At 42.2% G+C, this 70,718-nt stretch overlaps 3 protein-coding genes across 7 annotated transcripts; 1 reads left to right on the top strand and 2 right to left on the bottom strand.

Moving 5' to 3' along the window:
• Positions 1 to 3,140: 3,140 nt before the first annotated feature.
• Positions 3,141 to 7,760, top strand: si:dkey-247m21.3 (5-hydroxytryptamine receptor 4). The gene is made up of 5 exons (XM_014138425.3): positions 3,141 to 3,169; positions 3,378 to 3,524; positions 4,692 to 4,892; positions 6,247 to 6,400; positions 7,179 to 7,760. Exons 1-5 carry the CDS (start codon positions 3,141 to 3,143, stop codon positions 7,758 to 7,760), a joined length of 1,113 nt encoding a protein of 370 aa, XP_013993900.2.
• A 31,145-nt stretch (positions 7,761 to 38,905) lies between these two features.
• On the bottom strand, positions 38,906 to 50,824 carry zgc:86764 (protein regulator of cytokinesis 1). Of its 2 annotated transcripts, none has more exons than XM_014138227.3 (14): positions 50,145 to 50,824; positions 46,065 to 46,197; positions 45,836 to 45,958; positions 45,479 to 45,712; positions 45,128 to 45,298; positions 44,880 to 45,029; positions 44,247 to 44,397; positions 44,023 to 44,159; positions 43,710 to 43,805; positions 42,438 to 42,590; positions 42,021 to 42,116; positions 41,707 to 41,814; positions 41,205 to 41,312; positions 38,906 to 39,631 (listed from the first exon to the last, which is right to left on the bottom strand). In XM_014138227.3, exons 1-14 carry the CDS (start codon positions 50,249 to 50,251, stop codon positions 39,569 to 39,571), a joined length of 1,830 nt encoding a protein of 609 aa, XP_013993702.1. In that variant the 5' UTR covers positions 50,252 to 50,824; the 3' UTR covers positions 38,906 to 39,568. The 2 variants fall into 2 exon arrangements, with proteins under 2 accessions (XP_013993702.1, XP_013993703.1); XM_014138228.3 differs by having other exon boundaries at positions 41,707 to 41,811.
• Positions 50,825 to 50,962: 138 nt separating this feature from the next.
• Positions 50,963 to 70,480, bottom strand: s26a2 (Sulfate transporter). Of its 4 annotated transcripts, none has more exons than XM_014138169.3 (3): positions 70,371 to 70,480; positions 54,135 to 54,776; positions 50,963 to 53,648 (listed from the first exon to the last, which is right to left on the bottom strand). In XM_014138169.3, exons 2-3 carry the CDS (start codon positions 54,717 to 54,719, stop codon positions 52,086 to 52,088), a joined length of 2,148 nt encoding a protein of 715 aa, XP_013993644.1. In that variant the 5' UTR covers positions 54,720 to 54,776; positions 70,371 to 70,480; the 3' UTR covers positions 50,963 to 52,085.
• Between the last annotated feature and the right edge of the window lie 238 nt (positions 70,481 to 70,718).

The raw sequence follows: 70,718 nt of genomic DNA, 5'->3' as shown, positions 1-70,718 counted from the left end.
TGTTATGTAATGTACTGTACTGTGATTCAATTCATCTGTCTTAGTCCTTCTCAATAACTCCGAATTGTGATGGTGGCAGGTGTTTAACATATCAGGGATCTCTGATTTAGTTATTTTGATTCTCTAGGAGCTCATATATATTGGTTCTTGAACAAACTTTGTAAGTATGCTATTTCTAAAATTCCCTTCAATTTCTCTTCAGGCATGTCTGTCTGAGTTGAACTCGGCTCCTTGGCTGAATTTGTTGGGACAAAAGTATGCCCTGAACACACTGGAAAGTGAAATGCCCAGATTTGAAATCCTTTATTTTTATTCTGGGACCACGGATGAAAATGAACAAAAGGCAACAAGTGTTATTTTCATGGATTTTAGTTGTAAACAATTTTATTTTATTTATCCAATACCAGTTGAACTACACTGAGTGTACTAAACATTAAGAACACCTGCTTTTTCCATGATCATAGCTTTCACCTGGTGAATCCAGGTGAAAGCTATGATCTCTTTTTGATGTAAATTGTTAAATTCACTTCAATCAGTGTAGATGAAGGGGAGGAGACAGGTTAAAGAAGGATTTTAAAGCCTTGAGACAATTCATACATGGATTGTGTATGTGTGCCATTCAGAGAGTGAATGGGCAAGGCAAAATGCCTTTAAACAGGGTATGGTCGTACATTAGGTGCCAGGCGGTTTGTGTCAAGAACTGCAACGCTGCTGGATTTTTCATGCTCAACAGTTGTCCGTGTGTATCAAGAATGGTCCACCACCCACAGGACATCCAGCCAACTTGACACAACTATGGGAAGCATTGGAGCATGGGCCAGCATCCCCGTGGAACGCTTTTGACACCTTGTAGATCCATGCCCTGAAGAATTGAGGCTTACTGGAGGGGGGCAACTCATTATTTGGAAGGTGTTCCTAATGTTTGGTATACTCAGTGTATATTACAATTTTCAAAGACAAGCAACGTGCTTTTCAATAAAATGTCTTTTAGTGTTTTCTGGAATGTATTGGTTGTGGATATGATAGGAGGAACCTCACCCATTGAGCAGCGAGAGCACTACAGTGGTGTCATGGAGGAGTCCAAGCCGCCAGTGGCCAGATTTTACCCTCCTCCTCCTCGCATGTAAATCCACAGCATGCCAGACCTCTTAAAGCAAGATTTGTGAAATTATGTGTGAAGTTGTTTTGGAGTATCTACTTGCTAATTATTTATATGGAGGCACTGGTAAATGAATTGGGATTCATTCAAGGCTTTTACAGTAAGTTTTATTTGTATTCATGGCATGATCATCTGCAAATATCTTGGTTCTTGTAATTGCAAGTATGGCAGTTATTTCACAGGATTCAAGTGCTTTGGATACATTCTGCTTGATATTCCTGTTCTAAACTATTGTAGTGCATTGCTGAGGACTTGACTCTCCGACAAGCTATTCATTTCAAGAGCTTCAGACTGTTTTTATACTCGAACAAGACTGTGTTTCTTTGCCTCAAAGCCTTGGAATGAGAAGTTAATATACTTCTCTGAAGTATTTGAACACAAAAGAAAAGCCTTACATGAATAAAATTCCCAGAGAGTGTGTTTCGAGGACTCAATGTGAGCATTGTGAAATAGACTGTGATGCCATCGCCAAGTCAAGTGTTTATGTTCCTGGAATGCGTCTTCTCTTTGTAAGATGTGTACTTTATGTTCCAGTTTAGGATGAAGGATAACTGGATCTCAAACTGTGATTTGTGAAGACAGTGTCAAATGATTGTATATTTATTTACCTACATTTTTTTTATACAACTCTTGGAATGCTATAGAATGACAGTCATTCCAATGTGATTACATGCTTATAAATGTAATTTGTGAGCATATAATTGCTCTGGAATGGTCCATCATTCCATCAGAAGCTGTCGAACTGTCATCCCCCTATGAGGCTGCAAAATTCATGGAGTACTGAAGCCTGGCAGATTATGGAGAAATCCAATATGGGAGGCATGCCTTTGTTTTGAAGAGCTGTGCTTAAGAGTGTGATCTCCATTGGAATGAGGAGTCTTTTAGAATTGCATACACCTCAGTCCTCTCATGTATTTACCCACTTGGATCTCAGCATACTCCCACCTCACTCTCACTCTCCGCATGTATTTATCCAGCAGGGGCTCCAGGCAGAGCACTCCTGTGTGATTTGGACCCACTGCTCCCTCTCCGGAGGCTGAGGTGTGATTTGGCCACAGAGGACTCCATGTTAATAATAATGTGCCAAAACTCTTCTCCCTTCCTCATGTTGTGTAAGGAAATCTTCCTGTTCAACTCAACTCCCTAACAGATGACACATTTATGATCGGAAAATCTAGGGAAATACTGGGTCAAAGAAAATAGTGCCATTGTCTGAACTTTCTCTGCTCTCTTTTATGACGTTGACATACAGATATGGCAAATATTGTCTCATTCCACTGGCTGTGTGGGTTGTGTTTGTTCTGTAAGGTGTGTGTGTGGGTGCACAGTGCGCACGTGTGCTTGTGTGTCTGTGTGTGCTGTCATGCCCCTAAGCTTTGTGTGGAGGGGAGATTTGTGGGTCATAAGCACGCTGTGCAGATACATGCAACCACTGCCCTCTGTTTGCTCTTTCACTATTGTTTTGTTAAAGTCTGAGGGATCCAGACCCTGGATTCAAGCCCTTCTCAGACTGTACTGGTTATCTATTGTAGCTGTCCTATCTCAAGTCTGCTTCAAGGAAGTTTACTTGTGGTAAGAAAAATGTTGGCCAAACGTTGACCATAGACGGGGATTCTCAACTATGTTGACATAGGGACCATGATACTGTAACACGAGGTAAACTTCACACACTTTAGATATGGTGGGTTATGACAGGAACTTATAACTGTTTGCTATAAGACAACACCACTTTCCTAGACTTCTGAGTTAATAATATTCACGACTGATAAAGCAGTCCTCTAAACAGCCATTGTTACATACGTACGAGACAGGTTTAGAGTGGGTAACATTACCATCATACAAGATTAGAGCTGTAGACTTGAATAATTCACAGTGTTAGTATTGGAGCTGTGATGAATGGGACTGGATGTGTTTGTCCTCAGGGCCACAGCATTTTGTGTGGAGGACTCTCCTCTAGCGAACTCCATGCAGATGAACAGTGATGGCCACAGAATCACACCCACCTGAACAGTAAGAACACACAGTGGAACATGTTATGATCAACATTAAACATCTAAAGGCCACTCAGAAAATTATATATTTTTTATGAAAGGTCTTCATTTATACATGTGTTATGATTGAGTTGTGCTTGCATCTAATGCATTACTGTATTCATTAGTCACATTTGAAATGATGTGATGATGATGAACTCAATAACCATCATTGTTTGATTGTGTAGTTCAGTCGATGAAGTGGCAAACACGGAGCAAGTGCTGAACTCGCTGGAGAGGATCATTCTCACCCTCTTCCTCACCATCATCATCATCATGACTGTTTTGGGGAACCTGCTGGTGATGGTGGCGCTCTGCAAGGACAGACAACTACGGTAAGCACACTTCCTGTTTACATGTATGTCCCATTCTGTCAAATAAAAGTGGTCAGAGGAAAAAATGTGACCTCTTTAGAGTGTGGTTTTTACCACAGAAGCTAGGTTTCCATCCAATTGACAATAGAGTTTCATGCAAATATTCTAAAATCAGGATAAAAACATATGCGCATTTTCTCACCAGAGATGTGTTTCCATCAAATTGACTTATTGCAGATACATTTTATTTTTATTTTATTTAACCTTTATTTAACTAGGCAAGTCAGTTAAGAATATTAAGAACAAATTCTTATTTACAATGACGGCCTACCCCGGTCGAACCTTAACCCGGACGACGCTGGGCCAATTGTGCGCCGCCCTATGGGACTCCCAATCATGGCCGGTTGTGATACAGCCCAGGATCGAACCAGGGTCTGTAGTGATGCTTCTAGCACTGAGATGGTTGCTGCATCAGATGACCTGGCCTCCACAATCACCCGACCTCAACCCAATGGAGATGGTTTGGGATGAGTTGGACAGCAGAGTGAAGGAAAAGCAGCCAACAAGTGCTCAGCATATGTGGGAACTTCTTCAAGACTGTTGGAAAAGCATTCCAGGTGACTACCTCATGAAGCTGGTTGAGAGAATGCCAAGCGTGTGCTAAGCTGTCGAAGGGTGGCTACTTTGAAGAATCTAAAATAAAAAATATGTTGTGTTTTGTTTAACACTTCTTTGGTTACTACATGATTCCATATGTGTTATTTCATAGTTTTGATGTCTTCACTATTATTCTACAATATAGAAAATAGTCAAAATAAACCCTTGAATGATTAGGTGTGACCAAACTTTTGACTGGTACTGTATATGAAATGATGTACCAAAAAGTTATTGATCAGAATTCAATTGAAGTAGGACGTGTGATGGACAGACTGATGAACAGGCCACTTCCTAGCTATTTGGCGACAAACTAAGTAGCTGTTCTTACATCTGGCACTGGCATCCTTTCTGTCATGTTTCATGTTTAGCGATATGGAATTAAAGGGTAATTGAGAGAAAAAAGGTTTGTTCTGTCTTGTGCAGATCAGTTGACAATTCTAACAGATAACAAAAATAGAATTATCTTTGCATTCAACTCATGGGCCTTTCTGGAAATAAATCAAAATGCTTTTGTTCCTCGTCTCCCTCTAGGAAAAAGAAGACCAATTACTTCATAGTGTCTTTGGCGTTTGCAGACCTCCTGGTTGCTGTGGTTGTCATGCCGTTTGCAGCCATTGAGTTGACCACAAGTCAGTGGAGGTACGGGGAGATATTCTGTCTAGTTCGGACCTCACTGGACGTGCTGCTGACCACTGCATCTATCCTACACCTGTGCTGCATAGCACTGGACAGGTGAGCAATGAACATAGTGAAAAACATCCCTTTACTCATGTAAACATTTGTAAATATGTCAGCCAGCTATTGCAAACTTTTTCCACGCGCCTATCCCATTCACCTTGATGCATCCGTTCAGCCTAATAGCCCTACGCCTCTGTTAGCACCCAGCTCTATTAGAATTAGTATGTGCCTTGGATGGCCCTCTAGCACCTCTTTGTCCTTTGTCCATAGCATATGGCAGCCTGTCATGGCTGACAGATGAGCAGCTATGTTGTCTTGTCCTGCACCATACAGTGAAAAGCCACTGTAGTGAGTCACCTGCTAGCTCAGCTCCTCGCTCCAAACACAAATATGATTTCTGCTTCTCCACAGGACCAATCATTCTTTTAGCTTCCCTGGGTGGAAATATGAGACACGAGTCATGACAAGAGGCCTGATTGGTCGTTAGAATTATACTTATTTTTTTAAAGTAGCGTATGAAGTGATGAGTCACTGCTAGTCTTTCTTATCCACCTACACTGAGTATACACAACATTAGGAACACCTGCTCTTTCCATGACAGACTGACCAGGTGAATCCAGGTGAAAGCTTTCCCTTATTGATGTCACTTATTAAATCCACTTCAATCAGCGTAGATGAAGGGGAGGAGACAGGTAAAATAAATGATTTATAAGCCTTGAGATAATTGAGACATGGATTGTGTATGTGTGCCATTCAGAGGGTGAATGGGCAAGACAAAAGATTTGAAGTACCTTTGAACAGGATATGGTAGTAGGTGCAAGCCGCACCGGATTGAGTGTGTCAAGAACCGCAACGCTTTTCATGCTCAACAGTTTCCTGTGTGTATCAAAAATGGTCCACCACCCAAAGGACATCCAGCAAACTTGACACAACTGTGGAAGCGTTGGAGTCAACATGGGCCAGCATCCCTGTGGAACACTTTCGACACCTTGTAGAGTCCATGCCCCGACGAATTGATACTGTTCTGAGGACAAAAGTGGGTGCAACTCAATATTTGGAAGGTGTTCCTAATATTTTGGACACTATTGTCCACAAATATCTACCTAATATGTACATACCAAAATATGTATTAAGGGATAAAGCCACCATACATGGTGAATTCAATAGAGGATGTCAATTTTGTTTATTATTGGGTTATGCAAATCATGAGATTATTTTAAAGAATACGGAATTAGGAATGAGTCACCATTGGCAATATTTTGGTATGTACATATTAGGTAGATATTTGTGGCCTGTAGATAGAATTCAGAAAAACACCATCAATAGATTATGTTTTTTTACCTCAGTTGAATCTATGATGTGGATGTTGTTATAATGTTGTTATAATGTTGTTATATTCTATTGATAGGTACTATGCAATCTGCTGCCAACCGCTGGTGTACAGGAATAAAATGACGCCCTTGAGAGTGGCCATGATGCTGGGAGGATGCTGGGTCATCCCCTCCTTCATCTCCTTCCTTCCCATCATGCAAAGTTGGCACGCCATTGGCATAGAGGACATTGTAAGTCTATAAGCAGCTGTGTTCAGCCTGTCTGTCTGATGGTTCTACTACAGACAGAGGCTTGCTCTTTAGTCTTATTCATTACATCTAAATCCTTTTTATGCTGAATGTTTTCAACTAAATCATTTTGTTGATCCTTGAAAATGTGAACAGGACACATGTTAAGTGAAGGACACATGGTTAAACCAACAAGCATAACATATTTCAAATTCATTGGATGGGAATGTAGTAGTCAGTTCAAGCATCATGCTCTTTGGGGAGAGCAAACTTACACAAGCCCTTTTCTAGTTCTAAAAACAGCACTATAACTCATTGTTTCACCTTTGACACCTGAAAAAACTTCCCTCTGTCAAATGGAGGCACTGATGTTCGTTTTCAAATGTCAAATTACCCATATAAGTGCCTTCTTAGTGCACTCAATAATCGTAAGACTAAAGCTACTAATACCATTTACATAGACAGACATAAACACCAGGCATACAGCCTCTTGCTCTGAGACCTAAACACCGGAGTCAGTGCTGAGCACAATCCACAGCTACCAGTTTATGAACACAAATAATATGTCAACGTCTACCTGTTCGAAGTTTGTTGTAAGAGAGTCAGGAAATGGGCATTAGGCAGTCAGTCGTTGCACTCTATTTATATACTGTTGGTTGAATGAGAAACATGTGTGTAACTATTGCATATGTGGATGTGGATACTACAGAACGTGCATGCCTCTTCCTGTATGTGGATCGGCTTGTTAATGGATTGTTCTCTCTCTGCATGCTGCCTTCAGATAGAGCAGAGGAAGTTTAGCGGCAACAGCAACGAGACCAACTGTGTATTCGTGGTGAACCGTCCGTATGCACTCATCTGCTCCACCGTGGCCTTCTACGTTCCCCTGAGCCTCATGGTCCTGGCCTACCAGCGCATCTACGTCACCGCCATGGGCCACGTGCGGCAGATTGGCACGCTGCAGCGGGCAGGCTCCGCCCCCTACTCGGCGCCCCCCCAGCACTACCTCAGCTCCGAGCAGCAGGGCTCCAGTCGCATGCGCATAGAGACCAAGGCTGCCAAGACCCTGGCTGTCATCATGGGCTGCTTCTGTCTCTGCTGGGCCCCCTTCTTCATCACCAATGTGGTGGACCCCTTCATCCACTACAGTGTGCCCTGGCAGATGTGGACCGCCTGGCTGTGGCTTGGCTATATTAACTCTGGCCTTAACCCCTTTCTCTACGCCTTCCTGAACCGGGCCTTCAGACGGGCCTTCCTCATGATACTGTGTTGTGGTGATGAGAGATACGTACGCCAGGGGAGCTATGGCCCCACCAGACACTACTCTGGATCTGTCAACGGGACCTCCATCGCGCTCAGGTAAGGAACTGATACTGGACCACCCACCCATGTCCTCCCTTTTATCAACTAGCCCTGAATTAAGATAATTCTCTCTCAGGTACTGGTGCATCATCTTCTCTCAGGTAGGTGGGTTATGCGGAATCTCTGTTGTCTAATCTTACTTAAAATATATTTTAAGATTAGACATTGCCAAAAACGTTTGGGGTTTGGAGGGAAAATCTGGTTATTCTCCAACTCCCATCAGGGTAATCAAATAATTCATATTTAGGTCAGATTTCGAGATGTTGAATATTAAATGCGTTGAATGTCTGTGTGTTATTTTAACATTTTTCTTAATTATCCGTGGTTCAGCGCTGTTATGAGGTGTTTTTATAGACAAACAGCCTCATCTTTTCCTCTCATATTTCAGTACACATAACACATTTAGTTCTGCTCTGAATGAGGGAAGGAAGAAAACATTAGGAAAGCCTTGAAGCAGTACATACAGTACCAGTCAAACGTTTGGTCACACCTACTCATTCAAGGGTTTTTCTTTATTTTTACTATTTCTACATTGTAGAATAATAGTGAAGACATCAAAACTATGAAATAACACATATGAAATCATGTAGTAACCAAAAAAGTGTTAAACAAATTGAAATATATTTTATATTTGAGATTCTTCAAAGTAGCCACCCTTTGTCTTGATGACAGATTTGCATACTCTTGGCATTCTCTCAACCAGCTTCACCTAGAATGCTTTTCTAACAGGAGTTCCCACATATGCTGAGCACTTGTTGGCTGCTTTTCCTTCACTCTGCAGTCCAACTCATCCCAAACCATCTCAATTGGGTTGAGGTTGGGTGATTTTTACATTTAATTTAACCTGTATTTAACTAGGCAAGTCAGTTAAGAACAAGTTCTTATTTACAGTGACGGCCTACCAGGGAACAGTGGGTTAACTGCCTTGTTCAGGGGCAGAACGACAGATTTATTTTACCTTGTCAGCTCAGGGATTCGATCCAGCAACCTTTCGGTTACTGGCCCAACGCTCTAACCACTAGGAGGCCAGGTCATCTGATGCAGCACTCCATTACTCCCTTCTTGGTCAAAGAGACCTTACACAGCCTGAAGGTGTGTTGGGTCATTGTCCGGTTGAAAAACAAATGATAGTCCCACTATACGTAAACCAGATGGGATGGCGTATTGCTGCAGAATGCAGTGGTAGCCATGCTGGTTAGGTGTGCCTTGAATTCTAAATAAATCACTGACAGTGTCACCAGCAAAGCACCCCCATACCATTACACCTCCTCCTCCATGCTTAACGGTGGGAACCACACATGTGGAGAAAATCCGTTTACCTACTCTGCGTCTCGCGAAGACTCGTCAGTAGAACCAAACATTTCAAATTTGGACTCATCAGACCAAAGGACAGATTTCCACCAGTCTAATGTTCATTGCTCATGTTTCTTGGCCAAAGCAAGTCTCTTCTTATTGGTGTCCTTTAGTAGTAGTTTCTTTGCAGCAATTCGACCATGAAGGCCTGATTCACGCAGTCTCCTCTGAACAGTTGATGTTGAGATGTGTCTGTTACTTGAACTCTGTGAAGCATTTATTTGGGCTGCAGGCTGGTAACTCTAATGAATTTATCCTCTGCAGCAGAGGTAACTCTGGGTCTTCCTTTCCTGTGGCGGGCCTTATGAGAGCCAGTTTCATCATAGTGCTTGATGGTTTTTGCGACTGCACTTGAAGAAACGTTCAAAGTTCTTGAAATTTTCCGGATTGATTGACCTTCATGTCTTAAAGTAATGATGGACTGTCATTTCTCTTTGCTTATTTGAGTTGTTCTTGACGTAATGTGGACTTGGTCTTTTTCCAAATAGGGCTATCTTCTGTATACCACCCCTACCATGTCACAACACAACTGGCTTAAACGCATTAAGAAGGAAAGAAATTCCACAAATGAACTTTTAACAAGGCACACCTGTTAATTGAAATGCATTCCAGGTGACTACCTCATGAATCTGGTTGAGAGAATGCCAAGAGTGTGCAAAGCTGTCATGAAGGCAAAGGATGGGTACTTTGAAGAATGTAAAATATAGAACATATTTTGATTTGTTTAATGCTTTTTTTGTTACTACATGATTCCATATGTGTTATTTCATAGTTTTGATGTTTTCACTATTATTATACAATGTAGAAAATAGTAAAAATGAAGACAAACCCTTTAATGAGTAGGTATGTCCAAACTTTTGACTGGTACTGTATACAATATGGTAAAGAATACACATGTTCATGTGGAAAACCAGGAAGCAGAGGACGTTATCTTCAAGTGAAGGATGGGGCATCATTAGGGAGATTTAGATTTGCTCCTATAACCTGATTTTTCCATACTCAATTTGGTTGGGCTCATTGAACAGTGCTGTACTCTTCTGACAGAGTCAGAGGCTCATGTGTGAGGAAGGCACTTACGCTACTCAGCCCCGCGCCACCAGCAGCACGCATCTACATGACTTCAACAGTACTAGTTACACAGAGGGGAAAAAGAAAATGGACGTGACTCTATCCTGGAATGTCAGAGAGAGAGAGACAGAGAGAGAGACAGAGAGTCAGATACATAGGCAGAAACAGAGAGAGAGAGAGAGAAAGAGGGAGAGAGAGACAGCCAGAGAGACAGCGAGAGAGAGACAGCGAGAGAGAGACAGCGAGAGAGACAGAGAGAGAGAGACAGAGAGAGAGAGGGAGAGAGAGCAAGAGAGACAGCGAGAGAGAGAGACAGCGAGAGAGAGAGGGAGAGAGAGCGAGAGCGAGAGAGAGAGAGAGAGAGAGAGAGAGAGAGAGAAAAAGAGAGAGAAAAAGAGAGAGAAAAAGAGAGAGAAAAAGAGAGAGAAAAAGAGACAGTCAGAGACATAGACAGAAACAGAGGGAGAGAGAGCGAGAGAGAGGGAGAGACAGCCAGAGAGACAGCGAGAGAGAGACAGCGAGAGAGACAGAGAGAGAGAGGGAGAGAGAGTAAGAGAGACAGCGAGAGAGACAGAGAGAGAGACAGAGAGAGAGAGAGAGAGAGAGAGGGAGAGAGAGAGAGAGAGAAAAAGAGAGAGAAAAAGAGAGAGAAAAAGAGAGAGAAAAAGAGACAGTCAGAGACATACAGAAACAGAGAGAGAGAGAGAGAGAAAAAGAGAGAGAAAAAGACAGAGAAAAAGAGACAGTCAGAGACATACAGAAACAGAGAGAGAGAGAGAGAGCGAGAGAGAGAGAAAAAGAGACAGAGTCAGAGACAGACAGAAACAGAGAGAGAGAGGGAGAGAGCGAGCGAGAGAAAAAGAGACAGAGAGACAGAGACAGACAGAAACGGAGAGAGAGAGGGAGAGAGAGAGAGCGAGACAGAGAGCAGTTGCTGGTTTTACATGCTCCTCTACAGGGTGTGACTTAGCCTCTTGTTATTGTTCCATTTTTTTGTTTGTGGGTTTTTCACATATAATGATTATGACTTTGTTTCCATGCAAAGTGTTACAAGTCTACCATCCATGTGTTTCTATTTTATTCAGTTGTGGAAAAGAACATTTCATGTTTAGCTGGTAACTCTGCGGCTGTATTCATAGATGTAGAGGTTACTCCTCAGATTCATTTAGTAGGCAGAAAAACAAACAGTATTAATGTCTGTCTATTAAAAAGTGTCTGAGACACAAAGCAGATGTCTCTTTTTTCCGCTCAGAATCAAATTACTGCAACTAGAATAGAAGCTGTTGGAAAGTAATTCCGGATTTTGAGTAAGATACTTTTTCTTCCAGCATTAAAGTGGTCAGCACTGTTCATTTGGATACAGTTCCACGTGCACTAGTGCAGCCATGTGATTTTTGTGACGTGTCTATATTCATTACACATCAATAATATACATTTATTAGTCAAATGAGATGTGATGTTTTCAATCACAAGAGCTATTTCTGCTTGCAACTGTTTTGCTCCCTAGCAGTCAGTCATACAACACATCAATGCTGACTATAGTCCTCACATTGGCTGCTAATCCCATGATTATTCAGGGCAGTGGGTTAGAGAGAGTACTATAGCCGGGCTGTTAGGTTCTAGGTTCAAATGTTCACTCTTCACCATGTGACTGACTGTAGTAAATTATTTCAGAGAGACAGTACAGAGAGATTCACTGTCAGCTCTGTGTCTTTATCTAGCCTATTTGTATTATACTGTGGCAGATCAAATGAGCACCTGGCTTGACTGAGGGTCGGGGGTTGAACTCAACGTCCCATACAGGGTCCTGGTCGTCCTTCCATGAGGTTGTAGGATGTTGAATAACACTTTGATAGTTAGGTTATAATGATTACATAGGATGGTCAAATCCATTGTTTTCAGTGTTTTTTTTATGGATATCAATATAGACAAACATTTCCTTTTTTCAGCGGCTTTAGCAGCTTTAGTCTGTGTTTTCATTCTAAAGCTGCTTTCAGCATCAGAACAAAGTGTGGATTCATAGTGTGTGTTTAGTAATCTGAAGGAAAAAGGCATAAGCACATTACACGTCAAAAACCAAGCCTTGTGTAACAAGTGTAGTCATAATGCAGAGAGAGAATGGAGTTCCTGTGGCTGAAAAGCAGGTTTAGCCTTGGTTCACACAGACCATGCCCTCTGCTGCACTCAGCTCTCACCTTGCTTCACACATTAATAATCCTTGGTTCATTCAATGGTTTTATTCACATAGCAAATAGTGAAGGATTCAAAAGCAGACTTTGATGCACCGAATGCTGGAGATGAATTATTTTTGTTCCTTCTAACCATGTCTCTAGTGTTCTATTCAGCTGAAGTGTGTCGTCAGTCTTTGTTCAAGCTGTGAGGTAAAATTGGTAAGAATGTTAATTAGATTAACAGATATTGCATGTGCCTGGAAAGAGCTGGAATATCTTCACTTCCCAAGTACTTTGGACTTCTTTTTTTTGCGATGTTGTGAATGTTCTTAACTTTCACATAAACCCTAAGATTGTAATCCAGGAATGCCAAATGCAGAAACATGTCCCAATGGTGCTGATCTGTTGGCAGGGATGTACTGAGCTGTTTTTTTTCAGGGATATTTTAGAGGATTGTGTCAGGCTCTAGCAGCCACACATCCCTTCAGTCTCTCTTGCTGTGTTTACACAGGCAGACCAATGCTAAACTTTGTCCCACTAATTGGCATTTTGACCAATCACATTAGATCTTCTCACATCAGATCTTTTTCAGAGCTGACCTAATTGGTCAAAAGACCAATTAGTGAAAAAGAAGTCTGAGAGTGACTGCATTTACTTTCCAAATGAGAGTTCAGGTAGGCCTCCGCGCTACAGCAAACAAAGAAAAGTGGGAGGGGTGCTCGACAACAATGACCAAAATCCATCTAAGGGGCTTACCAAGAAAAACTTCCAAAAGGACTAATTTGAGGCAGAAAGTTGTGTTAAATTGGAGCACTCATTTGCTCCATTTAATCCTTTGTTCAGGATGACTACAGGTGATTTACTCAACCTGACCAATGGATTAAAGTGAGAAAATAATTTTTAGCCTTTTTTGTTGAATGCTCCAACTCTTTTCTGCCTTGAATTAATCCTTTTGGGAAGTTTTTCTTGTTACGCTTTCATTAATTTACAAATGTTTTGCTCTCAACCTTTATGGTCAATATGTATATACTGTATCCTATACTATTCTACTGTATCTTATTCTGTGTCCCCTCGGACTTTGCTCGTCCATACATTTTCATATTCTTAATTCCATTATTTTACTAGATTTATGTGTATTGGGTATATGTTGTGTAATTGTCAGATATTACTGCACTGTCGGAGCTAGAAGCACAAGCATTTCGCTACACCCGCAATAACACCTGCTAAACACGTATGTTTACATACGTATGTATGTATGTGACCAATAAAATTTGATTTGAAGATTCAGAGAGTACACATTTGTATACTGACCCTGACTTCCTTGTGGAATTCCCAGTCTGGCCATGTTCCATTGGTTGTATTGACTCGTCACCTTGCCACCAAAATAGTTCATACATAGGATGATGGGTGTCCTGGTGCAAAATGGCCGCTGTACATCACTTAGATATAGACATTTCAGATCAAACATACAGTTGAAGTCGGAAGTTTACATACACCTTAGCCAAATACATTTAAACTCAGTTTTTAACAATTCCTGACATTTAATCCGAGTAAAAATTCACTGTCTTAGGTCAGTTAGGATCACCACTTTATTTTAAGAATGTGAAATGTCAGAATAATAGTAGAGAGAATGATTTAGTTATTTCAGCTTTTATTTATTTCTTCACATTCCCAGTGGGTCAGAAGTTTACATACACTCAATTAGTATTTGGTAGCATTGCCTTTAAATTGTTTAACTTGGGTCAAACATTTTGGGTAGCCTTCCACAACTTCCCACAATAAGTTTTGTGAATTTTTGTGAATTCCTCCTGACAGAGCTGGTGTAACTGAGTCAGGTTTGTAGGCCTCCCTGCTTGCACACGCTTTTTCAGTTCTGCCCACAAATGTTCTATAGGATTGAGGTCAGGGCTTTGTGATGGCCATTCCAATACCTTGACTTTGTTGTCCTTAAGCCATTTTGCCACAACTTTGCTTGTAAGTATGCTTGGGGTCATTGTCCACTTGGAAGACCCATTTGCGACCAAGCTTTAACTTCCTGACTGATGTCTTGAGATGTTCCTTCAATATATCCACATAATTTTCCTACCTCATGATGCCATCTATTTTGTGAAGTACACCAGTCCCTCCTGCAGCAAAGCACCCCCACAACATGATGCTGCCACCCACGTGCTTCACGGTTGGGATGGTGTTCTTTGACTTGCAAGCCTCCCCCTTTTCCTCCAAACACAACGATGGCCATTATGGCCAAACAGTTATATTTTTGTTTCATCAGACCATAGGACATTTCTCCAAAAAGTACGATCTTTGTCCCCATGTGCAGTTGCAAACTGTAGTCTGGCTTTTTTTATGGTGGTTTTGGAACAGTGGCTTCTTCCTTGCTGAGCGGCCTTTCAGGTTATGTCGATATAGGTCTCGTTTTACTGAGGATGTAGATACTTTTGTACCTGTTTTCTCCAGCATCTTCACAAGGTCCTTTGCTGTTGTTCTGGGATTGATTTGCACTTTTCACACCAAAGTACGTTCATCTCTAGGAGACAGAATGCATCTCCTTCCGGAGCGGTATGATGGCTGCGTGGTCCCATGGTGTTTATACTTGCGTACTATTGTTTGTACAGATGAACGTGGTACCTTCAGGCATTTGGAAACTGCTCCCAAGAATGAACCAGACTTGTGGAGGTCTACAATTTCTTTCTGAGGTCTTGGCTGATTTCTTTTGATTTTCCCATGATGTCAAGCAAAGAGGCACTGAGTTTGAAGGTAGGGCTTGAAATACATCCACAGGTATACCTCCAATTGACTCAAATCATGTCAATTAGCCCATCAGAAGCTTCTAAAGCCATGACATCATTTTCTGGAATTTTCCAAGCTATTTAAAGGCACAGTCAACGTAGTGTATGTAAACTTCTGACCCACTGGAATTGTGATACAGTGAATTATAAGTGAGATAATCTGTCTGTAAACAATTGTTGGAAAAATGACTTGTGTCATGCACAAAGTAGATGTCCTAACCGACTTTCTTAAACTAAAGTTTGTTAACAAGAAATTTGTGGAGTCGTTGAAAAACGAGTTTTAATGACTCCAACCTAAGTGTATGTAAACTTCCGACTTCAACTGTATTGCATCCATGCATTTATCTTGGATGCAGCAGTGATGGCTCTAGGACACTTCTTCTGTCAAGAAGATGGAATCCTTTTACGGTAGTAGAGTATTGTGTTAGCTGTTATCTCAAGGCAGACTTGAATGAAATGAAATCAAATCCAAATTTATTAATCACGTACGTAGTTTACAGCAGGTCCAAGGTGCAGTGAAATGCTTACGTGCTAGCTCCCTGAACATTGCAATACAATATCAATATCAATAATAATCCAAATGGAAAATGGAAAATAACAAGTAATAGAGGAAAGTAGTATGCATAGTAGTAAAACTGATATGTACATAACAGGATATACAATATAAATCATGAATGTGCTATGATCAAGTATAACTCTGTTACAAATGTAAAGTATATAATAGAACAGTAGCGTTGACTGTGTGGGTGTGTGTGTTTTCCTACATTATCAGAAACCCAATGTCCTGAAAAGGTAGGAAAACAAGAACTGTTTTGAAAAGTCAGGACTTTTTTCAGGTCCTGAATTTGTTCAAATGCTATTTTAAGCTTAAGGGTTAGGTTTAGGGTTTTGGGGTTAAGGTAAGGGTTAGGTTTAGGGATTTGGGGGGTAAGGTTAGGGCTTAGGGAAAATAGGATTTTTAATGGTCAAACATATTTACATTCCAAAAAGTCCTGAAATTTCACCAAAACAAAGCTGTTTGTGGTTGTATGTGTCTGTGCTTGTGTGTAAGGGTTGGATGTGTGGAGAGTCAGTGTAAACAGTCTCGGTGGTGCAGATAGTCTCGGTGGTGCAGATAGTCTTGATGGTGCAGGTCTGAGCAGTTATACAGCTAGGGTCTAGCTGTTCAACAGTCTGATAGCCTGATGGTAGAAACTGTCTCAGTGCCTGTTGGTCCGAGACACGATCCTCCTATACCGTTTGCCAGATGGTAACAGAGTGAACATTCCATGGTTTGGGTGACTGGAGTCCTTGACGATCTCCCTGGACTTCCTCATACACCGTCTAGTGTAAATGTCCTGGAGGGAAGAGAGCTCGCCCCCAGTAATGTATTGGGCTGTCCGCACCACCATCTGTAGAGCTTTGTGGTCGAGGCCTGTACAGTTGCCATACCATGCGGTGATGCAGCCGGTCAAGATCCTCTCGATGGTGCACCTGTATAACTTCTTGAGGATCTGAGGGCACATGCCAAATTCCTTCAGTCTGCTGAGGTTGAAGAGGCGCTGTGGTGCCTTTTTCACCACGGTGTCGGTGTGATTGGTCCATGTCAGTTCCTCTGTGATGTCCACTGCAGCCCCGTCGATGCAGATGTGGGTGTGCTCCTCCCCCATTTCCTGGAGTTCATGATCAGCTCCTTAGTTTTGTTGACGTTGAGGGAGGTGCTGTTCCCCAGGCACGCCTCTCCCAAGGCTCTAACCTCCTCCCTGTAGGCTGTCTTGTCACTGTCAGCAATAAGGCCCACCCCCGTCTTGTCACTGGCAAACTTAATGATGGCGTTAGAGTCGTGCATGGCCACACAGTCGTGAGTGTACATGGAGTACAGGAGGGGGCTGAGCACACATCCCATTGAGCACCGGGGGCCCTCGTAGGAGGATCGCTGTTGTTTACCTCGAAGAAAGCGTAAAAGGCGTTTAGCTCGTCTGGGAGAGAGGCATCTGTGTTTGCCACACAGCTGGTTTTCCCTTAATAAAGGCGGTGATATTGCTTTATTGGTCTGTATGCAATGATGGGGAAGTGTGGTTATTGCAGGTTGTAAAAGCCCAGGTAGCTACAGTATAGTTCTGGTAAATTGTTCAACTACATAGTGAGAGTTTAATAACCTTCAGCTCAAACAGCCCTGGGCCCGTATCCAAAAAGCTTCTCAGAGTAGGAGTGCTGATCTAGGAGTCTAAGTCTAATAAATCCATGTAATATAGCCTACACCATCACAATAAATCCATTCTTTATTTTAGACAGGTCTAAAGAAACATGATATGAAGAAAATGTTGTCTATTTCAGAAGAACAGAATTGCATACTCTGAGTTGTCCTTATGTTTGACAGTATGAATAATATAATTAAACATAACTGAATAAAATAGAAGAGTCCTCAACTGGCAGCTTCATTAAATAGTACCCGCAAAACACCAGTCTCAACGTCAACAGTGAAGAGGCGACTCCGCGACGCTTCCCTTCTAGGCAGAGTTCCTCTGTCCAGTGTCTGTTCTTTTGCCCATCTTAATCTTTTCTTTTTATTGGCCAGTCTGAGAAATGGCTTTTTCTTTGCAACTCTACCTAGAAGGCCAGCATCCCGGAGTCGCCTCTTCACTGTTAACGTTGCTTTATTTCGCTACACCCGCAATAACATCTGCTAAATTTAACCTTTATTTAACTAGGCAAGTCAGCTAAAAACAAATTCTTATTTACAATGACGGCCTACTGGGGAACAGTGGGTTAACTGCCTTGTTCAGGGGCAGAACGACAGATTTTTACCTTGTTAGCTGAGGGATTTGATCCAGCAACATTTCGGTTACTGGCCCAGCACTCTAACCAATAGGCTACCTGCCACATAAACATTTGTATATGACCAATAACATTTGATTTTGATATGGAATCATGTAGTAACTAAAAAAGTGTTAAACAAATCAAAATATATTTTATATTTGAGATTCTTCACTCTGCGGTCCAACTCATCCCAGTTCATCTCATTTATTTTTAACCTAAAAACTCCCTAGTCCTTGCCGATGACAAGCACACCCATAACATGATGCAGCCACCACCATGCTTGAAAATATGAAGAGTGATACTCCCTGGTCTTTATGGTTGAATCTGTGTTTGAAATTCACTGCTCGACTGAGGGACCATACAGATAATTGTATGTGTGGGGTACAGAGTTGAGGGAGTCATTCAAAAATCATGTTAAACACTATTATTGCACATGCAACTTATTATGCGACTTGTTAAGCACATTTTACTCCTGAATTTAGTTTTGCCCTAACAAAGGGGTTGAATACTTATTGACTCAAGACATTTCAGATTTTTTTTTATACATTTGTACAAATTTCGAAAAACATAATTCCACTTTGACGTTATGGGTTATTGTGTGTAGGCCAGTGACACAAAATCTCAATTTAATCCTGAGAGTGTGAGATAGCTAGGTAAATATACAATCCCCCTTACGGTCAACTGCACTGTTGGTAGTGAGATCAATGTTTTTGATTTACCGCTAGAATGAATCAACTCATATTTTTACTGAAATCACAGAAAATAATTGATGCTGATAATAATAGTGGATCGAGTGAGGCTGTCCTGTAGATTTGTCTCACAATTATCAGGCTTTCTATAAGTGTTTATCAAGAGAATAACCCTTGTGTGCCAATATCTCCTGCTGCAGTAAGCATTTAGTAAAACCTAATTTCTAAGCAATTACCTAGAAGAATATCTCCATATTTGGTCAAACCAGGGAAATAGTTTTTCTCTAAAGCACCAAATCAACCCATCTCAGGTTGATGGCCAGCCCTGTCAGTCTGTGGGCCACAGCTGTCAGTCAATCACATTGATTAGCCCTTGAAAACAATGCTTTCTTTATCAGGTTCGCCTCTTATGTCTGTCAAATACAGCATCCTGAAATATCTTGCTAATGTAGTTGTTTTAACATCCAGAAGAGCAGCTTTCCTAATTGTGGTAGATTTGTATTTCATAATTTCAGTAATCATCATCGTAACCTGTGTAACCTGGAAACGGTTGCGGAATGACTTCTGGTGTAAACTGTTATACTGGTTCCAGTGTAGATTTCAGGGAGTCTCTTCTTCAGTTTGCACGACTAATTTGACAATAAATGACAATTTTACAATTAATGTCTGACAAGTAATGATGATCCCTAAATTACATCAGGTATTTTCAGAATGAAACTAACAATCAAAGAGGTTGTTTCCCATCCTGATTGTTTGTATAGTAACAGCAAAACAACTGGCACATCATCCATGTGTATCGTCTGATGTCCGTGTACAAATCCAGCCGAGGTGTTGATTCTGCCAGATCTGTCCAAAAATATCATTTTGATGAGTCTTTCCGGACCCAATTCAAGACAGGCATTTGGCAGGATCTGCAAAATCTGAGGATTTTGCTTTTAAGCAATTGCCAGTATAAATATGCACTGTTCTATTCACACTGAGTAATAGTGACTGACAGTAGATTACATGAGCTTTTCAGTTGTTTCTGTTAGCAGTGTGCCTGGATTAGTGGCGTAGATGAAGCCTGGATTTGATCAGTCCGCAGTAACCTCTGGAGATTCAGCAGTGTTCAGTACAAATGCTGGGATTGGTTACATACTGTATCACCTCTTGGCTTTGATCAAATTGGATTTAGAGATTATTAAAGGTTTATTTACATTTGTTAGCCTTGATATGACCATTCCAAATCAACGTGTTGGCTTTGACAGTTGTTGATACAGCATTGCTAATTGGTTTTGTGATTTTTTTTAAGGCAAGCTCTCCTCCACATTATGCAGCAAAGCAATTAAATTCACTTTGGACAAACATTCCCTATAACAACGATGAAATGCATTCTATAAATTATACACCTCCACACTCACATGCCTAAAGAATTCTCAATGAACTTGCAAACAATAAAATGTATACGCAAAGAGTGCCATTTTGTGTTTGTTTAATAACAACCACCCTAAGCACTGGTTGTATAAGCAAGCAAATTCATGATGTTACATGACAGGTCTGAGTGATCACCTGTAGAAGACAGTAATGGATAAGAAAGACAGAGAGAGGTCACTAGTCATTCACTGTTTCTTACACGAAACATTGCCTTACTCTATAGGCTAGCAGTAATGTGCTTATTAATACATGGGCTGAGATGGCCCAATGACACTGGTGATAAATCATGTTTTACTATGATGCTTGCGGCTAGATATGTAGTCAGGGGACAGTTCTTCATAAAGGAAAACCACAATAAATCAGCCTAGACAAATCTTTATGTCTCTGAAACTGATGATAAAAAGCCATGGATTCTGATATCAGCAAATACATTTAAGAAAAAGTAGAATTTAAGGAATTATTGTTTTTAACTTTGGTGAAATAAGAGATCAAAGATACAGTGCATTCGGAAAGTATTCAGACCCCTTTTTCCACATTTTGTTACATTACAGCCTCATTCTAAAATTGATTAAATTGTTTTTTTCCCCTCATCAATCTACACACAATATCCCAAAATGACAAAGCAAAAAGAGGTTTTAGACCTTTTTTTTTACTGAAATATGACATTTACATAAGTATTTAGACCCTTTACTCAGTACTTTGTTGAAGATCCTTTGCCAGCGATTACAGCCTTGAGTCTTCTTGGGTATGACGCTTCAAGCTTGGCACACCTGTATTTGGGGAGTTTCTCCCATACTTCTCTGCAGATCCTCTCAAGCTCTGTCAGGTTGGATGGGGAGCGTCGCGGTGCAGCTATTTTCAGGTCTCTCCAGAGATGTTCGATCGGGTTCAAGAGTTTTCAGCTATACTTTTCGTGGCTGTTTATTTACCACCAGAGACAGATGCTGGCACTAAGACCGCACTCGTTCAGCTGTATAAGGAAATAAGCAAACAGGAAACCACTCACCCAGAGGCGGCGCTCCTAGTGGTCAGAGACTTTAATACAGGGAAACTTAAATCAGTTCTACCAAATTTCTATCAATATGTTAAATGTGCAACTGGAGGGAGAAAAAAAATTCTAGATCACCTATAGTCCGCACCAGTGACTCGGTCTATAAAAAGTGGTTAGATGAAGCAGATGCTAAACTACAGGACTGTTTTGCTATCACACTGGAAAATGTTCCGGGATCTTTCCGATGGCATTGAGGAGTACAGCACATCAGTCACTGGCTTTATCAATAAGTGCATCGAGTACGTCATCCCCACAGTGACTGTACGAACATACCCCAACCAGAAGCCATGGATTACAGGCAACATTCACACTGAGCTAAAGGGTAGAGCTGCCGCTTTCAAGGTGCGGGACTCTAACCCGGAAGCTTACAAGAAATCCTGCTATGCCCTGCGACGAACCATCAAACAGGCAAAGGGTCAATACAAGGTTAAGATTGAATCATACTACACTGGCTCCGACGCTCGTCTCATGTGGCAGGGCTTGCAAACTATTACAGACTACAAAGGGAAGCACAGCCGCGAGCTGCCCAGTGACATGAGCCTACCAGACGAGCTAAATCACTTCTAGGCTCGCTTCGAGGCAAGCAACACTGAGGCATGCATGAGAGCATCAGTTGTTCCGGACGACTGTGTGATCACGCTCTCCGTAGCCGACGTGAGTAAGACCTTTAAACAGGTCAACATACAGAAGGATGCGTGGCCAGACGGATTACCAGGACGTGTGCTCCGGGCATGTGCTGACCAACTGGCAGGTGTCTTCACTGACATTTTCAACATGTCCCTGATTGAGTGTGTAATACCAACATGTTTCAAGCAGACCACCATAGTCCCTGTGCCCAAGAACACAAAGGCAACCTGCCTAAATGACTACAGACCCGTAGCACTCACGTCTGTAGCCATGAAGTGCTTTGAAAGGTTGGTAATGGCTCACCTCAACACCATTATCCCAGAAACCCTAGACCCACTCAAATTTTCATACCGCTCAAACAGATCCACAGATGATGCAATCTCTATTGCACTCCACACTGCCCTTTCCCACCTGGACAAAAGGAACAGTTATGTGAGAATGCTATTCATTGACTACAGCTCAGCGTTCAACACCATAGTACCCTCAAAGCTCATCACTAAGCTAAGGATCCTGGGACTAAACACCTCCCTCTGCAACTGGATCCTGGACTTCCTGACGGGCCGCCCCAGGTGGTGAGGGTAGGTAGCAACATATCTGCCACGCTGATCCTCAGCACTGGAGCTCCACAGGGGTGCGTGCTCAGTCCCCTCCTGTACTCCCTGTTCACCCACAACTGCATGGCCAGGCACGACTCCAACACCATCATTAAGTTTGCAGACGACACAACAGGAGTGCCAAGTCTAGGACAAAAAGGCTTCTCAACAGTTTTTACCCCCAAGCCATAAGACTCCTGAACAGGTAATCAAATGGCTACTCGGACTATTTGCATTGTGTGCCCCCCACCACCCCAACCCCTCTTTTTACGCTGCTGCTACTCTCTGTTTATCATATATGCATAGTCACTTTAAATATACATTCATGTACATACTACCTCAATTGGGCTGACCAACCAGTGCTCCCGCACATTGGCTAACCGGGCTATCTGCATTGTGCCCCCCCCACCCCCCCAACCCCTCTTTTTACGCTGCTGCTACTCTCTGTTTATCATATATGCATAGTCACTTTAAATATACATTCATGTACATACTACCTCAATTGGGCTGACCAACCAGTGCTCCCGCACATTGGCTAACCGGGCTATCTGCATTGTGTCCCGCCACCCGCCACCCACCACCCGCCAACCCCTCTTTTACGCTACTGCTACTCTCTGTTCGTAATATATGCAAAGTCACTTTAACCATATCTACATGTACATACTACCTCAATCAACCTGACTAACCAGTGTCTGTATGTAGCCTCGCTACTTTTATAGCCTCACTACTGTATATAGCCTGTCTTTTACTGTTGCTTTATTTCTTTACTTACCTATTGTTTACCTAACACCTTTTTTGCACTATTGGTTAGAGCCTGTAAGTAAATATTTCACTGTAAAGTCTACACCTGTTGTATTCGGCGCTCTGGCTCGGCCACTTAAGGGAATTCAGAGACTTGTCTCGAAGTCACTCCTACATCATCTTGGCTGTGTGCTTAGAGTCGTTGTCCTGATGGAAGGTGAACCTTCACCCCAGTCTGAGGTCCTAAGCACTCTGGAGCAGGTTTTCATCAAGGAGCTCTCTATACTTTGCTCCGTTCATCTTTCCATCGATCCTGACTTGTCTCCCAGTCCCTGCCACTGAAAAACATCCCCACAGCATGATGCTGCCACCACCATTCTTCACTGTAGGGAAGGTCCCAGGTTTCCTCCAGATCTGATGCTCTATCAGAGTGACCATCGGGTTCTTGATCACCTCCTTGACCAAGGCCCTTCTCCCCCAATTGCTTAGTTTGGCTGGGCAGTCAGCTTTAGGAAGAGTCTTGGTAGTTCCAAATTTCTTCCATTTAAGAATGATGATGTTCTTGGGGACCTTCAATACTGCAGAAATGTTTTGGTACCCTTCCCCAGATCTGTGCCTCGACACAATCCTGTCTCGGAGCTCTACAGACAGTTCCTTCATCCTCATGTTTTGGTTTTTGTTCTGACATGCACTGTCAGCTATGAGATCTTATATAGACAGGTGTGTGCCTTTCCAAATCAAGTCCAATCAATTGATTTTAACACAGGTGGACTCCAATCAAGTTGTTGAAACATCTGAAGGATGATCAATGGAAACAGGATGCACCTGAGCTCAATTTTGAGTCTCATAGCAAAGGGTCTGAATACTTATGTAAATAAGGTATTTGCAAAAATTTCGAAAAACCTGTTTTCGCTTTGTCCTCATGGGGTATTCTGTGTAGTTTGCTGAGGATTTTTTTTTATTGCATCCATTTTAGAATAAGACTGTAACGTAACAAAATGTAGAAAAAGTCAAGGGGTCTGAATACTTTCCGAAGGCACTGTATGATCAAAAGAAGGCAAGTTTTTATGAAATCGTTTTCATTTTCTTCAAAGAAAACAAACTTGACCGAGCAAGACAGTTTTTTTTACTTGGATAAACAAGCCAGGTCCAGGCTGTTTCCATTGTGGGAATCTGCACTCAGTTGACAGTTTATTAGGCACACTCATCTGGTTCCGGGTAGGACCCCCATTTGCCCCCAGAACACACTGAATTCTTTGGAGAATGGAAACATTGCTCAATTGGTATCAAGGGGCCTAACATGTGCCAGGAAAACATTCTCCACACCATTACACCACCGCCACCAGCATGTACCGTTGACACCAGGCAAATCCTGATTCTGCCGTCAGCATGACGCAACAGGAACCGGGATTCGTCAGACCAGGCAATGTATTTCCATTCCTCATATGTCCAGTGTTGGTGATGGCGTGCCCATTGTAGCCGCTTCTTCTTGTTTTTAGCTGATAAGACTGGAACCCGGTGTGGTCATCTGCTGCAATAGCCTATTCGTGAAAGGGACCGACGAGATGTGGGTTCTGAGGTGCTGTTCTGCACACCACTGTTGTACTGCGCCATTATTTGCCTGTTTGTGGCCTGCCTGTTAGCCTACACGATTCTTGCCATTCTCCTTTGACCTCTCATCAACTAGCTGTTTTCACCCACAGGACTGCCACTGACTGGATGGTTTTTGTTTTGTCACACCACTCTTGATAAACTCTTGACACTGTCATGCGTGAAAAGCTGAGGAGGCCAGCCGTTTCTGAGATACCGACGATCATACCACCCTCAAAGTCACTTAGGTCACTAGTTTTGCCCATTATAACGTTCAATCCAGTCTGAGGTCCTAAGTAACTGAATGCCTCGATGCTTGTCTGCCTGCTTTAGGGTGGCAGGTAGCCTAGTGGTTAGAGCGTTCGGTTGCTGGATTGAATCCCCGAGCTGACAAGGTAAAATCTGTCGTTCTGCCCCTGAACAAGGCAGTTAACCCACTGTTCCCCGGTAGGTCGTCATTGTAAATAATAATTTGTTCTTAACCGACTTGCCTAGTTAAATAAAGGTTAAATAAAAAAAATGATATAGCAATCTATGGCCACGTGACTCACTAGGAGCGAACCATTTTCGTGAACAGGGTTGTGTACCTAATAAACTGGTACAGTGTACTGGGTGTATTATTGGAGACTGGATTTTAATATAGCTCATAAATACAGCTGGACCTCACCTGATGTGGATGTCTGATTCTATCTCTTCATGCCTTGTCTTGTGGTCCTTGCACTGCCAGGGTTGTGAGTTCGATTCCCAGGACCATCCATATGTAAAATGCATGCACGCATGACTGTAAGTCGCGTCTGCTAAATGGCACATATTATTACTATTATTATTATGTCTTGATGTAATAGTGAAAGACCGTGGAAAAATGGAGGGGGAAATGACTTTATGACCTGGGGGCAACTGATCTGTTCCAGTTTAATAACAAAGCTTCCAGTACTTTCTTTGACGTCAACAAGTTGTAATACACATAGTTCACCATGTTGTATTGTATTACAAATGTACTGTAATACACGATTATATTATATTATGTTATATAAATTGTTTACTACTTCTCACAATATCATGCAAATATGGTTGATTCAAACCAAATAAACATGGTTGATTCAAACCATATAATTTAATATAATTTTAACTGTACTAACCTCACAACTTAGCCCCTCTAGGTTCTGCAGACTTTAGTCAAACCAGGTGTTTGTTTACTACACAGAATATATTTATGATGGACTCAACGGAAGCTTTTATGAACACTACATCAAAGTGTGGTGTTCATGTGTAACTTGAACAGTAATGTTCATTTTATTTTTTCAGATAAAACAGTTAAAACAGATACAAGTTTTGTGTTGTTTATTTTACCAGAGCTGGTTGCTGCTTGACAGATCCCTTCAGTGATCTAACCTGTGGAGATTTGGCTACCTGCTGAGATAGCAGGGCTCAGATAGCAGGGCTCAGATAGCAGGGCTGAAATAGCAGGGCTGAGATAGCAGGGCTGAGATAGCAGGGCTGAGATAGCAGGGCTCAGATAGCAGGGCTCAGATAGCAGGGCTGAGATAGCAGGGCAGATATAGCAGGGCTCAGATAGCAGGGCTCAAATAGCAGGGCTGAGATAGCAGGGCAGAGATAGCAGGGCTCAGATAGCAGGGCTCAGATAGCAGGGCTGAGATAGCAGGGCAGAGATAGCAGGGCTCAGATAGCAGGGCTGAGATAGCAGGGCAGAGATAGCAGGGCTCAAATAGCAGGGCAGAGATAGCAGGGCAGATATAGCAGGGCAGAGATAGCAGGGCTCAGATAGCAGGGCTCAGATAGCAGGGCTCAGATAGCAGGGCTCAGATAGCAGGGCTGAGATAGCAGGGCAGATATAGCAGGGCTCAGATAGCAGGGCTCAAATAGCAGGGCTGAGATAGCAGGGCAGAGATAGCAGGGCTCAGATAGCAGGGCTCAGATAGCAGGGCTGAGATAGCAGGGCAGAGATAGCAGGGCTCAGATAGCAGGGCTGAGATAGCAGGGCAGATATAGCAGGGCTCAGATAGCAGGGCTCAGATAGCAGGGCTCAGATAGCAGGGCTCAGATAGCAGGGCAGATATAGCAGGGCAGATATAGCAGGGCTCAGATAGCAGGGCTCAGATAGCAGGGCTCAGATAGCAGGGCTCAGATAGCAGGGCTGAGATAGCAGGGCTCAGATAGCAGGGCTCAAATAGCAGGGCTGAGATAGCAGGGCAGATATAGCAGGGCAGATATAGCAGGGCTCAGATAGCAGGGTCTCTCACACACAGCCCCTTTCACTCCTGTCCTGCCCCTGACCATACTGGTGGTCATCTGGTTATGATCAAAGGTTTGAGTTTAAGACCACAGGATTGGATAATTTAACAGTGTGTCTCAGCCTCAAGCCAATAAACCCCATACAAACTGAAACTAGTAACGTCCACATACCAGGATAGGGGAATTTAACAGTGTGTCTCAGCCTCAATCCAATAAACCCCATACAAACTGAAACTAGTAACGTCCACATACCAGGGATCAGAGGAGCTGATCTGGATGGCAATTTCAGTTGTCGTCAGTGACTGCAAATGGAGTTATGCAGTGCAAGATGAATGGATGGATAGGTATAAAAAAATAAGATGTTTTCATCTATTATATAGATGTTTTCATATATCAGAATAGTATATTATAGACCTACTCTACCAGTGGCATAATGCATTGGATAATGGTCAAGTGATCTGAAAGTCAGTGTTTTCATTTCCTTTAGGGAATGTACTGCTGTTCTCCCCTCTTCAATAGAAAAACATGTTCTTTTTAGTCTGGGAACAAACAGTTGTAAAATGTACTGTGACTACATTTGAACAAATACTGCACCATAGATGGGATTTGGTTGTAATTCATTTGAGACTGGCTGGGACTTAGGGATTTGATAGAGCTGCAAAAATGCAATTTATTTGTTTTCAGGGGCAGGACAAATTCTTCGTAGCATGTTTTGGCAGTAAGAAATTCAGGGTAGTCAGGTACCCAAGGGACTCAAGTCATTTTCTGTTTTCTGAACCCTGTGAAATAAGGTTGAAGTGTCTGAAAGATATGCTGTAGATCAGGAGATGGGCAATAATTTTGGCTCGAGTGCCACATCGGGATTTAAAAATTCAGCGGAGGGCTTCACAGATTTTTTTTGTTTGAAAGATTTGTTTGTCAAAAGAAATTTCTGAAAAAGGGCAGGTATTTGAAAATATATAGGTCCATTCTAATTTCTACATACGTTGTATCTAGTTCAAGAATGGCCTGGAGTGATTATTATTTATTTTTTACTCAAACCTCCCGCGGGCCAGATTGAATGGGCTCACGGGCCGGAACTGGCCCACCCCTGTTGTAGCTCTATTTCTACATTCCTTGATGTCATGTCAGAAGAAAATCATATCATTATTAAGCTAATCAACATGCAATCCCCATGGCTCCTGGTGTCTGCCAGGGAAAGGTCTGAGGTCCTGTATTTTGGTTTAATTTCCACCCAGAGTCCTCCAGGATTCAGAGTTTATAGTTTAAGACTGATTACATATGTTGATAAAAAGAACCATGTGGACCAGCGCCCGAGGAATTAAGACTAAATTAAACAGAAAGAAGTCAATAAAACCTTCCCCTGGAGACGTTCAACTGGTTTCCCTTCGTCTCTGTTGATGACAGGGCATTCGGATAGTATTCAGACCCCTTCCCTTTTCCACATTTTGTTATGTTAAAGCCGTATTCTAAAATGTATTAAATTACCTTTTTTCCTCATCAATCTACAGACAATACCCCATAACGACAAAGCGAAAACAGGTTTTTCAAAATTGTATAAATGTATTTACATAATTATTCAGACCCTTTGCTATGAGACTCGAAATTGAGCTCAGGTGCATACTGTTTCCATTGATCATCCTTGAGATGTTTCTACAACTTGATTGGAGTCCAGCTGTGGTACATTCAATTGATTGGACATGATTTGGATAGGCACACACCTGTCTATATAAGGTCCCACAGTTGACAGTGCATGTCAGAGCAAAAACCAAATCATGAGATTGAAGGAATTGTCCGTCAAGCTCCGAGACAGGATTGTGTCGAGGCTCAGATCTGTAGAAGGGTACCAAAAAATGTCATCAGCACTGAAGTTCCCCAGGAACACAGTGGCCATCATCATTCTTAAATGGAAGTTTGGAACCACCAAGACTCTTCCTAGAGCTGGCTGCTCAGACAAACTGAGCAATCGGGGAAGAAGGGCCTTGGTCAGGGAGGTGACCAAGAACCTGATGGTCACTTTGACAGAGCTCCAGAGATCCTCTGTGGAGATGGGAGAAGGACAACCTTCCAGAAGGACAAGCATCTCTGCAGCACTACACCAATCAGGCCTTTATGGTGGTGGCCTGATGGAAGCCACTCCTCAGTAAAAGGCACATGACAGCCTGCTCGGAGTTTGCCAAAAGGCACCTAAAGACTCTCAGACCATGAGATTCTCTGGTTTGATGAAACCAAGATTGAACTCTTTGGCCTGAATGCCAAGCGTCAAGTCTGGAGGAAACCTGGCACCATACCTACAATGAAGCATGGTGGTGGAAGCATCATGTTGTGGGGATGTTATTCAGCAGCAGGGACTGGGAGACTAGTCAGGATCGAGGGAAAGATGAACGGAGCAATGTAGAGAGAGATCCTTGATGAAAACCTGCTCCAGGGCGCTCAGGACCTCAGACTGGGGCGAAGGTTCACCTTCCAACAGGACAACGACCCAAAGCACACAGCCAAGACAACATCGGAGTGGCTTCGGGACAAGTCACTGAATGTTCTTGAGTGGCCCAGCCAGAGCACGGACTTGAACCCGATTGAACATCTCCGAAGAGACCTAAAAATTACTGTGCAGCAACGCTCCCCAACCAAACTGACAGAGCTTGAGAGGATCTGCAGAAAATAATGTGATTTACTCCACAAATACAGGTGTGCCAAGCTTGTAGCGTCATACCCAAGAAGACTCAAAGCTGTAATTGCTGCCAAAAGTGCTTCAACAAAGTACCGAGCAAATGGTCTGAAAACTTATGTTAATGTGATATTTCCAATTTTCTTTGCTTTGTCATTATGGGGTATTGTGTGTAGATTGATGAGAGAAAAAAACTATTTCATTAATTTTAGAATAAGGCTGTAACATAACAAAATGTGGAAAAAATCAAGGGGTCTGAATGCTTTCCGAATACACTGTATACAGTTGAAGTCGGAAGTTTACATACACTTTAGCCAAATACATTTAAACTCAGTTTTTCACAATTCCTGACATTTAATCCTAGTAAAAATTCCCTGTTTTAGGTCAGTTAGGATTACCACTTTATTTTAAGAATGTGAAATGTCAGAATAATAGTAGAGAGAATGACTTATTTATTTCCGCTTTTATTTCTTTCATCACATTCCCAGTGCGTCAGAAGTTTACATACACTCAATTAGTATTTGGTAGCATTGCATTTAAATTGTTTAACTTGGGTCAAACGTTTCGGGTAGCCTTCCACAAGCTTCCCACAATAAGTTGGGTGAATTTTGGCCCATTCCTCCTGACAGAGCTGGTGTAACTGAGTCAGGTTTGTAGGCCTCCTTGAGCGCACATGCTTTTTCAGTTCTGCCCACAAATTTTCTATAGGATTGAGGTCAGGGCTTTGTGATGGCCATCCCAATACCTTGACTTTGTTGTCCTTAAGCCATTTTGCCACAACTTTGGAAGTATGCTTGGGGTCATTGGCCATTCGGAAGACCCATTTGCAACCAAGCTTTAACTTCCTGACTGATGTCTTGAGATGTTGCTTCAATATATCCACATAATTTTCCTCCTCATGATGCAATTGATTTTGTGAAGTGCACCAGTCCCTCCTGCAGCAAAGCACCCCCACAACATGATACTGCCACCCCTGTGCTTCACGGTTGGGATGGTGTTCTTCGGCTTGCAAGCTTCCCCTTTTTTCCTCCAAACATAACGATGGTCATTAAGGCCAAACAGTTCTATTTTTGTTTAATCAGACCAGAGGAAAATACTCCAGAAAGTAGGATCTTTGTCCCCATGTGCAGTTGCAAACCGTAGTCTGGCTTTTTTATGGCGGTTTTGGAGCAGTGGCTTTGCTGAGCGGCCTTTCAGGTTATGTCGATATAGGACTTGTTTTACTGTGGATATAGATACTTTTGTACCTGTACCAGCATCTTCACAAGGTCCTTTGCTGTTGTTCTGGGATTGATTTGCACTTTTCACACCAAAGTACGTTCATCTCTAGGAGACAGAATGCATCTCCTTCCTGAGTGGTATGACGGCTGCGTGGTCCCATGGTGTTTATACTTGCGTACTATTGTTTGTACAGAAGAACGTTGTACCTTCAGGCATTTGGAAATTGCTCACAAGGATGAACCAGACTTGTGGAGGTCTACAATTTTTTGGGATATTCCTTGGCTGATTTCTTTTGATATTCCCATGACGTCAAGCAAAGAGGCACTCAGTTTGAAGGTAGGCCTTGAAATACATCCACAGGTACACCTCCAATTGACTCAAATGATGTCAATTAGCCTATCAGAAGCTTCTAAGGCCATGACATAATTTTCTGGAATTTTCCAAGCTGTTTAAAGGCACAGTCAACTTAGCGTATGTAAACTTCTGACCCACTGGAATTGTGATACAGTGAATTAAAAATGAAGTAATCTGTCTGTAAACAATTGTTGGAAAAATTACTTGTGTCATGCACAAAGTAGATGTCCTAACCGACTTGCCAAAACTATAGTTTGTTAACAAGAAATTTGTGGAGTGGTTGAATAACGAGTTTTAATGACTCCAACCTAAGTGTATGTAAACTTCCGACTTCAACTGTATATGTTTAACTACTGTAGGTGTTGGTTGAGGCTTTTTTTCTGTGACAGGGATCGATACAAAACCAATAATACTGACTGTGAAACCACTCAACAGCAGAACAGATATGGTGTTTGGCCCAGCACACCATACACCTACCAGAAAACTAAGCTGTAAATAGATTTGTGACTTTTTATTTCTATCCTGGAAAAGATTTGTGTTACGTTATTGTCCATCAGTCTTCCTGTGGGAAAAATATTTTATTCGGCAGCCTCTAATGGCTAAATGCGCCACAGTGCACAGATAAGGAGTGTTTACGCACATGTTCAACCTCTCCCTATCCCAGTCTGCTGTCCCCACTTGCTTCAAGATGTCCACCATTGTTCCTGTACCCAAGAAAGCAATGTCAACAGTGAAGAGGCGACTCCGGGATGCTGGCCTTCTAGGCAGAGTTGCAAAGAAAAAGCCATATCTCAGACTGGCCAATAAAAAGAAAAGATTAAGATGGGCAAAAGAACATGGACAGAGGAACTCTGCCTAGAAGGCCAGTATCCCGGAGTCGCCTCTTCACTGTTGACGTTGAGACTGGTGTTTTGCGGGTACTATTTAATGAAGCTGCCAGTTGAGGACTTGGGAGACGTCTGTTTCTCAAACTAGACACTCTAATGTACTTGTCCTCTTGCTCAGTTGTGCGGCAGATTTTTTATGGAATATCTACATAGGCCAGAGGCCCATTAAATGCCCATTATCAGCAACCATCACTCCTGTGTTCCAATGGCACGTTGTTAGCTAATCCAAGCTTATAATTTTAAAAGGCACTCTAATGTGCTTGTCCTCTTGCTCAGTTGTGCACCGGGGCCTCCCACTCCTCTTTCTATTCTGGTTAGAGCCAGTTTGTGCTGTTCTGTGAAGGGAGTAGTACGTTGTGAGATCTTCAGACCTCGCATGGAATAGCCTTCATTTCTCAGAACAAGAATAGACTGACGAGTTTCAGAAGAAAGGTCTTTGTTTCTGGCCATTGTGAGCCTGTAATCGAACCCACAAATGCTGATGCTCCAGATACTCAACTAGTCTAAAGAAGGCCAGTTTTATTGTTTCTTTACTCAGCACAACTGTTTTAAGCTGTGCTAACATAATTGCAAAAGGGTTTTCTAATGATCAATTAGCCTTTTAAAATGATACACTTGGATTAGCTAACACAACGTGCCATTGGAACACAGGAGTGATGGTTGCTGATAATGGACCTTTGTACACCCATTTACAGTAGATACTCAATAAAGAAATCAGCCGTTTCCAGCTACAATAGTCATTTACAACATTAACAATGTTTACACTCTATTTCTGATCAATTTGTTATTTTAATGGACAAAAACAATGTGCTTTTCTTTCAAAAACAAGGATATTTCTAAGTGACCCCAAGATTTTGAACAGTAGTGTACATAGACAGTGAAATCACTGGCCACTTTAATAATGGAACACTAGTCACTTTAATAAGGTTACATATTTTTGCTTTACTCATCTCATATGTATATACTGTATTCTATTCTACTGTATTTAGTCTATGCCACTCCGACATTGCTCATCCTAATATTTATATGTTCCTTAATTCCATTCTTTTACTTTTAGGTTGTATGTATTGTTGTGAATTGTTAGATATTACTGCATTGTTGGAGCTAGAAAAACAAGCATTTCACCACACCTGCAATAACATCGGCTAAACTTGTATATGTGACAAATAAAATTTGATTTCATTTTTATTTGATGAGGTTTTGATTATTTGATATACCAAAATAAATATTGCCATGAAATGGAGCATAGACAACAGCAGAAGAGTCCATGTTCCCTCTTCACTTGCCTAAATATTGTATTAAGTGACAACGATCTAAGCTAATAAACTGAATCAGCTTTCTCATGCTCACTCACATTCTCTTTTGAGGAGTTGTATAGAGTTGGAGAGCTGTTGGAAAGTTTAGGCCAAATTGGACATGCATTGCATGGTATCTATATAGTTATAGTGCTTCTTTTGATACAGTATGTTTATGTTGAGTACTTGACCCCATGTGGGTTTATTTTGGCACTTATTCTTTCAAAACAGTACATCCTGGCTGGAGGTCACCCTGTTTTCAAAAATGTGGACAACACATTTTGTTCTTGTAATGAAGTTTGCACTACAGCCAAAGATATCAGTTGGATCTACTGCTTAGTGTAAGAGATAGGGTGACATCTCTGCCAAAGCATTTGCATGATACGAAATACAGTTCAAGGTTCAGGGTTCACAATGTGGAGCCCAGTTTTTATAGATCCCATTGTGGTCAAACGTGGGAATGTCCATTATGGAGATCTATTTTAGTTCTTTAACCATAAACATATTAAGCTAAGTCACATGGCATGTAGGTGAAATTAACCATATAAGGGTGCTGCTCTAGAAATGTATCATGAACATTCAAAATGTCTAATTCCCGCAAAATGCCTTCGGTTCTCTGTGGATATCACAACTGTCTGATTCCATGGATGCAGCCCTCAGGTTTGAGCTGGCTCTAGTCTAGAATGCATAACATTAATAATCTAGATAATAACATTGAACATGTCTTGTGTATTTTGTCAATCAGGAACGCATGTTATGAGGTACCTTTGTCGACCCTGCAGGAAGTGCTGAAACATAACTGCAGTGGACAAGTCCAGTGCCACAGGATGCCATAGGTACAGAGTGATTCTGTTACTGTGTGTGGTGTGATGCCACATTGTGTCGTCGTGATTCATTCCATTTAAGTGGCATCATTACACTGACAAAATACCCGGCATAGAATAGGCACTGTAGCATTATGTATAGCTGTGCATTATAGCAGCTTTAATGGCTGTTTAGCAGTGTAAATATGAACTAAGACAATTGCAGTAGACTATTTATAAACCATTTGTCATTCCTGACAGAAAATGTATGTTTGAAACATCAGTGTAGGAGTGATAATATGTCCAAGTTTGATGGATGTCCTGGTGACATTTTCATGTTGTCAAGTTGATCATGACAATGCCTGATATGACATTCTGTACAGGCTTAGACAAATAGCATCTGACATTGTTCATCTGGGTATGATAAATACTTGTTTGATAAATAGAGATTGAGAGCTCTATTTTGACAGTAAACAGTCTTCTGCGAGAACAGAGTGCATTTGGAGGTTGATTGATTGAATTTAGACCATTTTTAAATACATACATAAGTGTGCTCCAGCCAGTGACACCTCCACAAACAATTTAAGAAAATCATTAACGATAACACAAAGCTTAAAAGCTTATTTTCATTGTGGTCCTTTTGGAGGGGGAAGGGGGATGCAGCAAGGTTTGACAGCAATAGTAGTGACAAGACAAAGACAGACAAAACTATGGACAGGTAAATGGAGGAACATTGTAATTAAGAATTCATGTCTTGAGGCGTGAGAGATGCATCTATTCTACGGTTAGCGTAGCTGGTTGTGTAACACTGTCTGGTATCTGCCTTGCTTGCTAGAAGCCTTCATTTGTCAAGAACTGTCTTTTTTCAGATTCACTTTCCATTGGATATCATCGGTCTTTTACTTGGACCCTCATCAGCTCATAACTCTTTTTTTTTAATGTTTTTATTATTTTACCTCTTTTTACTCCCCAATTTCTTGGTATCCAATTGGTAGTTACAGTCTTGTCTCATCGCTGCAACTCCCGTACAGAGACTCGGGAGAGGCGAAGGTCGAGAGCCGTGCGTCCTCCAAAACACAACCCAACCAAGCCGCACTGCTTCTTGACACAATGCCCGCTTAACCCGGAAGCCAGCCACACCAATGTGTTGGAGGAAACACCGTACACCTGGCGACCGTGTCAGCATGCATGCGCCCGGCCCGCCACATGAGTCGCTAGAACACGATGGGACAAGGACATCCATGCCGGCCAAACCCTCCCCTAACCCGGACGATGCTGGGCCAATTGTGCGCCGCCCCATGGGTCTCCCGGTCGCGGCCGGCTGAGCTCATAACGCTAACTAACAACATTCTTTTCATTTCCCCCTTCTAGACTATCCTTCCTTCCCAACGGAAGCTACAGTGACAACAGCAGGAGGATTTTATCCAATGAGCTGGAATCTCAGGACTCCATGGGTGGACTGTCTATAGCCCAGAGATAATGACCTAAACCTGCTTATGTCTTACACAAGTTCAACAAGTGAAATACAGTATGTATTAATGGGGATGTATGGTCACCACAATGAGATTCTGGTCTGAAGGACTACAGTCTGATAGTGAAGAAGTCAATCATTTGATTATTGAATTACCAGATCATGGTTTATGAATTTACTGCATAAAAGCACTGTCCAGTCAGAGTTTTTTCCCCCAGGTGAAGACAATCAGACAATGAAGATGCATGAAGAGATCAAAAGCCAGTTAGAGTGTCTGTGGAATGACTTGAGCATTACGCCAAGATGATTGTTAGTGATTAATATTCTACGGGTCCCTATGAAGTTAAAAGCTATTGTTAGTGTAACCAGTTGGCTCACCAGTTTTGTCAGTGTTTCCCCTATATGCATTTTACAAGCGTCGCACCGCTGCTGCTAAATCATGGCCACCACTGCAAAAAAAATAAAACAAATACATATTTTCGGGATGGTAAAACATTTTAATTGTAAACTTCAACAACTAAAACCAGATATAAGGAATGTAGAAAAGATAATGGAGCAATATATACTGCTCAAAAAAATAAAGGGAACACTTACACAACACATCCTAGATCTGAATGAAAGAAATAATCTTATTAAATACTTTTTTCTTTACATAGTTGAATGTGCTGACAACAAAATCACACAAAAATAATCAATGGAAATCCAATTTATCAACCCATGGAGGTCTGGATTTGGAGTCACACTCAAAATTAAAGTGGAAAACCCCACTACAGGCTGATCCAACTTTGATGTAATGTCCTTAAAACAAGTCAAAATGAGGCTCAGTAGTGTGTGTGGCCTCCACGTGCCTGTATGACCTCCCTACAATGCCTGGGCATGCTCCTGATGAGGTGGCGGATGGTCTCCTGGGGGATCTCCTCCCAGACCTGGACTAAAGCATCCGCCAAGTCCTGGACAGTCTGTGGTGCAACGTGGCGTTGGTGGATGGAGCGAGACATGATGTCCCAGATGTGCTCAATTGGATTCAGGTCTGGGGAACGGGCGGGCCAGTCCATAGCATCAATGCCTTCCTCTTGTAGGAACTGCTGACACACTCCAGCCACATGAGGTCTAGCATTGTCTTGCATTAGGAGGAACCCAGGGCCAACCGCACCAGCATATGGTCTCACAAGGGGTCTGAGGATCTCATCTCGGTACCTAATGGCAGTCAGGCTACCTCTGGCGAGCACATGGAGGGCTGTGCGGCCCCCCAAAGACATGCCACCCCACACCATGACTGACCCACCGCCAAACCGGTCATGCTGGAGGATGTTGCAGGCAGCAGAACGTTCTCCAAGGCGTCTCCAGACTGTCACATGTGCTCAGTGTGAACCTGCTTTCATCTGTGAAGAGCACAGGGCGCCAGTGGCGAATTTGCCAATCTTGGTGTTCTCTGGCAAATGCCAAACGTCCTGCACGGTGTTGGGCTGTAAGCACAACCCCCACCTGTGGACGTCGGGCCCTCATACCACCCTCATGGAGTCTGTTTCTGACCGTTTGAGCAGACACATGCACATTTGTGGCCTGCTGGAGGTCATTTTGCAGGGCTCTGGCAGTGCTTCTCCTGCTCCTCCTTGCACAAAGGCGGAGGTAGCGGTCCTGCTGCTGGGTTGTTGCCCTCCTACGGCCTCCTCCACGTCTCCTGATGTACTGGCCTGTCTCCTGGTAGCGCCTCCATGCTCTGGACACTACGCTGACAGACACAGCAAACCTTCTTGCCACAGCTCGTATTAATGTGCCATCCTGGATGAGCTGCACTACCTGAGCCACTTGTGGGGGTTGTAGACTCCGTCTCATGCTACCACTAGAGTGAAAGCACCGCCAGCATTCAAAAGTGACCAAAACATCAGCCAGGAAGCATAGGAACTGAGAAGTGGTCTGTGGTCCCCACCTGCAGAACCACTCCTTTATTGGGGGTGTCTTGCTAATTGCCTATAATTTCCACCTGTTGTCTATTCCATTTGCACAACAGCATGCAAAATTTGTCAATCAGTGTTGCTTCCTAAGTGGACAGTTTGATTTCACAGAAGTGTGATTGACTTGGAGTTACATTGTGTTGTTTAAGTGTTCCCTTTATTTTTTTGAGCAGTATATATATATATATATATATATATATACACATACATACATACATACATACATATACACATACATATACACACACACACATTTAAAAAAAAAAAAAGATATTTGAGAACTAACAAACACCAAAATAAAAACTGTCAGGGAGAATCTGAAATTCCAAAAATGGCATGGCACCCCCATTAATTTTGTTATGTTTGAGTTACTCAGCATAACAATTGTAGGAAACTAGCTTTAAAACTAAAATGTTCTCTGCCCTATGGCAAACGTGTAGAATTGTCGAGGGCCTCTAAAACCGCTCCATTGGCCACGCCTACCACCCCAGCCGCTTACTTGCCACCGCTGCTGAAAACAATCCTGGGGGAAACACTGTGGATGAAAGGGTCTCATTCCTGGTAGTGACCTGTGTATGTTAAGGACAACTGTATTTAATTATGTCAATCAACTTAGCATTTACTATTTATATTCAGTTTTGACTCTGACAACCATTTCATGTACATTTTAATCTGAAGAGAACTGATGGTATAAAATAGACATTACTAAATTGTATTTATTTCAGCTTCAGAAAATAAGGAGCAATGTCTTGTTACTATGTGACAACTTTTTAGTCAGATTTCTTTTGCATTGTTGGATATTATTTGTGATAAATAAATGTGTAACGTCACAATTTTATGTGCCAAGAACTCAGCAACTAACAAAATTGCTTTTCAATTGCTGTCTAATCTAGCCTTGTACTTCTGATCATGCAGCCCAGACAAATTGATGGGCTTCAAATGGAGACAGCTGAATAGCAAACAGCTTTAATTGTGTAATACTGTGTTGCCTTGAAAGCATTTAAACATGTTTGACCATTATGCTATTATTTCAGTGAGGCAATTACACAGCAAAAATCCTCTTCCCCCTTTTCATAAATGACTAACTTGATTATCCATGATAATTACATGGTTTCTACAATCCCACTCATCGGTCAAGGGCAGAGGAGTGTTTCACCTCAAGGTCAACGATACAATCCAGGATTGATGGCGCAGAAGAGGAATACATATTCTCTATAACCACTCATGTTTAGAGGGTCTGGTTCAATTTAAGGACTTTGGCTCTAATCAAACACTCTCCCATATGATTAAAGCCAAACTCTTGTTTCATGTGTATTAAGATTTACCGTAGATTAAAAAATAAAACTCAAAAGATGTCCTATTGAAAAATATATTTATTAAGTCAAAATATAAAATAAACAGGCACATGTTGACAAGACAAGGCACACATCAAGACACTGTCAAGACCGTATGTGCAATAAGAAAAGTATATTTTCAAGAGAGCAATATTTACATTCAGAAAGAGCTGCATGTAGTTCTGCTGGAAGGTCTGTATCAAAACAGGATGCTTCCTCTGGTGGAGCCTGGCCATTTATAAACCAGTCAAATATCAAAAGTACTGCATGTAACATCTAAGGGGCTCTACCGTATCAAACTTGTGATTCACTTCCCTGGAATGCACAGTATTAGTAACTGGAAAACATGGCTTTATGATGTTTCATCCACACCTGACACATACAGAGTCCCTTTAGACCTATTCACTTCCATACAGGGGGTCTAAAATAAGCATTACTATACAAAAAGGCAAAATTGGTCACATTTCAAAGTAACAGCAACACCAAATACAAAAAATGATTTACATCAAGATTAAAGACTTGCATTACCTGAAATGCTCACTGACCATTACAAACACCGCCCATATATCCACGAGAGAGTGCCATGTGGACACAACACAACCTGTGCGGGGTGAATTGTCCACACACACACACACACACACACACACACACACATCTTAAAACGTGGGGACCATCATGAGAAAATCAGAAAAGGTCCTTTGCTGTCGAATTGAAAACTGCATCATTTGGCTTTTTGGACAGGTCACCCTGGGGGGAATGAAAGACATATTTTAGTAACTGATATACCCCACCCCACATTTAAAAAAATAAATAAAAGCAATCTAGAGGAGTAAGCAGAATGCGAGAAAAAAAAAATCTGTCAATCTTTGCTATAAGTTCATGTGTCTGGAATGGATTATTGAAGTACACGTTGAAAGTTGAGGTGGCAGCATGTAAGGCAGGTCATACAGTGAAGTAAACTGGTCGATTGCGATCGATAAAGCCTTGTACGCCTATTTTTATTTTTTTTATCTTGCGCTGCTGGCGGTAGGAGCACTTGATTCAGAAGCCCTGCGCGCCAGATAATCGAAGTACTCACATTTTGAACCATTTAATTTGTCTGAAGGAACAAACTGCCTACCCGGCAGACCTGAGAGAGCTAAATCAAGTGCGCTGGCCTATCGAATTGCTCAAATCACCATGCCTACTGCTTCCACAACCCACAAACTACATGAGATTTAATCACTTTTAAAACCATGACCAGAGAGAGTTAAAGAACACAGCAAAGAGCTGCTGCTTTCATGAGTGAGTTCATACTTCAAGTTTTTATTCAACACTTTTACCAAATGTAAAATGTGCTTCACCCTACTTCTACTCCCGCTACAACCAGAACTGTAGCTGCAATGAATGAGTTGCCAAAAGTATCGACAGCCCTGCGTTTTTATTATTATAAGCAGTTCGTCGTGTCTATTTTAATATGGAGGTCATGCTCATGAGAACAACATGAATTTGTACATGAGTACTCTAATGTTCTTGCCCTCTTGCTCAGTTGTGCACCAGGGCCTCCCACTCCTCTTTCTATTCTGGTTAGAGCCAGGCAATTTCTCACATGGAATAGCCTTCATTTCTCAGAACAAGACTGACGAGTTTCAGAAGAAAGTGCTTGGTTTCTGGCCATTTTGAGCCTGTAATCAAACCCACAAATGCTGATGCTCCAGATACTCAACTAGTCTAAAGAAGGCCAGTTTTATTGCTTCTTTAATCAGAACAGTTTTCAGCTGTGCTAACAATTGCAAAAGTGTTCTCTAATGATCAATTAGCCTTTTAAAATGACACACTTGGATTAGCTAACACAACGTACCATTGGAACACAGGAGTGATGGTTGCTGATCATGGGCCTCTGTACGCCTATGACGATATTCCATTAAAAATGCCGTTTCCAGCTACAATAGTCATTTACAACATTAACAATGTCTACACTGTATTTCTGATCAATTTGATGTTATTTTAATGAAAAAATAAATAAATAAATAAATAAAGTGCTTTTCTTTCAAAAACAAGGACATTTCTAAGTGACCCCAAACTTTTGAACGGCAGTGTATGGTCTGACAAGAACAAGATTGGCAGTATGCTGTGGTAATATATTAGGCATACAGCACAAACCTCATTCCTACAGAACTGGTTGTATTAGATTAATGTTGCATAGGCCTCGATTCATGTCATGCTTTTAATCAATTCTGTGAGGTAGATCTCAGCTTGCTTTTTGACTCCGAAAGTGATCTTGACTCAGAAAAGTTTGGTGACTGCTGAGTTAGAGTATAGTTTAAGAGGGTGGTCTTACAGTGAAGTCAGAGTAGCTGATGTCAACAGGTTTTTTCCCCTCTATACCGTTGTACTCCTGCAGGGGTGTTCTCTGACTACTGCTGCTTCTCTCAAGGGACTTGATTTTCTGCTTAGCCAATGAATGGACAAACAAACAGCACATCAGTCAACAAATTGAGCATGCAACACACTTCCTTCCCAGCAGCCTCTGCTAATCCATTTGAAGTATTCCATTTCTGCATCTCGTTACCAGAATGATTGACCTTGGAAAGAGGTTAGATTCTAAAGACAAGTTTTGATTTTGCTGTCAATATTCTTTCACAAGCTAAGTTGACTGTGGAAAGTGGCTGAATAGCTTACCGCTTGAATAAGCAAAATTCTATAACAGCATCACCTAGTGGTTGTTTTAATAGTTGTCCAGCAATATAAAAGGAAGATGTTGAACATTCATGTTGGATATACGTGTGCAAGCACAAGAACCAATGATGGGCCACAGTTTGGAGTGAGTGCTGTGTGTGTACCTGCATCTGAACCTGGGAGAGAGGAGGCTTGCTGCTAGGCACACTGATGAAGGTGCTGGATGAGCTGCAGCTGTAGGAGCGCACCATGGTAGGCTGGGTAGGAATCTGCTGAAAAGACAGTCATGGTGGTCAAGGTCAATTGGCCCAGTGTCGTCTGGGTTTGGCCGGTGTAGGCAGTCATTGTTAATAAGAATTTGTTCTTAACTGACTTGCCTAGTTAAATAAATAAAAAAAGTTACCACAATAGTAAAGTGGCCAGTTGGTTTTGGAGCGGCGTGAACTAGCCCTATGTGGACCACTGCTAGTTACTGTACCTTCCTGATCTTGTTGGGGGTGAGGGTGTTCATCCCGCCATGGGCCCTCTTCGTGGGAGTTTTGAAGAGAGTTGTCATTTCCCCCTTCTTTGATGTCTGCAACACAGAGACAAACAAAGCCTCAGTCACAGACCAGTCAATAACAAACAGACCATTCTGCTGGGGACAGAATGGTCAAATCCCTGTTTCCCACCATTCAACAGTTACACATGCTGACCACCACATGGTATATTTCACTCCAAGTTCAGCACAGTATGTTTTAGAATTGGCCTTTTGCACATGGAAACAAGGAGATCAGGTTTGATGATAGTTTTTAAAGAAAAATAGCAAACCCCCTGAAGCCTCTATGGCCAGTACTTGGCTGACTGGGGAACACTGCTGGGTCAATGTGAGAGCATTATGAGGGGCTGGACTTACAGTGGCACGTTCACTCTTCTCCTTGCTCCTCTGCCGTTTGTGCTCCTCCCATTGGCTGGAGATGTAGGCCATGACTCTCTGGCCCTGGACCAGGAAGGCAGAACCCTGGTCCTTCTCCCAGCTCTCAACACCAGTCCTCAGCTCTTCCTCCAACTAGTCACATCACATAACAGGGAGGATCAACATCACTTTTCCTTTGTCAAAATCCATCCATATATACATATACACACACACACACACATATATATACACACACACACACACTTCACTGGCATTTAAACTGTATACATCATTGGCATTTTACATAAGGTGACAACCTCACTGACACCATCATATACACAGCATAGTGGGGCAGCAGCATACAGTGGGGCGAGATTTGACATTGAATAAAGGAGGCGGATATCTTTTGATTACCATCAACCATTGCTGCCACTTTTCAGACATTACATTTTAAATGTACATTATATTTAAAAATAATATATACACTGAACAAAAATATGAACACAACATGTAAAGTGTTGGTCCCATGTTAAATGAGCTGAAATAAAAGATCCCAGAAATTTTCCACACACACAAAAAGCTTATTTATTATTTCTCTCAAATTGTGAACAAATTTGTTTACATCCCTGTTAGGGAGCATTTCTCCTTTGCCAAGCTATTCCATCCACTTGACTGGTGAGGCATATCAAGAAGCTGATTAAACAGCATGATCATTACACAGGTGCACATTGTGCTGGGGACAATAAAAGTTTGCTGACTGCAAGAATCCTTTAGAGAATTTGGCAGCATGTCCAACCAGCCTCAACCGCAGACGTGTGGGCGAGTGTGAACAGAGTGCCCCATGGTGGCAGTGGAGCTATGGTATGGGCAGGCATAAGCTACAGAGAATGAACACAATTGCATTTTATTGATGGCAATTTGAATGCAGTGATACCGTGACGAGATCTGAGGCCCATTGTGGTGCCATTCGTCCGCCGCAATCACTTCATGTCCAGCATGATAATGCACGGCTCAATATCGCAAGGATCTGTACACAATTCCAGGAAGCTGAAAATGTCCCCGTTCTTCCATGGCCTGCATTCTAAGACATGTCACCCATTGAGCATGTTTGGGATGCTCTAGATCAACATGTATAACAGCCCTACTTTAAAAAAAAAAGATTTTTTATTTTATATATATATATATATATATAAATATAAAAAAAATTCTCTCCCTCCAACTGCCAAATAAAGTTATTAGAGAGACATGTTGCTGAATCAAATCCAGCCTTACCTTTGGCAACATCTTCTGAACTTTGACCTTCTCTTTGGCCTCTTTGAGAAGGGCTCCTCCTCTGTTGGAGAAGCGGTTTGGATCATTGGCCTTTTTCTGCAAAGAAGTTTGAAAATTAGATACGTTTTCTATGTGAAGTGGAACAAAAACAATTATGCACCACACTGAACATGTATCAGAAACAAGAGCAGCTGGTATCTACTGTGGATATTTTTGATTGAAAACCATTACATGCATCAAGTGGTACACAATTAACAATATATATTTGCAATTTATTTCACAAACATAGCTTGACCACAAATTCCAGCATTACCTCAAAGTCCTGGAAGAGGGCCCAGTACTTCTCCCATTTCTGCAGAACCTCCAGTAAGGGTTTAGCCTGGTCATAGTAATTCTTCACCTTCAATAGCTCAGCGTCATGCAGTGCCAACAGTTCCTCTGTGAAGTCATCTAGAGAAAGACGGATCGGTTCGATCAGTATGTATGCGTTTTGCATATGAGTGAGAGAGGAAGTATTTCCATTATTGTTCTACCTACCGTCACAGATGTGGGCGTTGAAGGGTTCACTCTGCTCAGGGCCTTGGTTGCACTTGTCCCAGAGAGCCACTAGTTCCTGTCGGACCTTGTCAATCACATCCTCTAACATGGCTTTCTGCAGGACCGTCAGACGGTCCACCTCCTCCTGCCACTGGAAGGGCAACAGGGTCAGGTTCAGTAGGAGTAAAAAGACATCTCTGAAACAGTGACACGAGGAGGTACCATCTGAACTCATTCCTTCAGAAAAAAATAATGTAATTTTCCGTATGCCCTAATGCAGTGTTTCTCAACTCCAGTCCTCAAGTACCTCCAACAGCACATGGTTTTGTTGTAGTCCCAGACAAACTCACCTGATTCAACTCATTGAGGGCTTGATCATTAGTTGACAACTACATTCAAAATGTGTACTGTTGAAGGTACTGGAGTTGGGAAACACTGCCCTAATGATACAGGACTGTCAAACACTTTGGTGTTCTAGCACCATTGTAGAGGTATTCTCTGTTCCCTTGTTAGCCAATTCTGGGGAAACTTAATAGTTATGGTGCCATGTTTACTGTTTTGCAGTGGTATGCCGGTGAAGCTTTGTCCAACACTGTGGTGAAGGAGAGGTATGAAGGAAGAGAGAGTTCCAACCTGTGTGATTTGGTCAGAAAGGGTACCCTGCACACTCTCCTGGAACGCAGTGCGATCTTGCTCCAGCGCTTCCAGACGATTCCACAGGCACATAGCTCGTTCTTTCAGCTCAGCCAGAGTATTCATCAGGGATTCCTTCTTGACCTTCATCTAAACAAAAATATACTAATATAATTGGTCAAAAGTCCTAGAACCAAAACAAAAATCTGAGTAATCATTAGTAAGTTTTATTAAATTATTTTCAGTACCTGGGACAACAGCAGTTGGAGGGCTTTGATGTTTTCATGCGTGAGCAGGAATATCTCCTCGCCGTGACACACCGACTCTTTCTCCAGACTGGTTTCTAGTTTATGACCCATGTCCTCCATGAGCTTCCTGATGTCCTCACGCAGCCCTGAGAACACCTTTGCACGACTCTTCTACAGAACAGGGGAAGGGAGGGACAAGAGACGAGATGCTTCCAACAAAAGACAATCACAAGACCACAAAAGAGACTTAAAGAAGAAATTATTAATAATAGTGTGCTTAGTAATACTTGAGTCAGGTATTCATGACATTCACGCTAAACAGTCCTGCCATCCTGGCAGCTGTTGCAATACCTTTTCTTCACTGAGGGTCTTGAGGTGCTCCCGGAGCTCCTGCAGCTGAGTGCGTGAGGGCATGCTGCCTGTTGGAACATAATAGGGAGTGACGCACAGCTCCAAGCACAGTTCCTTATCCTGCTGCTGCAGTCCGTGTAGCTCCTTCAAACGGTCCCCCTTCTCCTTGGTCAGAATCTCCACACGCAGACGCAGGTTCTTCTCGATCTGGAGGACTGTCAGACCCTCCTCCAACTGACAGGTGGACAAGATGGAGACAGGAGGTTAGCACAAAGGAAAAGAGTCAAGGGGTGGAACCAGCTAAACTATTGAGAAACAGCCCCTTTAAAGACCAAGCCTGAAGAAATAACCACTTACTTTGTATGGATCCATTGACATTTCCAGACACAAGGTATCCAACTGTTTTTCAAAAGTGATGATATTGGTTCGGATGCGGTGCTTCAAAGCTTCCTCCTCAGTGATCATGTCATTCAAAAGGCCCTTTAGATTAGGAAAGGAATGTCATATCAGTCTGTTAATGTGTTACTTGACAAGGCTTCCGTTTCATTTTCAGTTCATCTATATTTCCTGTTTTCTGAAGCCTCACCTCAATGTGTTTCTTCACCGTCTCCATCCGCTCTACCCTCTGCTCCTCCATGATGCCCATGCTGTCCCAGATGTCCACCAGCCTGGCCATGGCATGGTTTATACCAGTCACTAGCGAGAAGGCCAGGGCTTCACTGCAGAGATGAGTGACATGACCATCACATTTAGGTAACTTCAGCTGGCTAAGTAGCAAACACATTGCCTAACAAATCTGAATATGAAACCAATTATTGGTATACAGTTTGAAACCAAGCACTGCAAAAACAATATTTTTTTTAGGGGGTAGATCAGCTTTAATATTGCAGATAGATCATGGCTTCTGTCAATGTAATTGTCTGTATCATTTCCAATGCCCCATTTTTTTTTGTAAATAAAATACAAAACAAAATGTATACATAGTACCAGTCAAAAGTTGACACGCCTACTCATTCAAGGGTTTTTCTTTATTTTTACTATTTTCTACATGGTAGAATAATCGAAGTCATCACAACTATAAAATCATGTAGTAACCAAAATAAAGTGTAAAACAAATCAATATACATTTTATTCTTCAAAGTAGCCACCCTTTGCCTTGATTGCCAAGAGTATGCAAAGCTTTCTCTCAACCAGCTTCAACTGGAATGCTTTTCCAACAGTCTTGAAGGAGTTCCCACATATGCTGAGCACTTGTTGGCTGCTTTTCCTTCACTCTGCGGTCCAACTCATCCCAAACCATCACAATTGGGTTGAGGTCGGGTGATTGTGGAGGCCAGGTCATCTGATGCAGTACTCCATCACTCTCCTTCTTGGTAAAATAGGCCTTACACAGCCTGGGAGGTGTGTTTTGGGTCATTTCCTGTTAAAAAAAACAAATGATAGTCCTACTAAGTCCTACTAAGCCCAAACCAGATGGGATGGCGTATCGCTGCAGAATGCTGTGGTAGGCATGCTGGCTAAGTTTGCCTTGAATTCTAAATAAATCCCAGACAGTGTCACCAGCAAAGCACACCTCCTCAATGCTTCACGGTGGGAACCACACATGCAGAGATCATCTGTTCGCCTACTCTGCATCTCACAAAGATACGGGGGTTGGAACCAACAACAAAAAAAAATCACAAATTTGGACTCATCAGACCAAAGGGCAGATTTCCACCGGTCTAATGTCCATCGCTCGTGTTTCTTGGCCCAAGCAAGCATCTTCTTATTGGTGTCTTTTAGTAGTGTCTTTTTTGCAGCAATTCAACCATGCAGTCCCCTCTGAACAGTTAATGTTAAGATGTGTCTGTTAGTTGAACTCTGAAGCATTTATTTGGGCTGCAATCTGAGGTGCAGTTAATTGCCGATTTCTGAGGCTGGTAACTCTAATGAACTTATTTGCAGCTGAGGTAACTCTGGGTCTTCCTTTCCAGTGGCGGTCCTCATGAGAGCCAGTTTCATCATAGCGCTTGATGGCTTTTGCGACTGCACTTGAAGAAACGTTCAAAGTTCTTGAAATGTTCCGGATTGACTGACCTTCATGTCTTAAAGTAATGATGTACTGTCGTTTCTCTTTGCTTTTACTAAATAGGGCTATCTTCTGTATACCAACCCTACCTTCTCACAACACAACTGATTGGCTCAAACGCATTAAGGAAAGAAATTCCACAAATTAACTTAAGGCACACCTGTTAATTGAAATGCATTCTAGGTGACTACCTCATGAAGCTGGTTGAGAGAATGCGAAGAGCGTGCAACGCTGTCGTCAAGGCAAAGGGTGGCTACTTTGAAGAATGTTAAATATATATTTAGATTTTTTTTTTTTACACTTGTTTTGTTTAATCCATGATTCCATATGTGTTATTTCATAGTTTTGATGTCTTCACTATTATTCTACAATGTAGAAAATAGTAAAAATAAAGAAAAACCCTTGAAAGAGTAGGTGTCCAAACTTTTGACTAGTACTGTATAAAAATATAATTTTCTTTAATATTTTTCCCCAACCTTACCATCCCTCCCCTAATTGGAGTAAACTAATGGACAACACTCTGGCTTCTACATCCAGCTTATACATACATTTTACAGACAGTATATTTAAGCAATAAGTCATGAGGGGGTGTGGTATATGGCCAATATACCATGGCCAAGGGCTGTTCTTAGGCACAACGCAACTGGTTACCAACTTAATTAGAGCAGTAAAAATACATATCAAGACCTTAGTATACGGTCTGATATACCACGGCTGTGGTATACCCAGTTTATAATTTACAATAGTTATCTTGTTTGTTTTTAGTCCCATACTTCAGCTCCATTCACAAACACATTACTTAATAAATGGGCTATGATACCAATTATTGGTATACAGTCAAACCAAGCAATGCAAAAACTTGGAAAGTTTCCTTACAAGTCAGAATCTTGTATAAAATTACATTTGCACTTACTCTGATTGTCTGTGCGGTTAGTCCTTCAACTGGTCAAAATATCCACAGGAAATGTTGTTTACCTGAATTATTAGAGCGTCGGTACTGGCGTTGAGATATCTGTCACCTGCGTATACCATGTAAACACCTGCAAGACTTTTGATGTATGCATGCATCCTGTCTATGTGTGCACTTGTCTTAGTATTGACTGCCACACACAGATACCTGCATTTTGAAGTCTGTTTAATACTATTTTCCTGTGGATATTGTCTCAAACACATTGCAGACTATTCAGATTGAAATGGCAATGCATGGAAATCATACAATTAAAATTAACTACAACTTCCGTTTAAGAACCCAACCGCTTTTACGTCACGTTGAACAAAAAACATTTTGCAACAGAATTGGCTTAATGAATACATCCCTGGCAAAAGTAGTTTGCACCAGGTGAAAAGTGATTGCATTCATTGGCAAAGTTCACTCAAAACGAAAGTGAGGTAGATTAAGGATGTGGAGTAATGAGTACGATTCTGTGTGTTCACATGCAAAAGTGATTGCTTTTGATAAACACTGCCTTTCCAATGAAATCTAGTACGAAAATGTGAATATATACTTTATGGAAAGGAGATGTTCTATGTTTCTTAACAATGGCTCATGTTGCCGAATGGCGCAGATTGGGTTTTCACCGGATTGTCACTAGTTACCACAGCCAAAATTGGCCAAATCGTAAAAATACATGAACAAAAACTTGCTTTCTGGTCTTAATTTAAGGTTAGGCATAAATTTAGCAGCCCATGCCAATCAGGCATTTTGGCCACTAGAGACCTCTATCACTCTCTATGGGCTGTGGTAATTAGTCATGACCTCCCTTGCCTGGGTTGGCCCATGCGTTGGATCTGTTCTAACAGAGGAAAGTTTGTCACTACTCTAGCAACATTTTTACTTTAATGATTAACAAAGGTGTATTAAAGCCAGTCACTAATAAAAATGTGTGATGTGGGGATGAATGTAACGATAAAGCGCGTTTAAGACTCCTCTTGCCCCACGGGTCTATTCATAGCGCCGATTCTGTTGCAAAACGTTTCTTAAAACGGAAGCGAACGAAACTATGACAGACCTGCATTTGTCCAAAAACGAGTTTAGTTCTGTTTGGTTCTTAAACTGAACGTGTTCTGTAATGAATACACCCCCGATCTAGAAAACAACGTGTGTTTGTAACTATTGGTGCGTTTAAAACACCTGTGAACACTAAAAATGACGTGGTCAAATCATGACGTCTGATCTTCAGGTCGGAAAGTTAGAGTTCTAGAACTAGGCCCGAGTTCTTGAGTTGGAATTCCGAGTTAGATGACCATTAAACGATTTTTTTTCCCGCCAGTCGGAGCTTTAAAAAAACATTTCTCGGGTTCCCAATTGACTTGAACACGCAAGTCCGAGATTTACGAGTTAGTAGTTGTTTTGAACGCGGAATAACCTAATTTAGCTAACCTACTATAGTCATTGTCAGAATAAGAGTAGTTTAGTATGAAACGTTCCCCTACCCCAACAATGCCATTGGCTTTTTGCATTGTGGTAGCTACTTCTAATTTAATTCGCACATCGCTACGGCAAATTTAACTAGAGATACTCCTAAGTATAGCTAACGTTAACTCCTTACTAGTCTGGCTAATGATAGCCACTTTAGCTAGCAAACCAAGTCAACTTACCTCCTCCGGCTTGACATAGCTGCTCCGAAAACTAGGTGGCTATTGACGAATATAAATGTTTTACATTCAATTAAAAAGACGTGTGGCTGGCTGGTTTGAATTGTCATTATAGCCGCGACGAAGCAATGGTGCTATTCACTAATGACACTCCCCTTTTTGGTCAGAGAGGCTCTCTGCCTCCGTCAAGTGGATAGTAAGCTACATTACATTTTCACTTCAGTACTGAACGTTGTCAGTCAAAATACTGTAGCCAGCTATTGCTGATTAGATGGACACGTTAGACAGTGCATTCAATACATTTTCAATAAACAGTTAGATCACATTGTAATCAATGTCTGTAATATTCTGGACATATATTTGAACCTGCAATAGTCACCATAATACATGCCACTTGGGGGCTCCCAAGGTATTGCATCTCAGTGCTAGAGGCATCACTACAGACCCTGGTTCGATTCCAGGCTGTATCACAACTGGCCGTAATTGGGAGTCCCACAATTTGCCCAGCGTCGTCCGGGTTAGGGTTTGGCCGGGGTAGGCCGTCATTGTAAATAAGAACTTGTTCTTAACTGACTTGACTAGTTAAATAAAGGCGAAATAAAAATAGAAAAAATGTACAATTATCTATGTCATACCGATGGAACAAATTATGAAATGATCAAACAAAGTAGTAGGCCTAGGCTGTATATGGCTGAGCACAGACAAAGTGTTTCCAATGTTCCATGTTATTTTGCCAGGTAATAATTGGCACACTGCGTGCTGAAAATGGCATTCATTATAACTTCACAGTTTCAAAATCATTAGTCATTTAAATTACACAATGTACTGTAATAGTTTATTAAACCATGGATTTCCAGATACTGTATAAATATACAAAATTATTGTTTCTTTTGGTAACTCAAATGTACAGATTTTAAGAAATATTAAATGGGAATTTAATTATTTAATGAGATTCCAAACTTCAAAAGTTAATTTGAAAAGTCAACTAATATTGTAAATCTTGAGGTAACATATTGGATTAGTAACCATAGGTTGTGTTTTAGAAAATAAATTGTGAAGTTGAAATGTACTATGTTACGGTGAATCTGTTGTCCTGGTCAAACTCAAAATGTAACATAAAATAGATTGATACTCCCTTGATTATTAATTGGATGGTCAATCATAAATCCCCTATAAAACATCCAGCGCATTAACAGTATCACTGACACATGGTCATCACTGTACAAAAGCTTGCTTGTCTTATAATTCAAGTATAACATTAAGGGAATATTTTGTTGTTGAAAAGTTCAATAGGTTCCTATAATGTTAACTGTAGCTGTAGGTTATGTATTGATTGAAGAGTCAAGTAAAATCTCCCTCCAAGCACTTCCCTTTTGGCATTATTCCATTTGAGGATTCTTAATCAGCATATTCATCTATTAAAATGTAAAAAATGATGTATTGATGCCTCTAAGTGAGGAGCAAAATTACCAGTGATGCTGTTTGCTCACTTTATCTTTCATAATCTTGCATACATACACTATTTAACTCTTCAACTACTCATTCTCCCTCACATAAAAAACCCTTGTTCTTCTGTGATCAGTCTTCACCAGAGCCATTTATTTATATTTCCATTTATTTGGATATATATGGCTCTGGTCCAGTGGAGGCTGCGGAGGGGAGGACGGCTCATAATAATGTCTGGAACGTAACAAATGGAATGGCATCAAATACATGGAAACCATGTGTTTGATGTATTTGGTAGCATTCCACTGATTCCGCTCCAGCCATTACCACGAGTCTGTCCTCCCCAATGAAGGTGCCACCAACCTTCTGTGTGTCACCAATGGATGTAGATCGGGGTTCTCCAACCCTGTTCCTAGAGAGCTAGCCTCCTGTAGGTTTTTACTCCAACCCCAGTTTTAACTATCTTGACTCAGTTTATCAACTAACAACTGTGCTAGATTAGGGTTGGATCGAAAACCTACAGGACGGTAGCTCTCGAGGAACAGGGTTGGAGAGCTCTGATGTAGAAGCTGCCCTGTCATTTGCAAATCGAACTGCAGCATGTACAGTATAAAATGACAAGTTTTCCATGTCTTTGTCAGCCTTCCCAAAGAAAGAGCCTTGTCTGAGAGAATCTATGACTGTGGTGTTACAGCTCGCTAGCAGCACCGTGACACCCACCTCCTTATAGTCTTTAAGGATCCCTTTGAAGGTTTGCATCCCTGTTGAGTCTATGAAGGGCATGGCAGAGCAGTCTAGGATGATCGTATGTAAGTCAAGTTCTCTGGACCCCAGCCCTACCTTTACCTCTCCATTAGTATTCTCGGCTCTCCCAGCCTCCTTCGCTGCCAGTGTTTCCGCTTTTTTTTCTGCTTTCCTCCTCCTGGTCATCTCCAGGAAGGGTTCCAAGCCCACGGCTTTGTACAGAGACTTCAGGAAAAAGTCCTTGTTTGCATAGTACAGCGGGGCCTGGAAGCGGAAGATCTTTACTTTAGGGAGAGACTTGAGGTTTTCATACTCCTCCATATCCTCGTAGTGGGCAGTGTCATGGATCTGTCCCAGCAGAGATACCTTGGGCTTCTGGGTCTGGATGATGATACAGAGCATAGAGAAAACTACCCCAACCACCAGCCCCATCTCCACACTGATCAGAGCTGAGGCACTCATCGTCACCATCCAGACAACAGCGTCCATCTTACTGACGCGCCACTTACTAGGCACATCTCTGAACTTACGGAGAGCGCCCCTTAGGCTGACGATGATGATACAGGCCAGGACGCACTTCTGGAGGGAGTAAAAGAGGGGGGCAAAGAAGAGTAGGACCAGGAGAACGACAAAGGCACTCACAATGCTGGAGACCTGAGTCTGGCAGCCCGTGGAGTCTTTCACCATGGTCTTAGCCAGGGCAGCGCTGGTGGTAAAACAGTGGAAGAAAGAAGGGATGATGTTACAGAAAGCAATGGCCATCATCTCCTGGTTGGGGCGAACGGTGTAGCCGTTCTTCTTAGCAAACATCTCAGAGAGGGAAACCGTGAAGGCAAAGCTGATCACAGCCAGTGGGATGGCGTCGAAGGCCACCCGGGGCATCAACCCAAAACTGGGCACCTTAGGGGGGATGAAGCCTGTGGGGATAGCCCCAGAGACATTGGAGTCGTACCGTCTATGAAAGTCTCCAAAGTGGGACGCCAGTGTAGCGATCGCCACCACCACCAGCTCTGTGGGAAGGGGGATCTTAAGACGGTCCTTGTAGCGCTCTTGGAGCTCCTTCCCCGCCACCAGGACGGAGATGCAGATGGCACTGGTGATCAGGTCACAGTAGTTGGTATTCTGGATGTTGCTTAAGATGTTGATCCAGGTGACCACCACTGTTCCGTAGCCCTGGTGGCGAGGGATCTTGAGCCCCAGGAGGTACTTGGCTTGGACGGTGAGGATGGTGAATGAGGCGCCAGTGGCGAAGCCGTCCAGCATGGGAGCAGAGAGATAGACGGAGACAAAGCCCAGTCTGAACACAGCCATCAACACCTGGAAGGAGACAACCATTTTTATCAGATAGTTAATTTAATCTATTCTGAAGTTCAATATATTCAGCACAGTCATCTTTGATGTACAGATGTAGGATCTTCATTTGATCACTCTTTTATTGGCGAGAACTTTCCTGTACAGCAGGAAATGCAAACTTCTAGCATATTCAAGGCTTAAAAAGGCTTCTAAAGTTCGTAATTTCCACTTAAAAATGTCAGTCTTGATTTGCCCTAATGAAAAATCTCAACTCCTACAATAAATTCCCATTAATTATAATCTACATAATTTCCTGTTGCTGCAGGATTTATTTTCTGCTGTAGAAATATGGTTCATATTAAGATCCTACATCTGTAGGTGATCTACGATGTTTGACATCAGTGTTTAATCAAGTAAAATAATTTCAGGAGTAATTGTTACATCTGTTTCACTAAATCTTCAAAGCAGTTTTGAGAGTGATGAATCAGAGTGATTGAATTGAAAATGTACCTGGTAAATCCCAACCAAAAACGTCATGGCTGCTGCGATACTGATGGCATAACATTCTTTCCCACATTCCATGCCGAAGGCCCCCATGGTCAGGTTGACTGCTGAGCTGTCTGAGTCAACTGTCACATTCAAGATTCCATCTGCTTTGGTGTCATCCAAATCGAACCCTGCCATATACACCTCTCTGTCCACCACCTGGCCCACCATAAGGCTCATCAGACTGAATATGCCCACAGACACGTGCCTGGAGGTCCCCATGAAGAAGTAGATGATGTTGGCGAAGAAGGAAGTGTAGAGGCCATAGATGGGGTCTACTCCGGCCAGCAGACAGTAGGCGATGGCCTGAGGGACCAGGATGATGCCTATGACGAGGCCCGACATTAGATCACCCCAGATATACTCTTTCAGCTTGTACTTGGGCAGCCAGAGCACCACAGGGAATAACCCAGTCAGGGTAGTCTTGACCCTGGGCATGGAGCAGGACAGGCTACGGCTCAGCTTCGTCTTCAGGATGGCCATGGGCTCTTTCTGCTTCCTGACCCTCCGCTCCAGGTGGGGAACTTCTGTGACCTTGGCTTCCTCCATGGCCTCTGGAAGTGGTAGGCTGTGGTGGTGGTCTTGGTGTGGCGCTTAGCCGTGCTCCTGGAATGAATCAGACAGAGAACCTTCACTCATCATGACACTCTTTGATCATTAGATAGTGTTTCCTCCCTGAAAGGAAACAATGATTAAACACAGCAACTTCCAAGCTAGCATTTGAATTCAAGGGGTGTTACATCACTCACATAGTTTGCTAGTTAAACTTTGATGGGTAGTGTAGACCGATGAAACTGTAAGTGATTTAGTGAAAATAGCTTCACTGTATGGATAACATGAATACATTGAAAAGCAAAAACGTGTCATTATATATGAGAGATAAGTTAGTCTATCCTCATAGAGCCTGCTGTTGATGTGCTCCCACATCCAGTTCAATATTGCACAGCGATGTTCAGCACAGTGGCAATGGAAAAACTTACTCAACCTATCTCAGATTGCCCCTCAATCCAAAGACAAACACAGACAATGTATTGACAGTCCATATACAGTGCCATAAATAAGTATTTTTCCCCTTTCTGATTTTCTGGACTTTGACTAGGCCATTCCAAAACTTTAAATGTGTTGCTTTTCAGCCATTCTGATGTAGTCTAACTTGTGTTTTTTGGATCACTGTCTTGCAGCATGACACAGCTGCGCTTTAGTTTCAGCTCACCGACAGATGGCCTGACATTGTCCTTTAGAATTCTCTGATACAGCGCAGAATTCATGGTTCCTTCAATGGTGTAAAGTCGTCCAGGTCCTGAGGCAGCAAAGCATCCCCAAATTAAATAAATTAAATACGTATCAAAATGTTGTGTTTGTTGTTCATTCAGGTTCCCTTTATCTAATATTAGTTATTTTTTAAAAGATGTGATAACGTTCAGTGTAAACAATATGCAAAAATAGAGAAAACCTGAAAGGGGACAAATAACTTTTCACGGCACACACATTAAAATAAGCAAATACTTTTGTATTTGCTTATTTTAATGTGTGATTGTATTACTTTTTATCCTGCTGATTAGTTTGTGTATGTAAAGTGACTGGGTGTCTTGAAAAGGGTTCAAAATAAAATATGTTATTATAATAATAATTATTATTATCGCATAAAACTCCAATATATCTTAAATGGGACCTAACCGGAAAGTATCAAAGCATGCCTCTAATGATATCAGTGAACATTTTTAAAAAAGACTCCATTTCCCGCTGTGGACAATCTGAACATTCCTAGATTGTGATGAATGGGTAATACAGACATTCACCATAGAGCCAATCGTCTCATCATGTCTTCAGAAGCACTAAACGATGCAGTATATGATAACTAGGATGATAATCCCTTACAGTAGCAGTACACAGAAGATCAAGTCATCATTGTGTCCTATCCTAACCTCATTACAACTGTCTAATGGTCTTTGATTCCTGCTTTTGCTTTGTGTGCTGAAGTCAACACCCACCCCCCATGTACAGCAAAAACTGCACTAAGGGGACTCAAATAGTAAAATTTTAGGTAAAAAATCTAATCGGTAGACACTCCAGATTTAAACACTATTTGAACACTATTTTTAACACTCTCTCCTCTAAATGATATTCTATACCTGTATTAAAACATCTAAATGCATGATATGGCATGCATACTGTAGGTTACAAAGTTAGGCTACTTGTTATTCTAGCAACGTTCAGGCTGAGGTAAAACAATAACTCACCCACACTGTGTTCTGCCAACCCAAAGAGTAATGCAAACTGGGTGTCTTAGTTTTATAGTCAGGTACATGTATCTTCAGGTATACCTGAAAATAATCACTGCTATCTGTACTGTCCCTCACACTTACAGCCAACATGTGTCACACGCTCGCTCTTTCTCTCTCTACTTTTGTCTCCCCTGTCTCTCTGGCAGTGTCATACATGCACCTCGCTCGCTTCCCCCGAGGAGACTGACAAAACCGGTTTCTGTGGCAAATTTATGTTGGATGAGAATAAAGATAAGGGCAACCCTTGGCCTGACACTGATCATTATCATGGGGGGGGGGGGGGGGGGGGGGCACTGTCTCCTCGAGTCAAGATCAGGGCAATAGGGTAACATAAGTCAATCATTTACTGGCTGGTGTGGCTTATCTTCCACAGTGTTACTATTCAGACCTAACTTGGGATCTGGTTGTCCAACTGAAATTGAAGAAGGGTCACAAATTGCAAAAGCCAAACTGTTCACATAGTTCCAGTTGATACCGTCGCCTGGTATGGTTGCCTTACAACAGATAGGGGCTTCATTCACTATTGACTGGACACCAGATTACTGATCCCTGCTCTCAGTTGATCAATGTATTGCATGCATTTACATAATATATGTGACAAATATGGAAATGAAAAAACAAATGCACATGCTTTTCAGAACCAGACTTTTTGAATTAGACAGAATTAGACAGTCCTGTTTCCAGAAGCCTAGGGAAAGGGAAAGGGGGATACCTAGTCAGTTGTACAACTGAATGCCTTCAACTGAAATGTGTCTTCCGCATTTAACCCAACCCCACTGAATCAGAAAGGTGCGCTTCGTAAGGTTTGTGTTCACATACATTATTTTTTACTTCTGCTTTGCATATTAGTCATCATTGATGGACTACTAAAATATGTGTTGTGTTTCTGGTTTCTAGCTATGTCAAAGACTTAAAGGCCCAGTGCAGTCAAAATTCAGTTGTTCCTTTGTTTTGTATCATATTGTACAACAGCTGATGAAACTAACGCTGTAAAAGTGTGAACAAATTTGATAAGTGTTATTTCCTGATAGTTACTGGTTGAAAATAAAATCTACACAGGACCTTCTAATCAGCAGGTTTGCATGGGCGGGAGTTTCGGCTTGCCTGGTGACATCACCAGGAGGTAAATTGGTTAATAGACCAAAAACAGAGTTCCAAACCTCTCTGCCAATAACAGCTAGTTTTCAGTTTTCCCCTCCCAACTCAGACTACTCCCAGACAGTCATGGCAAAATCCTTTATTGTGGAATATTTTTCTTGCAAAAACCTATTTTTGTCGATGTTGTTTTTATTTGTTTTTTTTTGTAGTATTACATACAACACATATGGTATAACACAACACAAAAAAACTGAACGAAACGGCCACTATAGAAAACACTCAAATTTGTCTGGTTTATGTTTGATTTTGTAATGTCTAATGGGATGTAGCTAGATAGTTCAGTCCTCTAGTTTGTTATGAGGCTTTCCAATTGATGGCTCAATTTTTTTCTCTCCAGCAATTCGATATCTGTGACCAATGGTGCCCCCCAATTTCTTCCTTTAGATCTGTTTCCCATTGTTTCCTTTTAGGCGCTGAACCACCAGGTAGAGATTCAAACAACCCTTGATATACCCTTGGCAATCAACTTCTTTGGCGTAGCAGCTTCTTTCAGTATTTTTTCTATGTAAGATGCCTAAGGTTCATCCAAATTCCGTTGGATCAATTGAATACTTGTTTTTTTAAGAGGTGTTGACAAGCTGAATGTACCGAGCTGTCTGTTTAAAATACTTGCACACAGCTTGGACACCCATGCATACCCCACAAGACATGCCACCAGAGGTCTCTTCACAGCCCCCAAGTCCAGAACGAACTATGGGAGGCGCACAGTACTACATAGAGCCATGACTACATGGAACTCTATTCCACATAAGGTAACTGATGCAAGCAGTAGAATCAGATTTAAAAAACTGGTAAAAATACACCTTATGGAACAATGGGGACTGTGAAGTAACACACACAAAGGTACAGACACATGCATATGCACACATTGTGATATTGTTGTGTGGTGGTATCAAACATTTTGTATTGTAGATACACTACCGGTCAAACATTTTAGAACACCTACTCATTCAAGTTTTTTTTTTCTTTACTATTTTCTACATTGTAGAATAATAGTGAAGACATCAAAACTATGAAATAACACATATGGAATCATATAGTAACCAAAAAAGTGTTAAACAAATCAAAACATATTTGAGATTTGAGATTCTTCTAATAGCCACCCTTTGCCTTGATGACAACTTTGCACACTCTTGACATTCTCTCAACCAGCTTCACCTGGAATGCTTTTCCAACATTCTTGAAGGAGTTCCCAGATATGCTGAGCACTTGTTGGCTGCTTTTCCTTCACTCTGCGGTCTGACTTTATTTAACCAGGTAGGCCAGTTGAGAACAAGTTCTCATTTACAACTGCAACCTGGCCAAGATAAAGCAAAGCAGTGCGACAAAAACAACACAGAGTTATATATGGGATAAACAAACGTACAGTCAATAACACAATAGAAAAATCTGTATACCGTGTGTGCAAATGAAGTAAGGAGGTAAGGCAATAAATAGGCCAATAGTGGCGAAGTAATTACAATTTAGCAATTTACAATGGAGTGATATATGTGCAGATGAGGATGTGCAAGTAGAAATACTGGTGTGCAAAAGAGCAGAAAAACAAAAACAAATATGGGGATGAGGTAGGTAGTTGGTTGGATGGGCTATTTACATATGGGCTGTGTACAGCTGCAGCGATCAGTAAGCTGCTCTGACAGCTGACGTTTAAAGTTAGTGAGGGAGATATAAGTCTCCAACTTCAGTGATTTTTGCAATTCGTTCCAGTCATTGGCAGCAGAGAGCTGGAAGGAAAGTCGGCCAAAGGAGGTGTTGGCTTTGGGGATGACAAGTGAAATATACCTACTGGAGCGCATGCTACAGGTGGGTGCTGCTATTGTGACCAGTGAGCTGAGATAAGGTGGAGCTTTACCTAGCAAAGACTTGTAGATGACCTGGAGCCAGTGGGTTCGGCGACGAATATGTAGCGAGGACCAGCCAACGAGAGCATACAGGTTGCAGTGGTGAGTAGTATATGGGGCTTTGGTAACAAAATGGATGGCACTGATAGACTGCATCCAATTTGCTGAGTAGAGTGTTGGAGGGTATTTTGTAAATGACATCGCCGAAGTCAAAGATCGGTAGGATGGTCAGTTTTACGAGGGTATGTTTGACAGCATGAGTGAAGGAGGCTTAGTTGTGAAAAAGGAAGCCAATTCTAGATTTAACTTTGGATTGGAGATGCTTAATGTGAGTCTGGAAGGAGAGTTTACAGTCTAGCCAGACACCTAGGGATTTATAGTTGTCCACATATTCTAAGTCAGAACCGTCCAGAGTAGTGATGCTAGTTGGGGCGGGCGGGTGCGGACAGCGATCGGTTGAAGAGCATGCATTTCATTTTACTAGCACTTAAGAGCAGTTGGAGGCCACGGAAGGAGTGTTGTATGGTGTTGAAGCTCGTTTGGAAGTTTGTTAACACGGTGTCCAAAGAAGGGCCAGAAGTATACAGAATGGTGCATCTGCATAGAGGTGGATCAAACAATCACCTGGCAGCAAGAGCGAGATCATTGATATATACAGAGAAAAGAGTCAGCCCGAGAATTGAACCCTGTGGCACCCCCATAAAGACTGCCAGTGATCCGGACAACAGGCCCTCTGATTTGACACTCTGAACTCTATCTGGGAAGTAGTTAGTTAACCAGGCGAGGCAGTCATTAGAGAACCCAAGGCTGTTGAGTCTGCCGACAAGAAAACGGTGATTGACAGAGTCGAAAGCCTTGGCCAGGTCGAAGAAGGCGGCTGCACAGTACTGTCTTTTATCGATGGCGGATATGATATCGTTTAGGACCCTGAGTGTGGCTGAGGTGCACCTGTGACCAGCTCGGAAACCAGATTGCATAGCGGAGAAGGTATGGTGGGAAATGGTCGTTGATCTTTGTTAACTTGGCTTTTGAAGACTTTAGAAAGGCAGGGCAGGATGGATATAGGTCTGTAACAGTTTGGATCTAGAGTGTCTCCCCCTTTGAAGAGGGGGATGACCGCGGCCACTTTCCAATCTTTAGGAATCTCAGACGATACAAAAGAGAGGTTGAACAGACTTGTAATAGGGGTTGCAACAATGGCGGTGGATAATTTTAGGAAGAGAGGATCCAGATTGTCTAAACCAGCTGATTTGTAGGGATCCAGATATTTCAGCTCTTTCAGGACATCAGCTATCTGGATTTGGGTGAAGGAGAAGGGCCAGTTGGGCCAGTTGCTGTGGGGGGTGCAGAGCTGTTGGTCAGGGTTGGGGTTGCCAGGTGGAAAGCATGGCCAGCCGTGGAGAAATGCTTATTGAAATTATCGATTATCGTGGATTTATCAGTGGTGACAGTATTTCCTAGTCTCAGTGCAGTGGGCAGCTGGGAGGAGGTAGTCTTATTCTCCATGGACTTTACGGTGTCAGGGTGTTTTTGTGCTGTCAGGGGCAGTCAAGTCTGGAGTGAACCAAGGGCTATATCTGTTCTTAGTTCAATCGTTTTTGAAAGGCGCATGCTTATTTAAGATGGTGAGGAAAGCACTTTTAAAGAACAACCAGGCATCCTCTACTGATGGGATAAGGTCAGTATCCTTCCACGATACCCGGGCCAGGTCGATTAGAAGGGCCTGCTCGCAGAAGTGTTTTAGGGAGCGTTTGACAGTGATGAGGGGTGGTCATTTGACCGCGGACCCATAACGGACGCAGGCAATGAGGCAGTGATCGTTGAGATCCTGGTTGAAAACAGCAGAGGTGTATTTAGAGGGCAAGTTAGTCAGGATGATATCTATGAGGGTGCCAATGTTTACGGATTTGGGGTTGTACCTGGTAGGTTCCTTGATAATTTGTGTGAGATTGATGGCATCTAGCTTCGATAGTAGGACGGCCGGGGTGTTAAGCATATCCCAATTTAGGTCACCTAGCAGTACGAACTCTGACAATAGATGGGGGCAATCAATTCACATATGGTGTCCAGGGTACAGCTGGGAGCTGAGGGGGGTCAATAACAAGCGACAACAGTAAGGGACTTATTTCTGGAGAGATGGATCTTTAAAAGTAGAAGCTCGAACTGTTTGGGCTTAGCAGTTCTGTCTTAGTTGTTCTGCAGTTCTGTTCTGTAATTTGGGATGGAAATTTCCTAAGCCTCATCCCAAACCATCTCAGTTTGGTTGAAGTCGGGAGACTGTGGAGGCCAGGTCATCTGACGCAGCACTCCATCACTCTCCTTCTTGGTAAAATAGCCCTTACACAGCCTGGAGGTGTGTTGGGTCATTGTCCTGTTGAGAAACAAATGATAGTCCCTCTCAACCCAAACCAGATGGGATGGCATATCGCTGCAGAATGCTGTGGTAGCCATGCTGTTAAAGTGTGTCTTGAATCCTAAATAAATCACAGACAGTGTCACCAGAAAAGCACCCCCCACACCATAACACCTCCTCCTCCATGCTTTACGGTGGGAAACACACACGGGAGATCATCCCTTCACCCACACAGCGTCTCACAAAAACACGGAGGTTGGAACAAAAAATCTCCAATTTAGACTCCAGACAAAGGGACAAATTTCCAACGGTCTAAATGTCCATTGCTTGTGTTGCTTGGCCAAAGCAAGTCTCTTCTTCTTATTGGTGTCCTTTAGTTGTGGCTTCTTTGCAGCAATTCGACCATGATGGCCTGATTGACACGGTCTCCTCTGAACAGTTGATGTTGAGATGTGTCTGTTACTTGAACTCTGTGAAGCATTTATTTGGGCTGCGAATTCTGAGGCTGGTAACATTCCTGTGGCGGTCTTCATGAGAGCCAGTTTCATCATAGCGCTTGATGGTTTTTGAGACTGCACTGGAAGAAACTTTAAAAGTTCTTGAAATTTTCCGTATTGACTGACCTTTATGTTTTAAAGTAATGATGGACTGTTGTTTCTCTTTGCGTAATTGACCTGTTCTTGCCATAATGTGGACTTGGTCTTTTACCTAATAAGGCTGTCTTCTGTATACCACCATACCTTGTCACAACATAACTGATTGGCTCAAACGCATTAAGAAGGAAAGAAATTCCACAAATGAACTTTTAACAAGACCCACCTGTTAATTGAAATGCATTCCAGGTGACTACCTCATGAAGATGCTTGAGAGAATGCCAAGATTGTGTCATCAAGGCAAAGTATGGTTATTTGAAGAATCTCAAATTTATATATTTTTTATTTGTTTAACACTTTTTTGGTTACTACATGTTTCCATATGTTTTATTTCATAGTTTTGATGTCTTCGCTATTATTCTACAAGGTAGAAAATAGTAAAAATAAAGAAAAACCCTTGAATGAGTAAGTGTGTCCAAACTTTTGACCGGTAGTGTATGTAGTAGTGTAATGATGTTAATATGATGTACTGTTTTATCTTTTGTTATATATGTAATGTAAGTGTTTTAATTCATATGTTTTGACAACAGGAAGAATAGCCTTGGCAGCAGCTAATGGGAATCCCTAATAAGTACAAATATAAATACAAATAAGATTTCTGAGTTGTAAGAACTTAAAGAAATCGGCCTTGGACAATCCAAGTCTTTCTTGTAATTGAATGAATGACAATAGAGATCCATCATAGTACATATGTTCCAAATTAATGATGCCACTTTGGATCGAGGACTTAAGGGTGTTATCATTAAATGCTGGAGGGAAGGTGGGGTTATTCCAAATAGGGGTGCTTGGTGATATTGGTTCTTTCCACCTCATGAATGTATGTACATTTTCCCAAATATAAATGGAATTGAGTGTCATTGGATTGTCTGTTTTTTTTCTTCAGTGCCTTGGACCCGTAATAGTAAATATGCTTTAGATCATACAGTATTACATTTGTGGCTTCGGTACTTCTCCATGCACAAGGATAGTCTGCTGTCCATTGTTTAAGTGAACGCAGTTGTGCAGCCCAGTAATACATCTTCATATGAGGTAGTCCAAGACCTCCATCTTTTTAAGGTAAACCCGTCAATTTGACTCTAGAGGTCTTTGGAGAGCAGTCCATTTATTTTATTTAAAAGTTGGATGGAATTGAAACTGGCAAGGCCTGGAAAAAATAAATAAACCTTGGTAATATATTAACTTTGATTATGTTGACCCTACCTAACAGAAATAGGGAGAGATCGACAGAGATTGTCTGAAGACATCCTGTTCCGAATAAACCCTGTTTGATCTGAGTGAATCAACTTTGGTATTACTGTTTCTATGCAAAAAGCCAATACCTTAGCAATGATTTTGTAACCCAGATTCAAAAGTAATACTCGGCAGAAGCATCTGCATGACAATGGATCCTTGATCCTCCAAACATAGTTACTGGGGAAGTACATTTTTCTCTAGGGCTACAGTGAGCATAAGTACAGTAACATAGGCTTTAGTAATATGGGATGAGAATGTTTTTAAAAATTCCACTTGAAATCCATCAATACCAGGTATTGTTTGCCTGAGGTAGAGTACCTCATGATAAGCTGTAGACCACACTATCTACCCAGAGAATTTTCATCCATATTTTTCATAGCCGTCTATTTACCACCACAAACTGATGCTGGCACTAAGACCGCACTCAACGAGCGGCATAAAGTCATAAGCAAACAAGAAAATACTCATCCAGAAGCGATGCTCCTAGTGGCTTGGGACTTTAATGCAGGCAAACTAAAATCAGTTTAATCTCATTTCTACGAGCAACCAGAGGAGAAAAACTCTTTATCATCTTTACTCCACACAGAGTCGCTCGCATACAAAGCTTTCTCTCGCCCTCCATTTGGCAAATCTGACCATAATTCTATCCTCCTGATTCCTGCTTACAAGCAAAAACTAAAGCAGAAGTATCCACTCGCTCAATACGGAAGTGGTCAGATGACGCGGATGCTACGCTACAGTACTGTTTTGCTAGCACAGACTGGAATAAGTGCATCGACGACGTTGTCCCCACAGTGACCGTACGTACATATCCCAACCAGAAGCCATGGATCACAGGCAACATCCGCACTGAACTGAAGGCTAGAGCTGCCGCTTTCAAGGAGAGGGACACTAATCCGGATGCTTATAAGAAATCTCGCTATGCCCTCAGATGAACCATCAAACAGGCAAAGCGTCAATACAGGGCTAAGATTGAACCCTACTACACCGGCTCTGATGCTTGTCGGATGTTGTCTGGGCTTGCAAACTATTACGGACTACCAAGGGAAACCCAGCAGTGAGCTGCTCAGTGACACGAGCCTACCAAATGAGCTAAATGGCTTTTATGCTCGCTTCGAGGCAAGCAACACTGAAGCATGCATGAGAGCACCAGCTGTTCCAGACGACTATGTGATCACGCTCTCCATAGCCAATGTGAGCAAGACCTTTAAACAGGTCAACATTCACAAGGCCGTGGGGCCAGACGGATTACCAGGACATGTACTCAGAGCATGCGCGGACCAACTGGCAAGTGTCTTCATTGACAACCTCTCCCAGACTGAGTCTGAAATACCTACATGTTTCAAGCAGACCACCATAGTCCCTGTGCCCAAGAAAGCGAAGGTAACCTGCCTAAATGACTACCGCCCCATAGCACTGCTTTGAAAGACTAGTCATTGCTCACATCAACACCATCCTCCCGGAAACCCTAGACCCACTCCAATTCGCATACCGCCCCAACAGATCCACAGATGACACAATCTCAATCGCACTCCACACTGCCCTTTCCCACCTGGACAAATGGAACATCTATGTGAGAATGCTGTTCATTGACTACAGCTCAGCTTTCAACACCATATTGCACACAAAGCTCATCACTAAGCTAAGGACCCAGGGACTAAACACCTCCCTCTGCAACTGGATCTTGGACTTCCTGACGGGCCACCCCCAGGTGGTATGGGTAGGCAACAACACATCTTCCACGCTGATCCTCAACATGGGGGCCCTTCAGGCGTGCGTGCTTAGTGCCCTCCTGTACTCCCTTTTCACCCATGACTGCGTGGCCAAGCATGACTCCAACACCCTCATTATGTTTGCTGACGACACAACAGTGGTAAGCCTGATCACCGACAACAATGAGACAGTCTATAGGGAGTAGGTCAGAGACCTGGCAGTGTGGTGCCAGGATAGCAACCTCTCCCTCAGTGTGAGCAAGACAAAGGAGCTGATCGTGGACTATAGGAAAAGGATGGCTGAACACACCCCCATTCACATTGACAGGGCTGTAGTGGAGTGGGTTGAGAGTTTCAAGTTCCTTGGTGTCCACATCACCAACAAACTATCATGGTCCAAACACCAAGACAGTCGTGAAGAGGGCACGACAACAACTTTTCCCCCTCAGGAGACTGAAAATATTTGGCATGGGTCCCCAGATCCTCAAAAAGTTCTACATCTGCACCATCGAGAGCATCCTGACCGGTTGCATCACCGCCTGGTATGGCAACTGCTCAACATCTGACCGTAAGGCGCTACAGAGGGTTGTGCGTACGGTCCAGTACATCACTGGGGCCAAACTTACTGCCATCCAGGACCTATATACTAGTCAGTGTCAGAGAAAGGCCCATAAAATTGTCAAAGACTCCAATCACCCAAGTCATAGACTGTTCTCTATGCTATGGCACAGCAAGCGGTACCGGAGCGCCAAGTCTAGGTCCAATAGGCTCCTTAACAGCTTCTACCCCCAAGCCATAAGACTGCTGAACAATTAATCAAATGGTCACCCGGACAATTTACCCCTTGCTCAACATATTGTTGCTTGGATTCCATGGCAGCAGTCTCTGCAGATCGGGTGTTTATTGTGTTATATTCAAGCTTCAAAGTCTTCAACTGTTGAAGGGTGTCAACATTTCTATCTAAACTGTGCTTTCTTCTAGGTTGTGGATTTTCTGTTCTAGTATTTCTAAATCTTTATTGGTCTTCTTTTTCTTATGTGAAGAGTAAGACATGATACGAACTCTCATATATGCTTTAAGAGTTTCCCAGACAATAGCTGGGCATACTTCATTATCTACAGTACATTTATTTCCAAAAACATGTCTATCTGTGTGTGTTGAGATATGAGGTAAACTCCTTATCTCCAAGTAAAATCGCCATGTTTTTGCTATTGGCACAAGATATTTTGTCAATTGTTATGGAAAACTATTACAATAAGGTACTTAATTGTTACCAAGAAATGATTTGATATTGATATAAAAAGGGCTGCATTTGGCCTTTAAGATTTAGCAAATGAAGCCATTGATTAGTCTCGGAATCCCAGACCTAGGCAACATGCAGGAACATGGTACATTGTGGGAGGCAACTCGTCTGTCTAGACTAGAGACAAGCCATTGATCGCATCACTCCAAATTTGCTATGTGAAATCCCAGTGTCCTCAATGTTATGGCACAGAAATCGATCTGTGACCTTAGCTAATAGTTCCTGTTTCGTGACCTGAAGTGATGTCATATGTGGACCGAATATTAATAAATAAACTAGATTGAAATCGCATTTGAAATCCAATTATGATATGGCATGACTCCATCACAGATCCATCACATTATCACACACTATTTATTTCAGTTCTTTGCACCCCATCATTGTGAGGTATTGTTTGTTTTGTGACACACTAGTTGGAGTGCTGTGGTTCCCGTGAGTTAATCCTCCCATGTATGATAGTTTTGGCCTGCCTCACTAATGACGCCTTTTAACTATTCCCTATTCCCTGCCTAAAATGTAAAAATGTAAATGTAAATGTCTGTACTTTAGCCTATCGGATTTCCTGTTATCAACCTATTGCCTGATCCCCCGGATGACGTTACTAGCCTTTTCCCTGCCTGTACTGTTGCCTATTTGGGACCCCCTGTGTATGACCTTCTGCCTGCCCCTGGACCCAGCTACCTGCCTCCTCCTGTGGTCTTTTACAAATAAACACCTGCTGCGCCCTGTGCTTGAAACCAGCTCTCTGTCTCCCATTGTGTTCTTTACACCTAGTAGCTGAGGAATGTAACTGTTGTTCTTGCATTTTGTGTTGTGCTGTACTTAATTTTATTTTACATTGTATTGATTTCTGTTTTGTCTCACATTTTATTTTATTTTTGTATTACTGTGATCAGTGCACCCTTGAGAATGAGACCCTGGTCTCAATTGGTTTTCCCTGAATAAATAAAGAATACAAAACGAATTCAATTACTGAAGGTCTGGGTCATTAATATGAAATTGTGTAAACATAAAATAAACTATATGTATGGGGTGATCCTTGTGTATAGAATGATATTATAGAGCAGGTGTAGGTAACTAGATCTGGCCGCGGGTTGGATGGTCGGGGGGCCGAAACATATATATACTGCTCAAAAAAATGAAGGGAACACTTAAACAACACAATGTAACTCCAAGTCAATCACACTTCTATGAAATCAAACTGTCCACTTAGGAAGCAACACTGATTGACAATAAATTTCACATGCTGTTGTGCAAATGGAATAGACAACAGGTGGAAATTATAGGCAATGAGCAAGACACCCCCAATAAAGGAGTGGTTCTGCAGGTGGGGACCACAGACCACTTCTCAGTTCCTATGCTTCCTGGCTGATGTTTTGGTCACTTTTGAATGCTGGTGGTGCTTTCACTCTAGTGGTAGCATGAGACGGAGTCTACAACCCACACAAGTGGCTCAGGTAGTGCAGCTCATCCAGGATGGCACATCAATGCGAGCTGTGGCAAGAAGGTTTGCTGTGTCTGTCAGCGTAGTGTCCAGAGCATGGAGGCACTACCAGGAGACAGGCCAGTACATCAGGAGACGTGGAGGAGGCCGTAGGAGGGCAACAACCCAGCAGCAGGACCGCTACCTCCGCCTTTGTGCAAGGAGGAGCAGGAGGAGCACTGCCAGAGCCCTGCAAAATGACCTCCAGCAGGCCACAAATGTGCATGTGTCTGCTCAAACGGTCAGAAACAGACTCCATGAGGGTGGTATGAGGGCCCGACGTCCACAGGTGGGGGTTGTGCTTACAGCCCAACACCGTGCAGGACGTTTGGCATTTGCCAGAGAACACCAAGATTGGCAAATTCGCCACTGGCGCCCTGTGCTCTTCACAGATGAAAGCAGGTTCACACTGAGCACATGTGACAGACGTGACAGAGTCTGGAGACACCGTGGAGAACGTTCTGCTGCCTGCAACATCCTCCAGCATGACCGGTTTGGCGGTGGGTCAGTCATGGTGTGGGGTGGCATTCCTCCATGTGCTCGCCAGAGGTAGCCTGACTGCCATTAGGTACCGAGATGAGATCCTCAAACCCCTTGTGAGACCATATTCTGGTGTGGTTGGCCCTGGGTTCCTCCTAATGCAAGACAATGCTAGACCTCATGTGGCTGGAGTGTGTCTGCAGTTTCTGCAAGAGGAAGGCATTGATGCTATGGACTGGCCCGCCCGTTCCCCAGACCTGAATCCAATTGAGCACATCTGGCACATCATGTCTCGCTCCATCCACCAACGCCACGTTGCACCACAGACTGTCCAGGAGTTGGCGGATGCTTTAGTCCAGGTCTGGGAGGAGATCCCTCAGGAGACCATCCGCCACCTCATCAGGAGCATGCCCAGGCATTGTAGGGAGGTCATACAGGCACGTTGCGGCCACACACACTACTGAGCCTCATTTTGACTTGTTTTAAGGACATTACATCAAAGTTGGATCAGCCTGTAGTGTGGTTTTCCACTTAAATTTTGAGGGTGACTCCAAATCCAGACCTCCATGGGTTGATAAATTGGATTTCCATTGATTATTTTTGTCTGATTTTGTTGTCAGCACATTCAACTATGTAAAGAAAAAAGTATTTAATAAGATTATTTCATTCATTCAGATCTAGGATGTGTTATTTTAGTGTTCCCTTTATTTTTTTGAGCATTGTATATTATAATCATTTGAACACTGCATATTGACCACAACTAAGCCCAACAAGAGTTGTATTTGAAAATAACAATAATTTCATACCTTGATTAAATTGAGACATGATCATATGTCTATTTTTTTATTAGTGGGAATACTTTGGGACAGATTTCCTAAATAAAGAAAAAAAAGAGCAGATGATTTAAAAAAAAAACTGAAATCCCTTCCCCCTTCCCATTTTTTACAACAAAAAAACTTGGGGGGGCACCAAAAAAGACAGCGAATGGTTTTGGCTCACTGGCCGCCTGTTGCCGAACCCTTGTTATAGAGCATTTTATAACAGAATATCTTAAACACCAACTAAAGAGGGCTTATTCACTATTCATTTATTCATTTCATGTAGGTTTTTGCTTTGTGTGGCTGTGTTTCATAGTGAATGGCACTAATGTTGGTGGGCTGAAGAAGTGGCATTCAACAGACCCCTCTCCAACAGAGTAACAGGCTTCAGTAGAGTAATGGTACTAAATTACTGTAATCTGTAAAGGGAGGGGTCGCTCATTGTTGTTTAAGTGTGACAATGTGCAACACAATACAGTTCATCATCAGTTTATATACAATGCATTCCAGACAGAATATACCTCTTGAAAAACCTGTATATGTGAAAAACATGCAGAGAGGAATACACCATGCTGTTGAAACATTTACCTTTCAAGTTAATATTGAAATGAGGACGTTATTATAAAACACATAAATAAATAAGGCAATACCTTGTTTTGTAAATGTGTAAGTATATACTGTAGAAGGCGCACTATACATAACAGTTCTGAGAGGATTAAAGCTGTCTCTGTAAATACACCAGAGTCGGGGTGTTCTCTGATGTACTATTCATTCTCAGTCTAGACATGTATCTGCTTTAGCTACAAAAGCCCCTCTGCAGGGGTCCATTTGTGGCTGCACAGAGACAGAGCCAACATTGTGAACAAGGAGAGGAGACTCACCCTGACATAAGGAACGTGGAGGCTTGTGAGAGGACACAGTAGCCATGCCTCCTCTTCTGAGATCTTCACTGTGCGCACACACACAGGCCTGATTCCGTACAACCGGATGGAGCAAAGCATAATGGGAATAGCAGCCTCATTCTCATCCAGGCACCACTCATCTAATCCTCCAATCACAGAGCGAGAGAGGAGGGGACAGGGGATGGGGTGTGTGGGCTGGGTTGTTACCATGGAGACTGAGGCATCCATTCACTGATGGGACTGAGAGTCTGTGTGAGGGGGTGGAGGGAATGAACAGTCTCTCTCGAAGACACAGAATGCTCATGAACTGTGTTGTTCGTGTTATAT

The sequence above is a fragment of the Salmo salar genome, chromosome 13 (assembly GCF_965601325.2).
Source record: "Salmo salar chromosome 13, fSalSal1, whole genome shotgun sequence".
In the NCBI taxonomy this organism is placed as follows: Eukaryota; Metazoa; Chordata; class Actinopteri; order Salmoniformes; family Salmonidae; genus Salmo; species Salmo salar.
This window is presented reverse-complemented; position numbering and strand designations above follow the sequence as displayed.

Excerpts from the sequence above, each read along its gene's own strand:
- si:dkey-247m21.3 (XM_014138425.3), top strand. The coding sequence starts at position 3,141 with ATGGCCACAGAATCACACCCACCTGAACA. Across the intron at positions 3,170-3,377 it reads GAATCACACCCACCTGAACA|TTCAGTCGATGAAGTGGCAA; the intron begins GTAAGAACACAC and ends TTGATTGTGTAG. Across the intron at positions 3,525-4,691 it reads TGCAAGGACAGACAACTACG|GAAAAAGAAGACCAATTACT; the intron begins GTAAGCACACTT and ends GTCTCCCTCTAG.
- zgc:86764 (XM_014138227.3), bottom strand. The coding sequence starts at position 50,251 with ATGACAATTCAAACCAGCCAGCCACACGTCTTTTTAATTGAATGTAAA. Across the intron at positions 45,713-45,835 it reads TGTCAATGGATCCATACAAA|TTGGAGGAGGGTCTGACAGT; the intron begins GTAAGTGGTTAT and ends TCCACCTGTCAG. Across the intron at positions 39,632-41,204 it reads TCAGCTACTCTGACTTCACT|GGTGACCTGTCCAAAAAGCC; the intron begins GTAAGACCACCC and ends CATTCCCCCCAG.
- s26a2 (XM_014138169.3), bottom strand. The coding sequence starts at position 54,719 with ATGGAGGAAGCCAAGGTCACAGAAGTTCCCCACCTGGAGCGGAGGGTC. Across the intron at positions 53,649-54,134 it reads TTTTGGTTGGGATTTACCAG|GTGTTGATGGCTGTGTTCAG; the intron begins GTACATTTTCAA and ends GTCTCCTTCCAG.